Source organism: Oryza brachyantha, chromosome 6, assembly GCF_000231095.2.
Source record: "Oryza brachyantha chromosome 6, ObraRS2, whole genome shotgun sequence".
NCBI lineage: Eukaryota > Viridiplantae > Streptophyta > Magnoliopsida > Poales > Poaceae > Oryza > Oryza brachyantha.
In genome coordinates this window covers 6101155-6173243 of record NC_023168.2, presented here as the reverse complement: position 1 = coordinate 6173243, position 72089 = coordinate 6101155, and the positions used below count along the sequence as shown (strand labels likewise).

The 72089-nt window shown below is 38.6% G+C and overlaps 3 protein-coding genes across 4 annotated transcripts; 2 read left to right on the top strand and 1 right to left on the bottom strand.

Moving 5' to 3' along the window:
• Nucleotides 1–8854: 8854 nt before the first annotated feature.
• On the top strand, nt 8855–14028 carry LOC102699696 (uncharacterized protein At1g66480-like). Its single transcript, XM_040525298.1, has 2 exons — nt 8855–9730; nt 13345–14028. Exons 1-2 carry the CDS (start codon nt 8951–8953, stop codon nt 13387–13389), a joined length of 825 nt encoding a protein of 274 aa, XP_040381232.1. The 5' UTR covers nt 8855–8950; the 3' UTR covers nt 13390–14028.
• A 26010-nt stretch (nt 14029–40038) lies between these two features.
• Nucleotides 40039–48034, top strand: LOC102713552 (putative 1-phosphatidylinositol-3-phosphate 5-kinase FAB1C). The gene is made up of 11 exons (XM_006655920.3): nt 40039–40666; nt 40759–41508; nt 41600–41753; nt 41901–42239; nt 42379–43137; nt 43225–43556; nt 43631–43757; nt 44072–44230; nt 44341–45789; nt 45877–46143; nt 47484–48034. The coding sequence occupies exons 1-11, from the start codon at nt 40413–40415 to the stop codon at nt 47736–47738; spliced, it is 4845 nt and encodes a 1614-aa protein (XP_006655983.1). The 5' UTR covers nt 40039–40412; the 3' UTR covers nt 47739–48034.
• A 1610-nt stretch (nt 48035–49644) lies between these two features.
• Nucleotides 49645–64329, bottom strand: LOC102699416. Of its 2 annotated transcripts, XM_040524763.1 has the most exons (42): nt 64107–64329; nt 63926–64007; nt 63601–63678; nt 63457–63537; nt 63201–63274; nt 63065–63119; nt 62907–62955; nt 62624–62761; nt 62452–62533; nt 61716–61794; nt 61501–61544; nt 61221–61415; nt 60364–60439; nt 59680–59760; nt 59485–59565; nt 58968–59044; nt 58819–58873; nt 58683–58731; nt 58407–58544; nt 57599–57680; nt 57421–57499; nt 56890–56936; nt 56594–56808; nt 56371–56458; nt 56177–56296; nt 55977–56095; nt 55800–55872; nt 55607–55726; nt 55234–55302; nt 54903–55073; nt 54760–54807; nt 54469–54610; nt 53467–53564; nt 52896–53040; nt 52717–52802; nt 52508–52618; nt 52168–52242; nt 51709–51774; nt 51384–51572; nt 51190–51300; nt 50428–50508; nt 49645–49995 (listed from the first exon to the last, which is right to left on the bottom strand). In XM_040524763.1, the coding sequence occupies exons 1-42, from the start codon at nt 64215–64217 to the stop codon at nt 49816–49818; spliced, it is 4140 nt and encodes a 1379-aa protein (XP_040380697.1). In that variant the 5' UTR covers nt 64218–64329; the 3' UTR covers nt 49645–49815. The 2 variants fall into 2 exon arrangements, with proteins under 2 accessions (XP_040380697.1, XP_040380698.1); XM_040524764.1 differs by lacking the exon at nt 51190–51300 and having other exon boundaries at nt 64107–64248.
• Nucleotides 64330–72089: the final 7760 nt, after the last annotated feature.

Sequence of the window (72089 nt, the reverse complement as noted above, 5' to 3'; positions counted from 1 at the left end):
GGAGCACGTTGAATCTGCACTCCTCCTCGTGAAATTTTCCCTTGTTTCACCGCTGCAAAATACGTGTGCGTACGTGAATTCGTGACGCGTCCACGCGAAGGCACCCGGAACAAGTAGTATGGTGTTTATTATTTTTTTTTTCTCTTAGCCTCCTCCTAACTAATCCGGCCGGCCGGGTTGGCCTAATCCACGCAGCCATTCACTCCGTGCATCACGGGATGCGATGGGTGGCGTCGCGGGAGCGGGTTTTGAAGGAATCGAAGAGAACAACGTTTCGTTTCAGAATATTTATCGGCTAGCGTTATCAGCACGGTTCAAATTGGGTCCAACTACAGATGGAGTATCCGATTGTTTTTTTTAAAAAAAAAATCAGGTGGGGTTTCATCACATGTAAAATTGATGTTTCGTTGTTCACTCAAAAATGTTTCAAATATTGAAATGATGAAACACAATTAAATTTTATTTTGAAATACTTTTACCATGAGAGAACGAAACGGTTAGTTTTCAAAGATGAGGCATCATATCGATCTTCAATGTTTTACCGTTAATAAAAAAAACTGTTTCACCATTGTTCCAAAAATGTTTCAATATATTGAAATATAATTGAACCATTGAAGCATTTAGTTTTCATATATGAACATGGTTTCTCGACCTGAAACATTAATATATTCATATAACACAAAGACAATGGTAATGGAATAGCACCTAAAAATCCATTGCAATATTTTGAAATAACCTAGTTAAACATTAGATAATACTTATTGCAAACACATTCTATGCAATACTAAAAATATCCATTGACAATGAATATAAAATAACATTTTCATAGGAATATAATTATAAGAGATCTTGTTGTAAATAATTAACTATAACAAACACAATACAATCAGATCATAGATCGGACATATATGTTAAGAGAAAAATATGTTTAATAATTTACTAAGATGGTCGTAATTAGAGTAGAGAATTGGGAAGGGGTGCAGACTGTGCATACAGAAGTCATGCACAAGTAGTGGCATGATGTACCGTGCATGCAAAGGAACAAGGAGTATTTGATTGTCAATAACATATTATCAGTTCAAATTTGATTGCCAACAACATGTTATTTTAATTTAACATACTTCGATGTAACAATATATTGTACGAGTATTTTAATATTTTTTGTGAAACTATCTTTCAAAATAGTGGCTAAAATAAGAGGAAAAATAGTATAATTTTATCAAAACGATCAAAAAGAATCTTGTGATTATTTAGTGGCAATCTAAATACGACATTGATAAAACTTAAAAAAAACTATTTGAGAAACATAAACATTTTTTATATTTGATTTTTGGAAATAGTATCAGTATAGATGGGTATTTTATACCCGGTTCCAATCTATTGTATTCTTTCGTATGTGTATCGCTACCACACATACAGTCGATGTGAATATAATTGAGTCATGTTTATACATGTGGACCATTCCCATAGGGCGGTGAAGGGAAAACCTCCTTTGGTAGAACAAAAACCCATCACCTCTTAGGATTATCCTGCGTTTAGAAGAAGAATTGGAAAAAGGAAAAAAATAAAGATAATTTTATTGTTTGTCACTATAACTAAATATATAATTAGTACTATGGAAACTTGTATTTTTAGATTTTGCAATAATACTAAGGGAGAACGACGGGAGTTGAACCCACGCGTGCAGTGGATTCACGATCCACTACCTTGATCTAGCTGTTATGCTAGATGTGGAGCTACGTTAAGGGAGGGATTTTCGTCCAAAAATTCTCTGGACAAAGCTCATCTATTTTTAAAACATTTTTAATAGATTTTTCTCTTCCTTAAGGTATCATAAGGTACATATATAAAATTTGAAATCTTCTAGTACCTAAGGTACTCAAGAGGTATCAAATTTCACATAAAAACAGTGATATCTCCTGATATATTCGTAAAATTGCTCTTTTTACATATAAGTACTGGTGCATATAGGCGTACGTTGCTCTTCCGTCCCCGTTAATGCCCGTCCTCCTTGATGCTAGAACAGTACTGCCACCGTCATATTTGTGGCCATGACGCCACGTGCGTACCGAGCTGGTTATACGTGTGAAAAGCCCGACGAACTACTGTACTACCTAAGCCAATTAGCTCGGCGTCGGTCGATCGATCGATCGCGAGAACGAATCTACACGTCGTCGGACGGTTACGCCCTTACGTCACGCGCTATTCACGAGGCACGCCGATCGATCGAGCATCGCCGGAGGAGGAGCACGTACACGTCAGGGGAAGTTATGGAAGTTGTAGGTGGTGGCCGGTACGATCGACGACGTACTGAAAGGCACCCGAGATCGATGCAGATGGAGATGGCTATCAATTACACTAGTAAAGCCTATGTATGAATTCCGGTGGTGACGACGTGATGATGAATCCCATGATGCTATATATATTTCCCGTGGTCTCTCCCCCCGGCCCGTACGCACGTACGTGCTACCACCACCAACCAACCTTGTTCTTTTTCTCTTCTCATTTCACCAGAACTGAACGCATAATGGGAGACGGAATGGTTGATTCTTGTGGGTTTTCCAGGCCAAAATAATTGTCATATATCTCTGTAGCTGTCAGAGCCCACCGGTTTGTTGTTGACTCCACGGAGTGGTGCCAATCGAGTTTCGCGAAATTGCGTTCATCGGTTGAAAAAAGGGAATTAAAAACGACGGGTTTTAGGTTAGGTTTCAGACTTAACCAAACCGCAGTCTGCCCATGTGTCCCAGATAGTTTTTTTATAAAAGATGTAACATAAAAGATAGTTTGATTTTTTTATAGTTATTTAATATTATAAACGATCTATATTATAGAAAAGCCGAATCATACAACAATTTAACATATATAAAAATATAAAAAGTACATTGTTTATTGTTTTATCCTTTGTCGCTGCAAACGAAAGCAGCCTAAGTGTACCAACTCGTGGAGGTTTGACTCCACCAACCGCTCTCGATCGAGCTCGATATATCGCCGGTCGCCAGCCATCTGTCCGGTGCACGGTCCGCCCGGCCGGTCGGTGTCGTGGAACTCCGAGGCCCTCCTCTTGCCCTGGCAGGCTAAGGCTACCCGATTTTAATTCAACCTTGCCGAGCGGCTGGACACGGCAGCGCACACGTGCCCCGGTCGTTTCGCGTGCTCTTCGGCGCGCCACGCTACGACGAGCCGCGAGCGGCACCATGCATGCGCGACCTCGAGGCCCTTCGTTGGGTGGCGCATGGCACAGCACAGGGCACCAGCAACAACCGAGAGACATAAATAATCAATGTTCCAAATTAAAACCGGCCATGACCAGTGTGAGGTCACTGCCTGAACGCTGTAAATTCAAACTCAAATTGTTCATAAAAACCAGCTAAGAGGATGGGATACGTTTTTTTTTTTTTTGACGGAAAGGATGGGATAAGTTAAACACGACCAATCTACTCATGTTTCTCCTTGACGTGGTAGCCTATCCACCTTCATTTAAACACACTTAAGTCACGTTTGTCCATAAAAAATCGATCAATCAGTACCATCTGTTTCATACCGTGTCCTGTTTTGGACGGGATCCCGTCATCTAAGCCGGCCTGTAAATTTATAGCTTTTTTCCGTGTAGTTAATTATCGGTCCGCCAAAATTTATCAGGCGCCGCCGCCGCGTACCCCCGTCGCTGACCGGCCGACGGCGGCGGGACACACGTGCCTGACGCACGCAGCGTTCCGCGCGGCAGCGCCGTGCCGCGACTGAAAAAGTGATGCCTCCACGCCACACTGCCCCCGAGCGAGCGAGGAGCTTGACCGTGGACGGGATCAGCAGCACGGCGTCACCCGCGTCCGCATACACACCACGAGCAGCAGGTGGTTTTTATCGGCAACGCACGCAGATCAAAGCTCATTCGTACAGAGCGCGAGAAATATTATTAAGGTGACGAGCGACCGACCGACCGATGCTGCTGTCCTGGGCATGCGCGACCGGCGGAAACGACGACGGGATCGATCGATCGATCATCGCAGCGTCACCACCATCACCAATTCATCATGGTCTATTCGTCTCGCGAAACCAAAGGAGACTAAGGTGGTATCTAGATTGAGAAAATTTTTAGGAGAAGTGTCACGTCAAATGTGGATCGGATGTCGGTCGGAAGAGGTTTTCGGACACGAATGAAAAAACGAATTTCACGGCTAGCCTAGAAACCGCGAGACGAATCTTTTGAGCCTAATTAATCTATCATTAGCACATGTTGGTTACTGTAGCACTTATGGCTAATCATGGGCTAATTAGACTCAAAAGATTCGTCTCAAGATTTCTTCTATAACTGTGTAATTAGTTTTTTGATTCATCTATGTTTAATGCTTTATTTAGGTGTCTAAAAATTCGATGTGATGTTTTTTTAAAAAAATTTAGAAACTAAACAACACCTAAACTAAATGGGTTCGCGTGCATTATATGGTTGCAGATTCCCTGCAGGTGAACGGAAACGATCTAGTTGGAGATAAGGCCAACGACCGTAGCAGAGCAGACAGCGGATCATACTATGCACATGAGCTGCACATATCAGCTGTGAATCTTTGCCCTTGGAGCTGCTGCAGTGCAGCCTGCAGGAAGGTCAGAAGGGTGTGCTAGCTTTGTCGTGCAGGTAAAGACAGGATTGAGGAGGGGAAACTGTTGGTCCACGTTTGCACCTGTTAGGTCATGGGTCTGACGAATTGTGTCACATTTTCTGGTTTCGCCTGCTCAATATTGAACCTAGATATAAATTACATGTAGGTACTGGCTTCTTCCTATAATAACTTTGCTTTTTGATTTTTTTCTAACGCTTTGATCATTTGTTTTATTTGAAATTTTTTTAAAAAAACTTTAAAAAATTAGTCACGTATAAAATACTATTCATCTTTTACCTAACAATAAAACTATTAATCGCAAAAATATTTCAAATAAAACGAAGAGTCAAAATATTGTATCTGAAAACTAAAAAAAGATCTTAATATGACTCTGCTAAGTTTAGCGCATAACATTGTGTATGGTTACCGACTCTAGGGTGCATGATCTGTTAGTATTATTACTCGCAATTACCCCCTTCTTTATTTTACATATTGATACCAAGAGCTTTTGGCACGCACTAGAACATTCGTCTTATTAATAAACTTACGTAAGTAAAAATAATTAAATTTATTATTAAATATATCTTAATTATGATTATATTTTTTACATAATTGTTAAAAAATTATATAAGATAAATGGACAAACATGCGTTAAAAAATCGACGATATCGATGAGGAGGTAGAATATACCGTATTTTGACAATATGCTAATACTACATGTAGAGTGGTTAAAGCACATAATAGCATTAGCTGTCGGGAAAACTGCCACCACCGACGAGCATCAAATCAGCTACTGCTACAGCAACGAACTCCAAAAACAAAACAAAGAAGGCTTAACCTAGAAGCCGTACTCTCTCACTCTCTCACACGAGCAAAATTAATACCGCAGTAGTAGTATATTTCTTCCAACCAACTAACCGTGGTTACATACTCGATCGCTGATGTCAAACGGGAACGGCTGCGTGCCCGCCCTGCGTCGACCGGCGCCGCGTGTGGCCTGGCCGGCCGGGGCCAGCCGATCGAAAACGCGCCGGCCAGATTGACGGCGTCGCGGGGCCCCGTGCGGCCGTGCCGTGCCGTGCCTGCACGGATCGCTCCTCCACGGACGCGCTGCACGCGCGTTTCGCCCCCACCGAAATCGATGGATCCGTACGTGCCGCGACGGGCGCAAGAAAAAAAAGGTGGAAAAAAAACGGTGCGGGTTTTGTACGCGCGCATGTGTTGCGCCCGGATTGCTAACGCCAGGCTACACGTCGTTGGTGTTTTTGCGAGTGGCACGTACGTGTTTTAGTTTGGATTGAATTGGACACGAAGCTGGCTTTACATTGAAGCGGAGGGATTAGATGTTAAAAGCAAGGTATGACTTAAGTATTGGCTACTATACTGTCTCTGAAAATTAACACAATCAATATAGTAGTGAATTTATAAAACAGCTAACCATACATAAAAAATATTACTTATGGACTATATATATATATCTGTTGCACAGCTTATAAAGTAGCTTGTTATACATCTATAATTCGGTTTGCTTCTCTCCTCTGCTCACTTCTCTGCCTAAATACAAATCTGATGTGTTAATAGTCCTTGAAAATTTGCTTATTATACTCGCTCGCTCATGGAACTAAAATTTGTCACGAAATCGTGAGGTGGACGGGGTTTACGCCTTGTGACGTACATTTGACGTACGAGATCGAGGTCAGCTTGCTAGTTAAGACGGTGAATAAATGCTGTGACATTGTGAATATCAAGGACGGAAAGCATTGTTTAACTCCAGCCTGAACCGTCCTTTTCATACCAAAATCCTCGAGTGAATGAAGTTATTATACGCCACTCCACAGCCTGCATGAGACGTGTTTTATGGCTATGGTAATATACTTAAAGCTGAGTACACATATAGCTGAGATAACAAAATAGGTGGTAAAGCAAGATCTTTGATCTTTATTTACAGTTCTACTCCTATCAATTCAAAAGGCAAAGGCTGAAAGAAACAAAGCACAAAACACATATTCTTAAAGTAGTAAATCGTGGTTAATAAAGTATATAAAAATCATATTGATTTCTGTGAAAAAATGGTCACCATAATTTAACCCAGACTAAATTTCATAAAACTAACATATTTTTTAAAAGAAAAATGTCGCCAAACTATCTATTTAAGTCAGTGCATGCAATATTGTAGATAAGTTAGTCATTGATTTTTCAGAAACATACATACTTTGAAATTTGTACATCCCACCAATTGTGCTAGTTTGAAAGGTTTATGAAAAAACTAAGTTCCACTGACAATTTTGAATTTATATCACGACAACTGTGCTATTTTTGAAATATAGATCGCAACAATCATGCTAAGCTACATATTTCATCTACCAGCTTCTCTTTCAAACGTACGTCTTTCATTTGAAAATATAAGGTCTATTATTTGACTATTAATATTTCTTATAATTATCAGCAAGTACAAAACGAACATCATAAATTTAAATACATATATAATGGTACTATATACACGACATAAATAATATACATTGTTAACTCTGTATAAGTAGTCAAACATTTTAAATGTTTATTTTGCAAAAAAAAAACATAATGAATGGAGTATATCTATGTGTTTAGACATGGTTATGGATTAAATGCTTGTTCGAGTGTTGCCTCATTAGCCACAACCAATTTCTAATTTTAAAATTAACTTTTTTTTGTTATTGGTTGACTTTCGCACTAAATAAGTAGTTCTACGTACTGTGTAAGAGTCTTCTCCTGATATGAGTCACAAGCAGACAAATAAGCACAAATAAGCAGACCTAAAATGATTCGATGGTTATCGAACTTTTGTTTGTAACGGAAACTCAATCGACTTCTTTTGGAATGATTAATTATTGGAATGCATTTGTAGATTTTTCTTAGTTAACCATCGAAACCATTATTAGTTATTGGATTGCAATTAATTTCATTCCGATTTTGTTTTTAGATTCTATAACCTCTAAAACATGAATTTTGTGATAAAATTAACACTAAATTAATTTGGTGATCAATTACTTAACTTCAACGTTAAATTTGTAATTACGAAACACATTTGCTTAAAATCTGTATTTATATAGAAATATATATAGTTTCAAGAAAGGTATACATTTTCGCTTCTTTGTTGCATGAGTGTTCTTATGAAATGGACCAATTATTCGTGATAATTATTTGAGTACAAATGAATTAATCTGTTATAAATTTAAAATAAATTTAATTAGTATATATATATATATATATTATATACTATACTACTATTTAGCATGACAAGTCCATTAGCAGAGACCGCTAACGCCCCATAAAAAAAATACACAACACAAAACCAAAACATTTGCTAGCGTGGAAGGGTTTTTCATTGGTAAAAGTTGAAAATGTCGAGAGCCACGTAAAACACGACCACGTGTATCACCCGTTGACCTCCTAACTACTTTAATTGGACGGTCAAAAACGTGTGTTATTGGTTACAGTAAAAAAGATTTTTAACCGCGTGGTGAGCAATACTGTATCTTTTTACCCACCCCTTGCCACGACAGAAAATCAACCACAACTTGCAAAGAATACGAAAAGGGAGCAACTATTTTCGTGGCGTAACATTTTCGAACAAAAAAAAATAGCCAAATACACCATACATTATCTGCACCATTGTGGGTACACCGTATATTTTAAGACTTACACCGTAATTACATGTAATTTTCAACATATACATGGTAGTTTCTTAATACCCAACGCATAAACGAATTAGGATAAAAATAATTTACTATGTATTCTATCACATGTGACAAAATATCAAAGTTATAATAAAATGTGTCACATTTAGTGTTATATTTCTATCTTTTGGAATAAAAGGAAATACTTGGAAGAGGAGACAGAGGAGGGATATCATATACTTGCATATAATTAAATGAAATTTTTTAATTATTTTTAAAAAATATCTTAAGGTACCATCTTTTTTTAGGGTAAAAAGGTATATCTTAAGGTACCAAAAAATTTGTACTAAAATTTTTTGTACCTTAATATGCTTTTAAGGATAATAAAAAAGTCCTGAGCAATCACATATAGTAAAAGAGCTTTTTAAAATTAAATAAACAACGTGCCACCATATTTTCAGCGAACCAGAAAAAGGAAATTCACCTCTGAGTCCATCTGGAGCCCAATGCCGTTTGACTCCCATACCCCTTCCTTTTTCTTCCCTCCCCTTTTAAATTCGGACGCCCACCCGCAAAAGCCGCAATCTACAAAGCGAGCCAAACTCCCCCTAGCTCACCGAAGCCGCGCGAGGAGGAGAGGAGAGAAGAATTCAGAGGCGCAAAAACCACCAAAAGCGCAACGCAGCAGCGGCGGCGATGGGGAACAGCATCGGCGGCCGGCGCAAGGGCGCCAAGGTGATGCAGCTGGACGGCACGGCGTTCCGCGTGAAGCCCCCCGCGTTCGCCGGCACGGTGCTGCGCGACCACCCGGGCTTCCAGCTGCTCGAGTCCGAGGAGGTCAAGCTGCTCGGCGTCAGGGCGCGCCCGCTCGCGCACGACGCGCCGCTCCGCCCGGGGAGGCTCTACTTCCTCGTCGCGCTCCCGCGGCCCACCGCGCCGCCGCGGCGGGCGTGGTCGGGGGCGCTGCACGTCGGGGCCCGGGAGCGGCTCGAGTCGCTCATGCTCACCCGCCGCTCCACCTCCGACCTCTCCCTCCCGGCCTCCGCCGTCGGCACGGCGCCGCCCTCCCCGATGTCCACCGCCTCCGAGGGCGGGCCCGTCCGGCTCCGGATGCGCCTGCCCAAGGCGCAGGTGGAGAGGCTCATGGGCGAGAGCCGCGACTCCGCCGAGGCGGCCGCCAAGATCATGCAGCTCTGCGCCGCCGCCAACGGCGGCGCCGTGACGCCAGAGAGGGGGATACTGCGGACGCCCGAGCGGAGCCCGCGGTTCATTCCCACGCCTGACTGGGGCAGCGCCGTTGGCTTCGCGCACACGCCGGAGGTGAGCCCGAGGTTCGCGGCCACCCCGGAGTGGGGCACCGGGTTCATGATGCCCACGCCGGACAGGTCGGGGTTGCTCAAGACGCCGGAGCGGTGGCCCGCGCTGCCACGCACGCCGGAGTACTCGTCGCGAGACGTCAAGGCCGCCCGGAAGGAGGTAAATGCACTGCTTGCTCAAGTTCATTTCAAAAAAAAAAAAAACAATAATACTACTTGTGCTAGATAATCTTTAGGATTAGGCTGTGATATGTCTTTTCCTGCCTCATTATCTGAAAAAATTATTTTTTTTCCCTTACTATAAAAAAACGCATACGCAAAAAGTTGCTCATGCACGGCAGCAACCATATTAACGCACATAAAAATAATGGAAGCAAAATTCAACCATGAACATCTTAATTTTTTTTTAACTGGAGCGCAAGAGTAAATTAATATGAGTATGATTAAGTGAACAGTAATGTCTTCGGAAAAAAATTAAAAGTGAAGTGCATGGTGGTTATAGAAAATATAATAATATCAAATAAGCCAAATATTTTTCTCGGTGACTTTTTTTTTAGTTTGCTTTCGGTTCATCCCTACAAGTGTGAACTAAAAAAAACGTGTTATTAAATAATGACGATTTTGAGTAGCAACACATTCGTCATTTTGTCTCAACCCTCTCCCACCCAAAAACCCAAAATCAGGCAATAATTAGGTGGTGTTTAGATTGAGAAAATTTTTGAGAGAAATGTCACGTCAAATGTTTGACCAAATGTCGGAAGGGGTTTTCAAACACGAATGAAAAAACGAATTTCACGGCTAGCCTAGAAACCGCGAGACGAATCTTTTGAGCCTAATTAATATGTCATTAGCATATATTGGTTACTGTAGCACTTATGGCTAATCATGGGCTAATTAGGCTCAACAGATTCGTCTCAAGATTTCTTACGTAACTATGTAATTAATTTTTTGGTTCATCTATGTTTAATGTTTTATTTAGATGTCTAAAAATTCGATGTGATGTTTTTAGAAAAAAAATTTTAAGAACTAAACAGGGCCTTAGCATACACGAATCTTTCGATTAGCTACACAAATTTGCATGAAGCTGTCTGTGAAAAAAAAAGGCCTGTAGTCTTTCTGTAATGAACATAAAAATGATCATCGAAAACTAAACTGTCTGACAGAAGCTTGTGGGGGCTGCCTTTTTTTATGTTTGATAATAGATAAAAACTATCTGATTGCAGTTATTTAATGGCATAAAGAATAAATTTTACTATTATCAATTTAGAATAAACTACTTTAGAAATTGACGATGATGGATTTTTCTATAGAAAACTTTTATAAAAAAAACGTTAAACTATTCGGAAGCGTGCACACAAACCGAGAAAAGAAACTGAGATTAATTTAGGGAAAGTAACAATAGTGGATCAAATGTAGAAAACAATGCTGCGTATGCATTTCATTTCATAAAACGGAAAACAAAAATTATAACAACTGGGAATTGGATAGTCGAGGTTTCGAAGATCTTGTGTTAGAAGTTTACGCGTCATGAAGAAAGGGCGTCATCGATCTGGAGCTGCGTGGTTCACTGATCACCAGTGTCTCCAGCATGATACTAGCCTAACGTATTAGAATGGGTCCCACCCGACAGAGATAAGTGTCATTAGCCATTAGGGCCCCAATCAAGGCCCTAATTAACCCCGAGAAGGGTCCCATGTCTGGACAAAGACAACAAATTGGCTATTTTTCTTTTTGTACTCACACATCCGAGTACGACCCAACAGGATGCACTTGATTTGGGGCTGTTAAGATGACTATTTCAGCTAGCAAATCTTCACAGAGTCGATTCATCTTAATCCATTTTTTTTTGTGCTAACACCCAAGAATATAGTACAGTATAGTGAGTACATCCATACAGTATTAGTGTTAATCAATACTGTTATTTCTTTTGCAACGGACAGCTCCGATAGCTAGTAATCAATCAAAAGCTGTCTCTTTCTCCATGAGCACATATGCTTTGGCTGTAGATCTGTCGGAGCAGCCAGTTAGAAAAGGTAGAAAAATTGAAAGGTAAAAGAGACTTATCTTGTCTAAGGATGGCTCGTGGGTAATTTAGAATTTTTTTATAGTTGCAGTTATTTATAAGCTAAAATTTGATTTTTGGGTTTTATTTATTTTAATTTTTTCTTCTAAGTCACTATGGATATGTATATACAAGTTTTATCTAATATCTATAGATTATTTTTGTTTGCAAAAATACGGTTTTGTTTTTTCTTCTAGAAAAGAAACCATCAGAGCCAAAAATGAATTAAGTTGCAAAAAAAAAATTAAACGATACAAATCTTATATTATCCACGGTCGACTCACACTCTCCCTAGGTGAAATCAGGGAAGCGAGAGGATAAAACGTTTGATGGTCGTTGCTGACACGCTAGAAATGTTATTGCCTCCAAGCCGAGCATTGGCTTGCCGGTTGCTGTCGTGGCGGACGGGACGACGAGATCATATCGCAACAGAGGAGTAAATACTAGTAGATTTTTTAAAGATTTTGACCGGACTGATTTTGAGTGACGGATTGTGGCAGGCAGTGAAGAACAAATAACAACAGCAGCAGCAGCAATAAAATAATAATAAGAACAATAATAATAATAATAATAATAATAATAATAATAATAATAATAATAATAATAATAATAATACAGTTGCTTGTCATGCTCGCACTTGAATATATGTGGATAATTAGGGGACTTGTCTCATTTCTCGTTCTGGCTGCTAATTCAGCTTATAAATATTGGTCCAGTCGTAGATCTACGGTGGGAATTTTGGTCCTTCCTGGAGTTTTCAGAAAGAGTTTTCTGTACGTTTTCCACTGCTGTCAACAGATAATCCACACAGTAGTCGCATTTTTGTTTGTACTAATTAATACTACTCTTGATCGAAGTGTGGCGTGTTTTGTTTTTGTTTCTTATACGCAGTAGCCTATTTCTACGTACATTTTCTTTCTTTTTTTCCATCCCTTTCCTCGCATTTGCGTGAGATGACTTCTCAGTGCTTGCAATTTTGCAAACATGTAAATGACAACTCCATGTGCAGTGAGATTGGTAAAAACAAAATGTTCTCAAATTTATTCCTTAAAAATTGAAAAGTAGTACGAGAAATTGAGAATCAAATTGATCGAGCTCAGCGGATCCAGTTCTTTCTCTTTTCTTAAAAACCAAAACTTGGGAAATTTTGAGGGATTACAAACATGCCAAGTTGCTTAATTCGTAGCCGTCAGTGTGCCTCAGGCAAAGTTTCCGGTCGCAGTCATTGATGTGGTAAATCTCAAATTTGATTTGTTCGTGAGGAGCTCAAAGTCAAAATAGGCAGCCACAACCATTAAACTAGATCAGGTAGCAGCTGCAGGCAACCGTCATATGATAGTTGTAGCATCTCATTGCAATTACCCTCATCGCCATCAGCAATCCTTATCTATCTTTCGCCGAGTCCTTTTCCTTCTCGAGATGCAGAGAGAGAGAGAGGCTCGATCGAAATGAGCGAAACGTTTAGCTTTTTCTTTCCTTCATCATTTTCACAGATAATGCATTGTAATTGGACTCAGCTTGTTGTTGCTTGGTGGTCGTTTATTTTCTCCATGCTCAAAATCCTGACCTGTCCTTGTCTTTCTGACCATGCGTATGCCGATTAACAATTAATGACAATTGGTCTGAAGAGGATTATTATCAATTCATTCGTCGCTTTTTCTGACGATTTCTGAATCTATATTTTTTTTCTCCCTTCTCTTGTGGTGTTTCAGAAGCGAACGCGGTTCGTGGCGATGCCAGACGAGATAATAGCATGACAACTTTTGTCTGAAATATGTATGAAGTGTAATGGATCAATCAAAACAAAAAAAATATATAGAAATTATTGCCAAGAAGCATGTTGGTTTCAGCAAGAGCCAGACAGCATGGAGCTGCTGAGCCCGATTTGCTTCGGTCGTTTTCGCTGGATCGACCACAGATTGTTGGGGGGTTAATGGAGACGAAGACGAAGACGAAGCCGCCGCCGGTTTCCTGTCTCGTTTCACACGTACGACATGGAGTAGTATGCCATATATTTTTTTTCTTCTTTTTTACAATTTTTTTTCACTTGATGTTTCTGGTAGGGTAGACATGGTGTAATTCTGGGTAATGTACATGCTGCAACTGTAACGATCTCGCCATGATCTGTTGCTGTAGTTTAGCTGATGCTTAGAGGAGAAATTAAGTACGTACTGCGAGTAGTTCGTTCTACGTATGCGTTATAAACATACATACAATATACTTTTGTGCGTAGTGTTAGAAGTGCCAACACCATCATCTACCTCGTGTTACTCTTGTTCTACCCCGGTTCTGTTTGTGGCATGTGAGCCGATTTTAATTATCATGGTTTTGTAAATATTTGATAAGACAAAACGGTGTTCTGTAGTTTGCTAATTGCTTGATGGATTCTTTTCTTATTCTTAATAGCAAATATTGAATTGATGCCATGCGACCAAACCCAATTTTTGGCACACATCGAGAGAAAATGGACAACATCTTGTAGTTTCCTTGGGATGTGATGTACCATAAATAAAGTTTAGGTCAGCCTCAGGCCTACCAACAATTGTGTACTCCTCCGTCTCTTAATAAATTAAACTTTTTGTTTTCATGCCCAGTATATTAACTATCCGTCTTATTTAAATTTTTTAAGAAATTAAAAAAAATTAGTCACATGTAAAGTACAATTCATGATTTATCATCTAATAAAAATAAAAATATTAATCGCAATATTTTTTTGAATATGACGAAGAGTTAAACATCGTAGGTAAAAAGTGAAAATTGGTTTACTTTAGGACGAAGGGAGTACTCCTTTTTTAAAAAAAATACTCCCTCTGTTCAACAAGAAGTTTATTTTTTTTATGTGTCTAACATATAATCATCCGTCTTATTTGAAAAATTTATATTTTTTTTAAAAAATAGTCACGCGTAAAGTACTATTTATATTTAATCATCTAATAATAATATAACTATTAATCATAATTTTTTAAAATAAAATAAAAAGTCAAACATTTCGCCTAAAAACTAAAAAATAAATTTATTTTGGGTCAAAAGGAGTAAAACTCTTTTTAAAAGGCACATGTGATCTGATCTCCCCCCTATCCGAATCAACACATTCTGGGCCGAGCAAACACAACGGCCCTACTTGGTCAGGCGAACAGCGCAGCCGTGGGAAACCAGCTGGTGGGCTTGCCGCCTTGCCGACCATGTAATGGGCTCGGACAGCTCTGGAATCGACGAACATCGCTGTGCATTTTTATAGCTTATATGGATCAGGAGCTTCATTCAGACTAATGGACAAAGATCCACGGGAACATAACTTCCTATATATATTCTACGTATCCCTATAAGATAACTATTCTATACTCCTCACTCAAGACCCAAAACACACTTCTCACCACGATCAAAGGCTGTTCAAAGGGTTTCTGTGGTTTAACCCTTTTTTAGGGTTCCCCCACATCCACCTAGACCCACCCACCAATCGCCTTATAGGAACTATGCAATAATACTACAGTCATCATATAGTAACAACACCATTTATATGCAGTAACAATGTCGAAACAATAATAGTATTGTCCTTGACCTGACCCAGCCGTCGCCGCCTCTACCATTACGCACGGCGCTGCTGCCACTGCACCCTCGCCATCTACGTGCAGGGCCTCGATTACAGGGCGCATTTTGGCCCCGGTTTTGGCTTGCGGGCCAAGGCCGATGGAGGAAGTCGAGGGCGGGAGGACAGCTATTCTCGACCAACCCGTCCCACCCCACCCTGTTGCCAACCCTAACATCCTAATGGCAGGTTGTGGGCCCCACCAATGACCTTACTCCCTACCCCATCCGTCTTCCTGCCTGGACTTGGGTTGTGCATGGCCAAGTGGGCCCATGACATGATGGGCCGATGGCCACATCTCCTGACACAATGGTACTTAAGAGCATCTCCAACTGAGTTGGCAAATGACTTTACAAATTAAAATTTAGCAACTTAGGCAAAAATCCGCCCTCCAACGGACTGGCCAACCGGATGGTCAAGCCATCCAGCTAGCCAAACCACTACTACCACTGGCAAATTTGGCCAGCCAAAACACACTTGCCAAACACGGGCCCCACGCATGGGCCCACAAACATAGTACTAATTCTATACTACTGAACAACACTGCTACACTGCTACAAGCCACCGTCGGCAGCCGGGGAGTCGCCGCCGCGTCCGGGGAGCCACCGCCGCATCCGCTCGAGGCCAGATCTAGACGCCACTAGATCGTCGTCGCGCCGAGCCGCCTCGTCGTCGAGGTCATCGCCCCGCGCCACCGCCGGGCCTCTCGGGCCTCCCCGCGCTGCGCCTCGTCAGCGCCGGCGTCGTGCCGGCCTCCCGCGCTGCCTCCCGCGCCGCCTCCGTGCCCTCAGACCTCCCCGCGCCACCTCCACACCGACGCCACGTCGCCTGACCTCCCGCGCTGCGCCGCTGGCTGCCTCTGCTGAGGAAGAAAAGGAGAGAGAAAGAGAAAAGAGAGAGAAGGAGATTGAGGGAGAGAAAAGGAAAGGGTAGAGGATGACACGTGGGATCCAGTTGTCGTAGACTTAGAATAGAGAAGGTGGATGGAGAGACTATTGGAGTAAAAAATAAATTTAAATAGCCAAACGAAATGAAGAGTGACCAAATCGACATTTGAAGAGTCTAATTTGGGTTGTTCGTTGGAGATGCTCTAACGTTGGTATACAAGTAAAGTTTCCATAATTCCTCACCAGACTAAGCATTTTCATTGAATAGGTTGGTCAACTCAACTCTGCTATTCTTTTTTTTTGTTTAGGTTTCTTTATTTCTTTTTATTTCTCAGCTTGTACTTTGTGAAGATTTATCAGTACTGAATCTACCTCTTTTTCCAGGCTAGACCGCTATTTATTGCTCAACCTTTACCATCAAGAAGAGCGATGAGTTTGGGACCATTTGGAGAATGACTTTTTAAGTAGAAACTGAAGAGAGTGGTTAGGGAACTTGGCTTATTCCTTTATCTCAACGATAACAAACGTGGCCAAAAAAACTCATTGCAAAATTCCACCAAACCTCAAAACCGGCAGCATTATTATACGCCCTTCTGCCTCTGTTTTCTACTCAATTCAAAAAAGGCATGGGCACAGCATCAACGCTTGATGAGAAATTTAACCAGAAGAAGCACTGTTTGTATCAAACTGTCACACGGTGCCTTGTCATCCATCCAAATCTGAAAAACTGATCCAATCTGACGGTGCTCCTGGTACTTCCAGAGGGTAGCCTGGACGGATCAGTGGACACATGATGATGTGTGACGGCTCGCTTTACATGTAGGATCGAGGCAAAATCAGCGTCGTCTTGTGGGGTTAGGCCATGTGGGTACACACAACAACTTGACAACTTAACCATAGAAATTTAAGCTAAGTACAGCGCAGCCCATGCCTGCAGCCTGCGCCTTCGGCTGGACGGTGGAGCTTGTGCTGATTGGATTAATTGGATTAGTTTCACAGTATCTTTTTGTCTCTGTTTATAAGCTAAAATTTAGATTTTGAACCTTAAATTTAAAGTTAATTTTAAAATTTTTTTTACTGAAGTTTATTTTTCGGTATTAGTTTTTATATCAGTAAAAATACATATATAAAAATTTTATTTATAAATTATTTTTCGTTTATAAATACGTCGTTCAACGAACGCCTCCAAAGTTTGGTGTTCTTTGGCCTCTCTACCATGAAAAGTAGTCGCCAATGCAATCCGTGCGACGGCAAGTTCACTGTTCTTCGTTGACAAGGCGCTGCTGGTTTTAGTTTGTTGGTTGCCATTTCGATTGCTATTATAAGTTTGGTAAGGCCTAATCGGTGGCGCAGCCAGGAATCCTAGAAATTAATTTATTAAGAGAGCTGATAACATAATGTAAGATGTCCGTTTGAAAAATACAACTTAAGATGCTACAATAATTTGTATTGAAAATATCAAACAATATTGGGGATCGACAGGAGGCTAAGCCCTTGCTCACCATTCCCTGTCTCTGCCACTGGGCCTAAGCCCAACTTTAGTAATGTCCATGCATACAACTGTATAACATTGCCAAAAAAAAAAGTTTTCTTTGATAGCAAACAAAACAAAAACACAATATGATTGGCTTTACCTTCAAAATTTGGTGATGTCAGAACATGCTTAGATTTTGGCATTACTTACTGTTGGCATGACAATGGACCAAACAAGCCTTAGTTTTATTGCAATATATTCCTATATGTAATTAGTGGTGGTAATGGACCCAACCATTTTGCCTATAAAATTTAAGAGTCGGGTTCAAAGCGGATTGAAATAAAATTATATAGAGTTTTGAGCTAAAAAATTTCTAAGAACTAAATAGGGTTGTAAAAAAACCTACGGGTCTAAACACATTCCAACCCCTATCTATAATAAAACTATGGTACTCGCTACTATGAAAGTGATTTTTTACCAAGCAAATCCACAGAACAATAAAAAATTGTGCACGTGAAGTTCGATCGACTACACGTCGTCTATGCATCCCTCCATTGATTTCTCACAAATTTCAATCAAAACTTCACTGATCAGATCATTTTCCAAAAGGTATATAAAAATCTGAAACCCCTAAAACCTAAATAATTTAAAGCTAAATCATGACATATACCGTACCACACCACCACCAACCATTTGGCTTGCGAATTGCGACTTTGACTCCTTTGATGTTTGTTGCTACCTCCTACTCCTCTTAATGACATAGTCTCCATCTCATTATCATGTCTAGGACGCTAACATCAAATCCTAAACCCTAACTAGGGAAGCTGCCGCTAATATTAATAAGGATGACAAAGATTGTTAAAGCAAAAGAAGAGGCTCATAATGTCTTAGAATGTCTTCCTCCTCATGGCAGCAGTGACAGTTGTAGGCTTTTGTATATAGGCTACGTACTTTTTCTGCAGATGAAATATTATTTGATTTTTATAGCTATTTAATAGTATAAATAATAAGATTAACTACTATATATAGAATTAAAATTTTACTTTAAAAAAGTAAAATGATGAACATATATATAAGTAATTTAAAAAACACATACTATTTAGCGGTTTAGAAACGTGTGCAGAAAACCGAAAAATAATCTTGGGATGAGCTGCACAGAAGAATCACATCCACTGTGGCATAGTGCCTATACAGCTGAGGTCAATGGTTTTGGTGTCGGTGTCATCTATGCAAGGCAGCATGGGGCTGAGGCTAAGCAGAGATTCTATAAGTTGTGTGAGAGAGAATTATTAGGTATGGCATGAAAGATATGGTTCTAAGTCCTAGGTGATCGGAGCCCTAAATACAGTGGACCAAGAGATCGGAAGCTATGAATCCATACATAATTGGGTGAGTGCAAGTGAACCACCACAAGAGCGATGGGTGTGTCTCTAACACTAAACCCATGTTGTTTCATGTGTCAAAGTACTGGCCAGAGTAGGGACTCGTCTACTATATTTCATATTTGTATTTCATAAGCTGGTCTTTAAATTGGTAAAAAAGAATTCTAGTCTATTTTTTAAAACATGGTATCAATGTAGTGCTCATAACATATATACTTATCCCTATATATGAACACACTTGTATAATTTATCCATACGAGGATATTGGAAGACTTCATTCACTTATCTTAATATTGACAAAAGCATCATGGACATTTGGTTGACTCTTGAGATTGATGAAGTCACTACAGACACCTCGTTGCTGACAGGTATGTTAGGGGTCAATGAAAGACTAACTTAACCAAAATATGAGTATATGTGTCAAGTCTAGGACTAACTCTAATCTTTTCGTTTTTGCTTATGCTTATCAGCCAAAATTTAAATTTTAAATCTTAAATTTGGAGTTCTTTATTATAGTTTATTTTTCAGTCTTGGCTTTTAGATTGATAAGAATACGAATATAAAAATTATATTCACAAATTATTTTTTTTACAAATATGTCATTTAATTTTTTAATTGAAAAAGTCAAAGAGCACCCCTTAAACTTGTGTGTATATTTTCCACTGCAAGAAGCACAACCGAAGACGTTAGACTTACAGGGATATGTTCCACCACAAGGTTAGGTAAAAAAATTCACTTTAAGTCATTTCATTGATCAATATTTGAATTTTGCATTGCGTGGATTTCTTTCTAAGGATCAGATGGATTGGAAGAGCCATACAAATGATCCAATTATAAAAATCAGCTTATAAGGGCATCCTCAACGCCAAAAGCTTATACGAGTGCTTACGAAAGAAAATAGTTGCCATATCATTAAGCGCCTAATAGAAAAATTATAATCCAATGCAAGCAACTTGCATAGGTGCTTAAAACTTGAAGTTATTACCTCCGGTTGAGTGCATGGATACGATTTCGGTCTGCTTAGCATCGATGCACGATCAAGCGGTGGCTGCCAGAAATAAGTATCGAGTTTATCCGACGTAACATAAAAAGCTGGGTTTTTTTCCTATAAGCATTTATCTAAGCACCTGAGTTGGAGGTGGTCTAATTGCTTATATTATAGCGTAAATTTAAGTCGCAAGAATACGCTCTTATTTTAAAGGAGCTGAGAAAGAAATACGCAGGTCGAAAGACCTAACTGTTTTTTCATAATGTGGCACGATTAAAATGGCTGGTTGGTCGATCCGTTGCAGTTCCATGACGGGCGCGCGGGGGGCCCCCTGAATCAACTAATAATAATCTGTGCACATGAGGAGGAGGAGCTTGCGGCCACACGGACGCATCGCCCGCACGAACGATCGAGGAGCGGACGATTCGTCCAGCCCAGCGGCGTGCACGTCTCTGCTCTGCCCCTGGGCCCGCCTGCACGCTCTTCCCCGCCGAAAGGCGAGCCGGGACAGGGACCAACCTCCCCAATTCTAATCTGCTACCTCCGTCCTATAATAACCTTATTTTTTATTTTTCCGTGTCCAAAGTTTAACCATTTATCTTATTTAAAAAATTTATATAAAAACCTAAAAAATAATCACATATAAAGTAATATTCATATTTTATCATCTAGTAATAATAAAAATATTAATCACAAAAATTTAAATAAAACGAATGGTTAAACATTAGACATGAAAAAAACGAAAAATAAAGTTATTATGAGACGGAGTCAGTATGTCGGATCGAGTGACCCCAGCCTCTCTGCCTGTCCGCGCATGGAACCGTTTTGAATATCCGTGTTCCGGATAACAAAACTAGCAGGTAATAATCTATTACTATCATCCGTCTTTTAAGACGAACAATGTGTGAGAAAACAATATTATATTATAATAGATCATCTATCACATCGTCTATGCTGGAAAGAAAAACTTTAAATATTCATACTCTCTTTCCCTTCCATGTCTTATTATTCAATAACAAATGGGTAGTGTAATAACAACATAAGGGATTGAGAGGAGGTGATTATAAAATATTAATAGAATATGCATAGACGATTGTTCATGAGTACCATAGAAGTTCGAAGATGTGGGATCCCTAACGGACTTGGCCTAAAGACTCTGAGATTTTTTAGAATTAATATTATTTTAATAGGAAAATCACAAAAGTATAGGACATCCGGAGGAAATCGCAAATTTAGAGGCATGTTGAACTGGTGTAGTTCGATAGGGCCGCTGTAGAATGGTGGACGTTCAACTACAGCCTATCGAATGGCTATTGTTCGGCAAGCAAGCCTATTGAACGGAGGGGGTTCGATAGGGTGGCCTGTCAAACCAGGGGCATTCGATAGGGCCCTTTAAGGCCCCCCGTGCGCCCAGGCCACGTGCTTTTTCTTTCTTGCCCCCTGTCGACAGGGGCCTATCGAACTTCCCATGTTTAACATTTCCTGTCGAACTGCAGCGGTTCGATCTCCTTTTCAGTCGCTCGCTGGTCGTTCGATAGGGCGCCTATCGAACTACACCCGTTCGACAGACACATATAATCGCGATTTTCCTCGGCTAGCTACTACTTTTGCGATTTTCTATTAAAATAATATTAATTCTAAAAGAAATTCAAGACTCCGATCAAGATAGACCAAACTTCATGAATCTTTATTACTTTGATCACAATAGGGTACATGGGTCCATTCTATAGAACAAAACCACAAGTACTGTTCATATGAATAGTAACTTCTACTTTAGTCTCTACTTTCGTACCAAACTATATCTCTAACTTCTAATATAACTATATCTTCCTAACTAAGAGATAAAATAACAAATACTTCATCCCCTATTATAGAAACTAACTAATTATTTAGGTAATATATCTTAATAAATCCTCCCCTAATCTAATGCTACAGTACCACAGAGCCACGTGCTACAATACCAATGCTCAGAACATTCCAAACCCTTCTCTAGAACGCAGACTTTTTTCTTAATTTTCATTGCTTTTTTGGAAACAAGTACATATTACATATTTAAATTAATTGTAAATAAGAGAAAGATGTATGACTTGTTTGGATTGAAGACAACCTTTTATCCTACCAAATCAATAGTAGCACATGTATATTTGGTTTGCTATCAAATTTTACCCATACTAGTACAAAATATACACTACCAAATTTGGTAGTGCTAAAACTTGCCAATGTTTTGACAATGCAAATATTTTGGTAGAGTAAAAATTGGTACCAATCAAACATGTTCGTGATAATGTATATTGTCATATAAAACGAAACATAAAAATGAGTAAGGTTTACCTATCTTGAAAAGGCTGTGGATCAATGTTGGAGTTTGAAAGAGCGATAGGTATTTTAGTCCTGGTAGGTTTGTATAGTTATATGTAAGGTAGCTTAAAAATAAAAAGTCTTTTCGGGATACATAGTGCAATAAAACAAGTACTGATAATGTCGCCCACTTAAAAGCATACACAAATTTTGATTAAATCCTAACAAATTGTTTTAAAGTAAATCTTATTGGGGCACCGTCCATAAATAACAGGGTATGCTAAAGCGTCCGTGGTGTAATAGTCAAACTGTAGGTGCATGGCTCTTCTAATATGAATTGAATTTAGGCGGTGCTCTTTTTCTTAATGCTTTTTAGATTTTCAGGATTGTTCAGTTTTGTGATAACCGTTCAAAATTAACTATTACTACCGCTATCCTAAAAACAATTCACTTTTAGGTCTTATTTGTTCCATAAATACTTCATTTTTGAGAAATTATTGTATTGAAGTTTATAGTAAAACAATGTATAAATGTAATGAGATTTAAAAGTACGAGACCAATACATTGGGTTTGAAAGAGCGAATGATATTGGTTTGTATAGGTATATGTAAGGTAGCATAAAAACAAAATCTTTTTGAATGGGAGAGTATAAAGTTGAAAAATTTGCTCTAGGAAAGTTAGATGATATATTTTTATAGCTTGGGAAGCGTGTCTAGGATAATCCATAACTGATAATGAGAAATGAACCAAGGGAAAAATCTACAGATCTCACAAAACTCAAATTCCATGTAGGATACATACAAGGTTGTTCATATAGTATGTTTTATTTATTCTACTGACAACACTCACCACATGCATGATGTACTAATTAAATTAATTCACGTACAAACGACCTAGCAGTTTATTTTCTCTGCAACTTGTTAGCTGCAGACGTATTTATGCAGACGTAAGCAACGCGATTGGAAGCTGGGCCTCCTTTAGTTTTCAAATTTTTTATCAAAAACATCACATCGAATTTTTGACATCTAAATAAAACATTAAACATAGGTAAACCAAAAAACTAATTGCACAGTTATAGAAGAAATCTTGAGACGAATATTTTGAGCCTAATTAGTCTATGATTAGCCATAAGTGCTACCGTAGCCAACATTTGCTAATGATGGATTAATTAGGCTTAAAAGATTCGTCTCGCGGTTTCTAGGCTAGCCGTGAAATTCGTTTTTTCATTCATGTCCGAAACCCCTTTCAACATCCGGTCAAACATTCGATGTGATGTTTTTATCAAAAAAATTTGATAACTAAACACCACGTTGGCCTTGGCATGCCGCCGCAAGCAGCAGTGTGATGTGCATGGCGGCTGATCTCTGGAGATGCGTGTCGCCCGGTGATTTGCTGTTTGATCACTTAACTCTGGACGAAGCAGGTGATATATGTGACTAACTGCAGGTGATGCTAATAATTTTCTGCCATTATCTGTGCTATCTTCTTAACTGCCTCCTTACGTTGAAGTAGGGATGGATAGCAAGGTGAGCACTGATCTGGTGACTAAATAGCTAGCCTTATCTTTTTCTTATTATAAGCATAAGCGAAACAACTTATTAATGATTAAAAAATAATGTATATATAAAAATTATATATATGTGTTCTTAGCGACGATGTAAAAGTAAAAAATAGAATATACAGTATGATGAAAAACTCTAAAATTAATTTTAATTTTAAATTTTATCTTATAGTCACATATAAGTGAAAATATGTTCAAAAGTGTAGTAGCAGCAGCAGCAGCAGCGTTTTTTTCTTTGTCTGTCATCGAAACCTTCAAAAGTCAAGTAGCCTGACACAATGTAAATTGTTAATGCCTTGTTTGTACATACGCATGAACTTTACCTAACTTACATAGGAAACAGATGAACCGATGTTAACAAAATAGAAAAAACATTACAGTATTCCAAACAGGTTTTAAGCTGATTCCCTCTTGTGTCGGTGGTTAAAATGCGTAAGCAGAATGCACGAATCAATCGGATAAACGAACGTCAGAAGTGGCCAGCCAACTTAACTGCTAAGCCTTCCATAGTTTGGCTAGCTTGGCTGATCTCGGTATATATATACAAGTGAACTTTTATGGAGATGATATACTGGCAGTAGTATAAATATCTAGTATTAAGATTGGTCAGATTTTCCATTTAATAGATTGCAGTATAAATTTAAACTGATAAATTTTGTTTTTTATGTTATGCCCAAGGCAGGGGTGTTAACGGAGCGGATTCGGACGGATAATGGTCATACCATGTCCTAAACCATAATTTTTAAATGGATGCAGAGCGGATGCGGATATTTTTGGATGCGGATGCGGATTGTTGCGGATGTCGGAAATGATGCGGAGTCGGTGCAGAGACGGATTATTATGACCGGATGTGATATGTACATGTTATCAATACATTGTCATTCAATATCGATGACAAATATTTAGGCTATTGATGAACTTTTGATTGAGTGCTTTGTAAGCTAATAAACTCGGATTATCCGCTAGAATGACTATCGGATAATCCGGTAATCGGATAATCCGTATCCACCGGATATTAGTGATCCGTATCCGAATCCACAACTCACTATCAGAATCCGACTCCATATCCACCGGATATTAATGATCCATATCCGAATCCGCAACTCACTATCAGAATCTGACTCCATATCCACCGGATATTAATGATCCGTATCCGAATCCGCAACTCACTATCAGAATCCGACTCCATATCCACCGGATATTAATGATCCGTATCCAAATCCTTAACCCACTATCAGAATCCGACTCCGTATCCACCGGATAGTTGCAAACCCCTACCACATCCTCAATTCGAGCGGATTCGGATCGGATAGTATCCGATCCGTTAACACCCCTAGCCCAAGGGGTATTATAATACTCCCTCCATTATAAATGTTTAACGCTGTTGACTTTTTTTATATATGTTTGACTATTCATCTTAATCAAAAATTTTACATAATTATTAATTATTTTATATCATTTTATTTATTATTAAATATACTTTTATGCATATATATATATATATTTACATTTACATTTTTCTTAAAAAATTAAATAAGACGAGTAGTCAAATATGTATTAAAAAATCAACGACGTCAAACATTTATAAACAGAGATAGTAAATATATATTATATAGCCCAGTCCTAGATGTGCTGCCATCAAACGTGCCGTCGTCTCTCACTGTAAATTGATTCAACGTTAGGCATCTCAGTTGGATTGATTTCACCATTGAATTAAAGTTAAATCATGAAATTAATTACTAAAACATCGTTTTCTATGAAGGCCAATTTCATATAAATCCTTGCACATACTGAAAGTATGTAGTTCCAGTATATATATCATGCCGTGAAAGTTCTGGTTTTTACGGGGATACTAATATCGATGAGGACATCTTTTTACTGGCACGAGGCTATGAGCACACCTCCATCGGTTAGGCCCTGTTTTGTTTCCAAAAATTTTTACCAAAAAAAGTCACATCGAATCATTGGACACCTAAATAGAGCATTAAAAATATATGAAACAGAAAATTAATTACACAGTTATAGAAAACTCGTGAGACAAATCTTTTGAGCCTAATTAGTCATGATTAGCCAAAAGTGATACAATAACCCACATGCGCCAATAACGACTTAACTAGGCTCAAAAGATTGGTCTCGTGATTTCTAGGCGAGCCGTGAAATTCGTTCTTTCATTCGTATCCGAAAACCCCTTTCGACATCCGGTCAAACATCTGACGTAACACCAAATAATTTTCATTTTCCTAACTAAACACCCCCCTTAATCTTTTTTTAAACCTCCATCAGTTGATGGAACGATAATAAGATAGCAGATATGATGTACACGACGGCACACTAGCCACATTGTTAGACGATATCATTTCTTGGTTGGAAGGACGATTTACCTTTCGAAAATAGGCAACTGCTATTCTGCTAAACTGCATAACGCTTGCAATATGCGGGGCCTCTTCGTTTCGCCTCCTTCAGTTTTCCTGTAAAAATTATTTTAAAACGAAGAGACCCCTTCGATAGGCACAGCAATCCCTCCCCTCCCCCCCCAGGCCGGTGAAAAATATCTATTCAACTATTCTAATTGAACACTCCACGAAAACTCTCATGACAGAAAAAAATGATTTGATGGATCAAATAAATTATGCAATTAGAAATATCATGGAGTCTAATTTAATAATTTTGAAAATGATAAGTAATGAAATGATACCGAACTCATATTGGACTCGTAATTTAGTGTTTTAGTAATTTGTTTCTAAAATAAAAAATTATTTATTTATAATTAGCAAGGTGCAACTGATGTGGATTCTTCTTTTAATATAAGGAACTGTAATTTCAAAGGTAAATGCCATGTTTAACATAATTTCTATGATAATTGTGTTATACTCCATACAATTTTAAAATGTCTCTAGAAAATGACCCTGGAGCGTGCAAATCAATATTTTAGGGGCAATTCTCAAACCGCCTCTAGCAAAATGTATCTACGGGACAAAATTGTTTTAGTGATAATTGAATTTTGGTATTTATATATTTGTAATAATAGTCTATACAATGCACGGGTCGGTGAGTTGAGCTTAGAAAAATATTCTTGACCTTTATATACGTGTCATGATATATGTAAAAACAAATACTAAAGAAGAGACTATGATTAAAAAGAACCCAAAATCAACTCTAAAATTATGTTTTAAAATCTAAAATTTAGCAGCAACTGATAAGTTGTACGATGAATGCTCGGGCTGACTGACTACAGATGAATTTATCAAACATATTCTCTTTTGGACAGCATTGGATTTCACGAAAAGATTTACCAAGTTTACTTTCTAATGATTTCGGTATCATCCCAAAATTCTATCTGAATTGACAATAATTATAAAATGGTTCACATGTATATATTTAAACGGTGTTCCACATCTAATTATAAAGTGGGTTACAATGGCGTCCAACTGTACTTGAGGAAAGGACCCAAAAAAATTGGCCCCAACCCTTGTGGCATCCAATCGACAAGCAGGGATCTAACAATGCAAATGGCAAATAAAAATTGAGAAAATGGCATAATCACATAATTAATGGAACTATATGGAAGGAGACATAGCAAAGATAAATAACGTAACCTGGTTACGTGATGGTATGATCTCATGGTTTGCGCAGAACAGTTGCTCGGATAATTGAAACAATTGCAAGCAGTCCAGTGACTCGATAGTTTGTGAGGTAGCGCTTATAATTCTATGTTGTTCCAATTGCATGCACATTATAAAAAGGAATGTATAATTGATGTTTTATTGACAGTCTGTTAGAGAGGTTTGTATATGGACATGTCACTTGATTGAGGCACTAATATATATATAAGCGTTAGTTCCCTTTTAGGTTGTGTCTCTCATTTTTTTCTATGCTTATGCTTATGAAAAAAAAGAGCACTAAAACTTAAATTTGGAGTTATATATATATATATATATATATATATTACTCACAAATTATTTTTTGTTTGCAAATATAACATTTGACTTTTTCGCTGAAAAAGCCAAAAGATGATCTTATTCTATTGATATTTTATTGGATGTCTCTAATTGTACATGAGTTGTATAATTGTGTCGTATGTATAAAAGAACTCAATTATTTAACCCTCTCAGCACCGATTTTAGGGTGGATTTGCACCGAGTTTGATCACCAATATGATCTTTTTTTCTAAACTACTTTGTTTTCTCGGAACATGTATAAGGTTTATCTATTACTTCATGAAACAAAAGAGTGAGATGCATTGGGAGGGGAGTTTAGAAATCCACCCACATGAGGATGGAAAAAACCTTAAGCTAGTGACCTTAATGAGTCGGCTCGTGAGAGGCTTATTTAGCTCACTAGTACAAAAGATGGATCACCATATCTCCATATACTTATTAATTTTTAAGTAGTACTTAGTCTTTTGGTTATATCCAAACTGTTTTGTATTTAATGAGTTTTTAATTAGTTAATGTTTATCATTATGTAGAATAAATTGGTAAATTATTAAATTACAAAAATGATAAACGAGCTAGCTCATGACCTTTTTAAGCGATCTATTCAGCTACTTGAGTTAAAAGTTCACCGGTCTATTCTTCATTCTTTATCTTGAACCCTATTTTTCCATTCGACTCCTGCAACTAACCAATGACCACCAAAATCGATGGTGGCTTCTATGAGTTTAAGCAACTCTAACGGTACAGTAGCTTCATAAAGGGGGTGGAAATGAGTCTAACATTTTTTCTATAAAATTTAAAGGTTAAATTGAAAATAAAATTTTATAGAGTTTTGACCTAATTTTTTAAGGATAAAGAGGGTTGTGAAAGAACCAAGGGCCTTGACTTATTACCACTCCTAACTTCATATCCTAATAGGTTAATAACGATGGGGTTTCATTTCTCTGATGTTATATTGATGTTATATTGAGTGTGTTCTATAAGGTATTACTTGCACGGGTATGACGAGAAATACCAGTTGGAGCAACTTCTGGTCAAGCATATTTTATTTTTTTTCAAGTAGTGGCCTTAAAACCACAAATATAAATATAAATGCTTTACTCATAATATATTTCTACTTGTACGGCCTATCAGCACTTATAGGTTAACCAACTAGAGCCTTTGGACTTATTGCTTCTCTTTCTGTCAATATTACGTACAGTAACACATATATCCAGAATATTTAGGCCACGTTTTTTTAATTGGTTATTTAAACTAGATTCTCTCGTTTTTCGTACACACGGTCCCTAAATTGTTAAAGCATGTGCAAAAAATTTTACAAGAAAGTTGTTTTAAAAAATCATATTATTTTTTTCAAATTTTTTATAGCAAATAATTAATTAATTATATAGTAAAATACATCGTTGTGATTTTCCCGCTGGTTATCTAACCTGTACTGAACGCGGACTTAATATATTGCGCTCCCAATATAATCTAGAATGACGTTCGGCATCATGCTCACTTTCTGCCAATTTAAAGATCACTTTAGTCAGCTGTCTAATTATAAGTTTCTTTCCTCCTTTCTTAATTATATTTGAACAGAGGATAAAAGTGGTGACGATTGTGACACTTCATTGCACAGGAATTCTTTCTGATATATGTACTCCTTTTTTGGTCAATGGTTAGTCGTTAATCCACACGCAAGATATGCTCCTGCATGCTCAAGAACACATCACTGCTTACAGCTGCAGTGCAGAAACCTGTACAATCAATGCGAAGAGAAATAGGCGGCGATCTTTTGGCTTTTTCAGAAAAAATCAAACGGTATATTAGTAAATAAAGAATTATTTTTAATAAAACTTATATATATATATATATTCATATTGATCTAAAAATCAAGACTGAAAAATAAATTACGATGAAAACCCCTCAAAATTAACTCTAAATTAAAAATTAAAAATTAAAATTTTAAATTTTAAATTATAAGCCTAAGCAGAGATACGGTAATACTATGTTCCCATCGTCGCAGCGCTTGTTTGCAAATGGCTTTAAAAAAAAAAGATATCCCACCCATCAAATAGTAAGGTTCAATCCTAATCCCCAGCATCTATTCTTTTCACTTCGTTTAATCCTAATCATTCGTTCATTTTCATTTTTACAATCTTACCTGTCAGGTTGAGTTTGAGAAGGAGAAATTAAGAAGACCTAGCGGCGAATGCACAATATAAATTCAGTGAGGGCTCGTGTAAAAATTTATCAAAACAGAGATATATGAGCTAAGCATTTTTAATGGAACAAAATGCACGTGAAGATCAAGAGAAAATGCATTGCTTTTCTCCGTTCCATCTTATAGTTTTATAGAAATATTCACAAAAATCTATGAACCAATGGGTACTGGCTGCAACAAACAGTGAGGCAGCTTGCAACCTTGCTGCCCGGCCATCTTTTTCACTAATGGATAATTAGAGGCAGGAATTAGAGGTGGGGTTGGCGCCCCAACCACCCCGAACAGTGGATCCACCACCGAGAAAAACAATATACGTAAAATAATGTAAGCATTAATACATGGTTAATTAAGTATTAGTTATTTTAAACTTAAAAATAGATTAAGATATTTTTAAAAGTAACTTTCTATATAATTTTAAAAACATTATGTTTACTAGTTTAGAAAACATGCTCAAACGAGAAGATTTTTCACCCTCTCCTTCGCTCTCGAACAGTCTCGTAACTTATTTGTAGATCGTAAAGCATTTTTTCCACCTCAAAATCTAGTTCTTGGGGTGAGGGGCTTCCTTATTTATATCTTAGATCATTTGCTCTTCCACAACCAATATAGGATTATTCAATATTATTTACTAAACTAAGGCTAAGTATTATTGCCGTGCCTAAAGACTATGGTACGTAGAATCAAAGGTAAATAGAATTCATACGTGGGTAAAATCGTAACCTTGTATTATTTAATATTATAAAATATAAAAATTGGCTGATTCTGAAGTATAAAACCATGTCAAATAACCATCTTTGTGGTTCAAGAGATTGGTTTTTCCAGGGTGGCGATCGAAATGGACAATGACATGGCAATGACCTCTCATCCCAGGCCTCTTTCTTGCCTCTATTATTCTCTTAAAGTAGGGCCCAACTATTGTTTCTTTCTTCTAACCAAAAGTTAACTCCTCTTCTTAATCATTGACCACAGCCGTTCTCCAATTCGACATCACCTCTCACTCTCTTCACAGGCGGCACTAATTAATCTACCAGCAGAGTTTGAGTTGGGTGGGTGCAGGGTAGCAGCTGCCAGCAGGTGATAGCAGCTCGAGTTCAACGTGCGGTAACACGAGCTTGAGGTATGAGGTCATATTTTAGGTTCTTTAGGGTTAAACGATATATTTATAAACGAGAAATAATTTACAAATAAAATTTTTATATACGTGTTTACAGTTATCTAAAAGTCAAAGCTAAAAAATAAACTATATAAAACATTTAAAATTAACTTTGAATTTAAGGTGGAAATTCAAGTCTTCGCTTATAAATTAGCCGAAGCCAAAAATGGAGTTGCAGCATAAGAAAAAAGCCAAAAGGTTTAGAATGGATTGTGCTAAGATAGGAAAAGACTCAACTCTCCCTCGATAAAGCTTGGGATCCATCTAGATTGATGTAATTAAAGGCCAGCTATTTAGGTACCCCATGTTTTAAATGGTTGTTTGCCTCTGTTCGAAGAGCTTTTGATTATAAGAAGCCGGTGATAATCTAGAGTCACAGAACTACAAATTCTTAAAATATAGGCAAAAATCTTGACCTCTCATGTGCACTAAAGATTTTGAAAGAAATCGCGCCTTCTTATCCAAACATGGCATTTGTCTCTTGACTGGCCAGTTAATTTTAATTTACTGGCAAAAGAGGGGGCTGTGGAAAGATACTACCACGAGCTAATGCAACAAGAGTGGATATTTTATAAGTTTTTATATTTTGAGATAAAATTTGAATGTTCCTACTGTAGCCAAAGTTAGTTGCATTTTTTAATGGTGGGGTCACGAAGATACTGTATTACAACACTACAATAGTTAGAAATAAAAGATGGTATATTAACGACGAATGCGCAAAATCCAAGTGGCAAATACTCCTATGCCAATCCACTTTACTTTGCTACATTATGATCGCTCGGTGTATATTACTCCCTCCGTTTCATAATATAAGATGTTTGATTTTTTTCTTGTATTATTTGATCATTTGTCGTATTCAAAAAATTGTGAAAATATTATTTATTTTGCTTGTGATTTATTTTATTATCAAAACAACCGTAAGCATGACTTGTCTTTTTTATATTTATACTAAATTTTTAAATAAGACGAATGGTCAAACATTGTAAAAAAAAGTCAAACATCGTATATCATGAAACGGAGGTAGTATTTGATATTGAGTATGCACAGTGACGTACCATTGTTTTGTTACCTTGCTGAACATATATTCAACAAAAGCGAAAATAATACCTGAGACGTCTTCTTTACTTAATGTTCTTCTCATCCTGGATCAACTTGCAAGTTGCAATTAACCGTACTAATCCAAAGAGGCCCATCTTTTATGACCTGTTATCCATATGCAATGATTATTATTCTTCTGCCCAACTGTTTAAGCTTAATAGGCAAAAATAATTTTTCTTTAAGCGCGCACATAAATACAAATTTGTTTTCCTGGACATATTTTTCTACTCTGATTTTTAATCAGAAAGTCAGAACTTCTACGGAAACAAGGAATGTATTCAGAAGAGGATGATGATCATGGTCGTATCGTAGTATTAAAAATACCTGCTGCCATCTCCAAAATTAAAAAAATTGTTGTGCCTGAATTGTAAAACAAATTAATCTGAATAAGTAATACCCGCAAAAGCTAATTTGCATAAGCAAAAGATAGACAATCAGAGTGGAAAACATAGCAGACAAATTGTAAATACAGAGGAGTCACACGTCATTTTTTTTTTAATAATATGTAGTTCATCTCGAGAAACTACGACCAGTTATTACGTATGATGCGGTACGAAAAGCTGTGAACTACAAAATTAAAAATTACTAAAATTATCACCCTAATGACAAAAATCGCCATCTATGATGGGCAAAGTACGTATAACCGGTGTTTTTTTTCAACGACTGACAAGTTTTCACACGTTATATATATGCAACAAAATTCAAGAAACTATTGACATGCTTGATTCATTCCGGCCCATACATTGCCACATCTTATTTTGGATTTTTTAAACATACCCTCAAATAATTGTGAGCTCGTTCATTAATTTAAATTCAAGAGATTTGATTATATTATATTAGATGTAGTAGAAATTTTATAGAGGTAAAATTAAAAGTAAAATATATAACATTACGATAAATGTATGTATCATATATCATGTTAATAAAATAGATGAATTGATAAATATATAGTACCAAAGGTTTAGATTAAATATTTAATATAATAAAAATAGATAGTTGGATTTAAATTTAGTACACTACTATCGTAAACAGTGTTAGGTACCGTAACGTTGGCCCTTACTTTAACATCTTACCTGGACCGATAGTGATCACCATATTATTAACCATATTTTGATAAGTTAGGCTGGAAAGTGACTGCCAGACCAAAGTCAAAGAAGCCGTCTGTGGCAAAGCGTTAAAACAATTTTATTTTACTAATTTGAAATGATGGCGTGGTGGTAATAAACCGGATCACCCACAAACCACAATGCACTAAAAACGACGTTAACGAGGAAGCTTTTCTGCAGGCATAAATATTTGAAGCAAAAGAAATATATCTTACGATTAGTCGCTGTTCATCATGAAAAGTCACTCAAGAAAACTTGAGATGCACAATTCAATACTGCCGCATCTTTCAAACCGCCAAGAAAAAAAACTTAAGGGTTTCTTTTCGCTTTTGCTTATATTTATTTGCCAAATTTTAAATTTTTTATATTAAATTTAAACTTAATCTTGAGATTTTTTCACCGAAGTTTATTTTCCTAGCCCTGGCTGTTAGATCGTTAAGATTATATATATATATATATAAGTTTTATTAATTATTTTTTATTTATAAATATATTGTTTGCCTTTTTATGACCACTACATACCACGCATGTTTCTCCAGAGCGAACCGGCCGTGACGTCAGTGCCTTCTCACGGTGAGACGCCGCGTCCACTACGGATGTTCTCGCATTGGCGAATTCGCACCGGGAAAGCGACGTTTCTCGCATGCGCGGTCGCGCGGATAATCTAGGTGACCTGGTTTTCTTTCACTGATTCATGGACGTATAGCGAGATAGATCCACGGATAAGTGACACGGAATCATGTGACGTGCATTAGAGGGTCTTGTTTCATTTTGAACATTGATCATCTAATGTAAAGCTACCGGATCTGGTTTCACCGATATGTGAATATTAATGGCGTTGATGGTAGTAGGATTGGCAACGGGAGGTGACGGGGGCGAGGACGGGAAGTGCTGAAACGTCCTTGGCCCTGGCCCCAAAACAAAGTTAGGGGGGGGCTGCCCCTGGTCTCGGCTCCGTCGGGTCCCTGGCCCAAACAGTCTCGGCCCCACCGGGTCACTGGCCCGAATGGGCAGAGGCAACGGTGATGGCTGGATGCGGGCAGGCGACGTCGGCTGCAGGCGGCGGTGTTGCGGCGGCGTCTGGAGGCAGCGAGGTCAGGTGGGGTTGGCGATTGGTCAGACGTCGACCGCGGAGCGGAGGGTGGGAGCTGGGACGCGACAGAGGGTGCGGCCATGCTCCTGCGGCCTGCGGGAGTCGATTCTTTCACCGAGTGAAGTGGGGTGGGTGCGTGAGTGAATGACGGCATGTGTGTGTTGGTTGCTGATGATGTATGGGCCAGGACCAATTAGAGGTAGCGCTAATTTGGGTTTTTCTTTTCTTTTCTTTTTTCTCTTTTTTTTAATATTTCGGGTCTCCGGTAAAATTTTCCCCCGCCACGCCCTGGCCCTAACTCCCCACGGGGCGAAAATTGCTCCTGGCCTCGGCCCCGTTGGGGCGGGGATTTGCCATCCTAGTTGATTGTTTGGTTCTTTTCAAAAACAAGATATATTTGCAAATGAAAAATACTTTGAATAAAACTTTCGTATGCGTATTATTAGCGATCTAAAAGCCAGAGCTAAAAAATAAAATCCAGTAAAAAAACCCAAAATCAACACTAATTTAAGATCAAAAATTCAAATTTTTGATTATAAACATGAGTGCAAGGGAAAGATGGGTGATTACCTTCGATCACCAAGTTTAGAGCGAGATTTACTTACTTATCTATCCCCTAATATAACGCCACCAGATTTTGTTTCACCTATACGTGAATATATTAGCTTCGATCACCAACTTTAGAGGGATATTTACGTACTTATCTAATAAGTTGTATCCCTTTTATTTAGTGTTAGTGGATCGTATTTTGTTTTATCATCACCTTTTTAAAAGACCATTTTATTTGGTTGAACGAAAAACATCGTAATTAGTGATCGTAGTTACCTTCGAAGCAAAAGAACGTTATGTTACAAAAAAAAATTGTGGACATATGGCAACATGGCACGCAGTATCGCACTGTCACTGCAGGGGCGTCACGCGCCGAGGCGACGCAGGCCATGCATCTGCCGTCCGTCTCTCTCGATCGGCTAGTTCTGGAGGGGTCCAGGCCGCCGCACTGGTAAGTTTGCTAATGGGTTGGATGAAAATAGATTAAATAGGTTGGTTTTAATTTGTATTGTGTTTGGTTGGGTGTAAATGGATTGTACTGGATTGGATTGGGTTATAGAGACAAATGGATTGGTATGGACTGGATTTGGTTATGTTATTTTAGGTCCTAAATAGATTAAACCCGTGGAGCGTAAATGGATCCTTTAATTGGATAGCTAATGGATAAGATAATAGACATACGTGGGGCCCACATGTAGAAATCGACCAAAATTTGCACAAAGTTGCTTTTATACATAACAGATCATCCCACTAAATTTCAGTCAAATTTGATAAACTTTATAGTGTGAACACGAGTTTTAAAATTTTAGGTCGAGTTTATACATATCAAATGGTGCATTCATTTTGCAAGAGTGGGTTGAATCCATTTTAACCAAATGGGTTGGTGCGGGTTAGGCTAAAATCAAAGTTGGATTGGTTTGGATTAGATCCTAATGAAGAATAATTGGTGCGGGTTGATTTGGTAGGCAAATTAGCAAAGAAACGGATTGGAACAGATTTGGATTGGATTATAATCCACTGGCAGGCTTACGCAGTGGGCGTCCGCCTGACCGACTGTCAAATTCCCTTTTACTTTTAAATATTTTTAGTAAATAATATTATTATTAAATTTTCTATGTAAATATTTTCATCACTATACAGTTAGTAGTTTACATGACAGTGTGACCCATGGTAACGTTGCCACACTAGGCAACTTATTACGGCAGCCCTTTTTCCATGACAAAAGAAGTGACATGGTAGAAAAAATTAGATGGTAAAAGTTTTGTATGAAAGATTTAGTTATAGAATTATTTATTAAAAATATCCTAACTGTCTAGGTGATCGGCTCAAAATCAACCAATCAATCTTCACCACTGCATGTACACGGATTGAGAACCTATGTAGTCAAAGCCACCGTACATTTTGTCATTGACATGTGGATCCAAGAGGTTAGTAATAAAGTCACGTGACTTCGAGTACAAACAAATCTGATCCCATGCGTGTATGTCTCTTGTTTTTTTTTTGAAATCACGCATGTCTCTTGTTGCTCTTCATAGATCCAGTCCTCTTCCATCAACAATCTCGTTTATTCAAGTGTCACACGTGTCTGTTCTAAGGGTCCTACCTCAACCCAACCTACACGCTAACATGGTCCCCACCTTCTAGCGAGAGTCACGTCAATGTTCCAATGACAAAAGGAGAATGAGGAACATGAACAAGTGTTCGTGGGGTTTGCTATATTATTTTCATAGTATTAGAATCTAAGAAATTTTTTTAAGAAGTAGATCTTGGTCTATAAAGTGACTAAAAGGGAATTTTGACCCAATAATACACTTTCAGTTTGATAGTTCGTGTTGTTTCGAACAACAACACGATATCCAAAACCTACATATGACTATATTTTATTATAATATATTCAGTAAATAAATTACTTTAATTAAAATACTTTTTAAAGCCTTGGCAGTTTCCCTTGTAGGGCTAGGATGAGAGTGAAATTCAGCCCAACAAGTTTCTTTATATCACTAAAATAACTCTATTGAATAGACGATAAAATGTGAGAAAATTTGTGCTTTGGTTGAAAGCAGAAAATGCAAAATCATGAAGTTCAAAAAACATGTAAATCACAAGTTACAACAGAAAATATAATTGCTACTTTTGATCTTTTTCTACAAGGACATATATATAACTTTCAGCTCCCTAACTAAGGATGAACACAACTATATTTCTGGGCACCATGAATTTGAACCATAATGGGTTGTATCATGTAACTATGATTCCACCACTACACTACACCACAAAAATGTAGGTCCGTTTTAGGCCGAGTTCAGCTACCGTGGTAAGTTAACTAATTTTTCTTGTTTTCCACGAGCACGCTTACTGAACGGTTAAACGGTGTATATTTTGTAAAAATTCTCTATAGTAAAGTTGTTTTAAAAGATCATATTAATTTATTTTTGTGGGATACCTATACTGGGGTATCCGAAGACTACAAATACGTACGGTCAATGGGGTACCGAATAGGAAGAAGAATATATCTGTATGGTGTCGGTGAGGAGTCTGGTACGTACAGGATTGCACGCCGTGTACTTCAGACTCGAGCCGTAAATGAATTGGGATAGATCTTAGTCTTATTAAATTATGACTCTGTTATATCCACAACCCTTCCTCCACTATATAAGAGGTACGGGGCGCCCCCTTGAGGGCAACGGTGATTCATCTACGCAATACGATCGCCAAGCAGGATTAGGGTATTATCTTGCCACGTCGAGAGCCTGAACCTGGGTAATCGTCTCCCTCTTCATCATTAACCATCGAATTTCGAGCCCGGTAGCCACCCTATAAGTTCATTGCCGATACCAATCGTCGATAATTTTATTTTTTAAAATAATTAATAATTAATTAATAATGTACTAATATATTACTATTTTTTCGCGCCAGGTAAGTTAACTTACTGCCCCCCTCAAAGAACGCAGGCTTAATATATTTTCATATATTCATCACATGTCAGTGTATGATGTGTGTTTTGATCTCTCAAAAACACTACTAGCCATTCCTGGATTCAAACATTTATCAAGTAAAATCGATAACCATCAATAATCATTTTCTAACTGTATTTTTAAGAAACTGGTGTTCGTATCCATGGCGGTAAATACCGAAAACATGCTGAAAAGTGTTTTTCAAAATAAAACCACAGTAACCACATGCTGTGCAATTTGCCCCGTAGTGTCTGATCTGTTTCTGATTGATACACTGAATTTTTTTTTCTTTCCAGGGGATAAGCCTGTATTTGTTAAAATTAGCTCATGGTAATTTTTCTTACCACATTTCACTGGCATGTAAATATTTCTCGTCTAATACTTAATATAAAAAGTAGTTCTGTTCTTTGCTAGATACACCAAAGAAAACATACACAATTTCATCCGTATTGTACGATCATTCTTACCACCAGAACACGTTACAACTGACGATTTGGGTCTTTGGTTTTATGCATCTTTATTATTGGAAAAAGTACGTACTTTTGATATTGTCCCATAACTTATTATACCCTCTTATTGTTCTTACATAGTTAAGAAGCAATTAAGCTAATGTTATTGTCAGAAGGGGAGTAGCCATTTGACCCCGATGGTTAAGATGGGATAAGATATGATCATACATATTTTTAGGATATGATAATCAGTTTTGTATTTGGTGGATTAATAAAGATGATCTAAATTTTTGCTTAGTCGGATGGATGAGGATGGACAGGATGAGTGTATTAAATTACTAATAAATAATAATATAATTAATCATCGCAAATCTTATCATATTTACTATAAATTACTAACAAAAATATATCTATGATCACTAATTACTATTAATTTTAAAATGGTAACTATTACAGGAGTTAACTCAGTGATGCTAAAAATCGTCCATAGAGTGGTTATATGATAAGGAGTTATGAAGCCGCATGACAAACACTCTCCTTTTGCTTTTACTTATGTTTATAAGCCAAAATTTAAATTTTTAATTTTAAATTTAGAGTTGATTTTAGTTTTTTTATCGTGATTTATTTTTTAGCCTTGAATTTTAGACCACGAGAAATATATATATAAAAATTTTATTTATAAATTATTTTTTATTTACAAATATGTTCTGAATAAAACAATCACCCCAAAGTTATTTATGAGACATTGGGCTACTACTATATAAAGCAAATAGAGTATGATATGGAGAGATGCACAAGGTGGAACGGTGGTAAAAATGACACGCTCACTAATATGCAACACATATATTAGTCACGCTCAACTAAATTACTACATGTAATCTGGAGCAATGATGATGCAGTAATTATAGAACTTTAACACGGACATAATGTTTGAGATAAGGCTAGAACAAAATCACATTATTGTGGTGCATAATACAAATCTAGTCGACATAAATGAATTTACCTATTTTTTCTAAGTACTATTGCTTAAACGAGAGATATTTGAAAAAAAAGAACAAATCAATTATTTAAAAGTTATTTATCTATTTTTAGTGAAATTCTTGTGTTGAATTAAAATTACCAATACGATTAGGATGGGTGGAATTTCTTTAACAACCGTCCTTAGTTAGGCCCTAATAGCACAGGATGAAAAAAAACGCACACTGTAGCCAAGTCTAATAGGGAACAAGACATGTCAAATGGTACAAAATCCGTATAAAAATATGAATAAAAGACCAACACAAATCCACAAATTTATTCGCGACCTAATACCTATCAACAAAAAGATAGAAAAGACAAGCGAAATAATAATTAAGGAAAATGCCTCCACAGATAATCCCAGCTTAAAAAGAAACACGAGCCCGTCGCCCATTGGCTTTGACCAGTTAAAGAAAGAAAAAGGCAACCAATAAATTAAAAAGAGAAAGAAATAATATTTTTTTAAAAGGGGAGGATAAATAAAACCGTAAAAATTAATTAACAATAAAAAAATCTACTACCCCACCAAACTTAATTTCCTTTTTTTTTTTTCCCATCGTCTTACCCGCTCGCCTTTCCTTTTCTCTCTTATATCTGCCTCATTCCCTCACCAGCAGAAAAGCTTCCTCTCTCCCCCTCCCATGGGTGGTGCCTCCCCCTCCCCCTCTTCCACCTCCACCCGCCGGAAACCCTCCTCCGCCTCCGCCTCCGCCTCCGCTTCTGGGTCTTCTTCGTCGGCCGCGTCCCGCCTCGCGCGGCTGCTGGACTGGGGAGCCGTGAGCGATGCTGCCTCGCTGCTGCGCCCCACGTGTTCGACGGAATGCCTCGGCTGCGCAGACTCCAAGAACCGCTAGGATTAGGCGCTCCCTGGGGTCCCTTTTAGTTCCCCTCTGACGAATCGTAGCCCTTTTTTCTCGCTTGTCCGGTTGGATTTTACTGTGGTTTGGTGTGTGGATTTTCGTTGGGTTGTAGAGTTTAGAGAGATCGAGAAGTGTGCTGATTTGGGTTTACTCCGGTAGCGTTTAGGTGGTTGTTGCTGCTTTTATGGGAGTTCCTGTCGTCCAGAAGTACGATTCTTGGACTGCGGACCTTCCGATGACTGATTGCGGCGGCGGCGAGCGCTGCGACCTCGGCCTCCGGCCTATTAACGGAGTTCGAGGCGGTGCTATGGAGCAGCGTGGTGACGGTATGGATGGGCCGTCGGTGTCCCCACCGGAGAGAGTCCCCACGCCGTCTTCGGCGAGGTACGCCGGGTGGCGGCGCCTCTCGTCACCTGGTCCTCTCCGATGCTCAACAAGGTGGGTAATTTACCTTTTCTTTTCTTGCATACCTAGGAAGAGGATATAGCTTGGTAAAAGTGTTCTCACCGAATGAAGTTTGGTGGATGTAGGAGTGTTGGGTATGAAGATGGTGATGACTCTGAGCGGTATTTCTCTCCGCACAGTGAGTTTTCTCAGGACACATCAGATACAGATTCGGTGAGCACAAGTATTAGTAGGATGTACACCTTCAGATTGGGGACTTCGAGCCCAATAGAAAGTCCCGTGAGACGATTGGGACTAGAAGACACAAGTCCATCCTCCAGGAGGAGTTGTCACTCTCCTGTCTACCCTTTGAATTCTGGTCATGTCTCTGAGGATGTTGATTATTCTAGCTTTGTGGATTCACCTGTTTGTGATGATGAACAACATAGCAATGCCTCAATACCGATTGATTTTGAGAGTAACAGGCTCATTTGGTATCCGCCCCCACCTCAGGACGAGGGTGATGACTTTGAAAATGGTTTTTTTGAATACAATGATGATGACGACGATGGCAATGATGTTGGTGATGCGAATACCTTCACTCGTGTTAACGATGATCACGGTGATTATGATGATTTATTGGGCATCAAAGGAAAAAATAATATATCTCATAAAGAGTTCCTGAGGAATGCTTTACATGGGCATTTCAGGGCTCTTGTGTCCCAGCTGCTCCAAGGACATGGAGTTGATCCTGTGGATGTATGGTCAGACATGGTATCCTCATTAGCATGGCAGGCAGCTACTTTTGTTAGGCCAGATACAAGTAAAGGTGGTAGCATGGATCCTACCGACTATGTCAAAGTCAAATGTGTAGCATCAGGGAATCCGAATGATAGGTATACCTTAATGAATAATATGTATAGAAGAATTACATGACCTCTTTACAATTTTATTGCTGGGGCTAAATGGCTATTCATCTGTTTGCAGTACTTTCATTAAAGGTGTAGTTTGTTCTAAGAATGTAAAGCATAAACGCATGGTGTCAAAGCATGAGAATCCTAGATTGCTACTTTTGGGGGGAGCACTGGAACACCAAAAGGTTTCGAACAAACTAGCATCGATAAACAGCATTCTTGAACAGGTAACACATCTTTCATTTTCTAGTTAAGGTCTGCTTGCATTCTGGACAGATTTGCTTGCATTTCCCTCTGCATATGATCCAAACATTACTAGCATATAGTTTCTCACAACATGTAAATGATTTAACTTTAAAATTGTGGTTTGATAGGAAAAGGAATACCTTAAGAATGCAGTTGCAAAAATAGAGGCACAACGACCTCATGTTGTGCTTGTTGAAAAAAGCGTGCCACTATATGCTCAACAGCTTCTTGCAAAAGATATCTCTTTAGTTCTGAATGTCAAGAGATCACTTCTAGAAAGGATATCACGCTGCACAGGTGCTCAAATTGCTTCATCCATTGAAAATGTTACTTCAGTAAGGCTTGGACAGTGCCAAACATTCTGGATTGAACGAGTTTCAGAATCTTCATCACCAAAGAATGCAAACAAGAAGTCTGCCAAGACACTGATGTTTTTTGATGGTTGTCCAAGACGGTTGGGCTGCACGGTAAGCATCATACTGTTTGTTGTTTATTCAATGATCATCAATGTTACATATTGATTACATATTGTAATTTGCCATGATTATTTAAGGATTCATGCTTTGTTTGTGACCTATCTAATAAAACCACTTTGTTTTTTACTAGATCCTTCTAAGAGGCCCATCCTATGAAGAGTTAAGGAAGGTCAAACTTGCTCTACAGTTTGCACTATTTGCAGCATATCACCTATCACTTGAGACCTCATATCTTGCAGATGAGGGTGCAACTCTACCAAAGATCCCTTCAGATCTTTCAGTTCTTCAACTTGAGAATCATGTAGATGGTGGGAACTGTTCCTCAGGTTACTGTCTTCAGGATTTTAATGATTTTCAGATTTCTGGTGAGAGAACTTCAGAAAATGGGTGCAACAAACCGGCAAATTGCCTTAATGATTCTGTAAAACCGCTATCCACGGATAAATCTTTTCTGGAGCCTAACTTAAATCAGGAAGAGTGCATTGGTGGCACTAATGGTTTGTATCCTCGTTCTCCAAGATCCTCCCTTGATAATGGTTGTATACCACCTCCAGACATAACTGTTCAGACATCCAAAAGTTCACCCACTCAGGTCAGGAAAAGGACACAAATGGGACCATGTTTTCATAGAGTTGAAAGTGACTTGGACAATGGTTGGCACAATATATCAGATGAAGAACATGCAGGATTAGCCATACGTGACTATAATGAAAACCACGGCGAATATTTCCCTACATCTGATAATCCACAAAGCATTTTAGTATCCTTGTCAATTGCATGTCCTCAGAGAGGGGTTGTATGCAAGCAATCGCAGCTCTTTCGCATAAAGTTCTATGGTAATTTTGATAAGCCACTTGGAAAATATTTCCGTGAAGATTTATTTAATCAGGTGTAACATTTCTCATCCACTTCTATATTTTTTCAGAAAGAAAATTTCTTGTACCACCTTATTAATATATATGGTCTTCATTGGCAGATTTCATGCTGTGAATCTTGCAAGGAGCCAGCAGAATCTCATGTTCGATGTTACACCCATCGACAAGGCAGTCTCACAATCAGTGTTAGAAATCTTGCCTCCGTAAGGTTACCTGGCGAGAATGATGGGAAGATATGGATGTGGCACAGGTGTCTCAGGTGCAAACCTAAAGATGGAATCCCTCCAGCAACTCAAAGAGTAGTTATGTCTGACGCAGCACGTGGACTTTCTTTTGGCAAGTTTTTGGAACTTAGCTTTTCAAACCACACAACAGCCAATCGGATTGCCTGCTGTGGACATTCCCTTCAGAGGGACTGTCTTCGTTTTTATGGGTATGTGATTATTCCGTGTGGTAAATTTGATTTTTAAGGCCCATGTAGAGGTGTTAATCATTTTTCATTGACAGGTATGGAAGCATGGTTGCTGTCTTCCGCTATTCTCCTGTAGATATTCTCTCTGTGAACTTGCCACCTGCAGTATTGGACTTTACTTATCCAGTGGCTCAAGATTGGATCGTCAAAGATGTTGCTGATGTATGTTCACTTACATTTAAGATTCTTTCTTTAGGGCCTATTTGGTCTAGTTTCTGTCTGAGAACAGATCAAACACCGATATTATCAGTAGCTAAATCCCACCTAAAGCTAAATCTCAACCTTTTCCCAATTCTATCTATCACACCTCCCATATAAGCTAGCGTTTTTTACTTTTACCAATCTTTGTCATCTATAAGCAGCACCAATATTAGCTTTGTAGATAAGTAAAGCCAGGACAGACAAACCCTTGCATCTTATAACATCTTTTCTGTGTCATTCATTCACCTACTCAAATTATTTAGCTATACTTGCAGGTAACCAGCAGGAAGGAGCACCTTTACAAGGAGATATTCGACAAACTGGATTCAATTGAAAACATCGTTTTGGCCCAAAACATGACCATGAAGACAGGCTTGCATAAACATGTTGTTGATCTTAAGGATTTGATTAAAGTTGAGTGGAAGAAGTATGATGTAAGTTCAACTGTTACATTGTTTTATATTTATGTTGAACAGTACAATATGTTATCTAAATGCTATCATGGAGGTTTGATATGTTATGATGACTGTTCATCGTTTTTCAGGTATTGTCAAGGTTTTCTAGCATAGAAAACCTTCATACTCTTGAACCAGCTATAGATATTCTAGAGCTCAATTGCCTGAGGAGAGAGCTTGTAATCGATGCACATATATGGGATCGCAGACTGTACATGATGCAAGCACTTACTAAGGAAAACTGTCATACTGAACCAACTGACATGCAGTGTCTTGATAAGCTTCCTGAGTGCTCGGTAGAAAAGTCAAAGGTTGAGATTCCTGATACACAGGAGAATCTGGAGAATTCACTAAAACTTACTCAATCAAGTTCGACAGTGGCTACTAATAGTGTAAAACCATTACTCAGGGGAGAACGGATTGACACAACCGTGACACATTTTGGGTTGAAAACCGACATTACAGGTGAAGTACCTCTCCAGTCTGCTGAAGGTTGTTCCAGCTCAGTTGTCCCAGGCCCATCTGAAAGACCAAATGATGGGATACTGACTAATGAGCTTGAAAAAACACTCGAGAGAACACGGTCTTCTGCATCCAATCTTTCTGATAGAATTGACTTAGCATGGACTGGCTCTAGTCAGTTTGCTAATGACCCATCAAAATGTAGCATGGAGGCACTTCCAGTTATACCTGCTGCTCTGGTGGATCATCCCTCATACCAGAAAGTCATGGCACCAATAAGAATCAATTCATTTGATTCTGCCATCAATTTCAAAAATAGGTTATCACCTTCAGATGACTCAGATGGAATAATTAGAAGAGCTTATTCTCAAAAGCCTCCAAAGGCTCTTGAGAGAACAGGCCAGGTTTTGTGCCCAACATTCAAAAATGAGCTGTCAGTTCCTGAAATAATGCATGGTGAAGGTCGTTTTCTTCTACCTCAAAATGCCACAGATGTTGTTGTTCCAATTTATGATGATGAACCATCCAGCATGATAGCCCATGCCATGACTGTTCCTGATTATCATAAATTTTTGTCGCCATTGCTGGACCAGCATAATGACTTGGCCAAATTTAGTGCTGGGAATTCTTTGGATCAGGATTCCTCTTCTAGGAGTTCGTTAGATGTGTCAACGTGGAACTATAGTTCCGACCAACCTCGAACTGGAAATAATGATTCCAAGGATATTCATTTGACACTTTCTTTTGAGGATGACGATTCAATTTCTGTGGATAAAGCTAAATTTTCTGTAACATGTTATTTTGCAAAGCAGTTTGATGCAATCAGGAGAAAGTGTTGTCCAGATGAGCTGGACTACATTCGTTCTTTGAGTCGATGTAAGAGATGGAGTGCTCAAGGTGGCAAGAGTAATGTATACTTTGCCAAAACACTAGATGACAGATTTGTCATAAAGCAAGTGACACGAACAGAACTAGATTCATTTGAGGACTATGCAGCTGAATACTTCAAATATTTAACAGAATCTGTATCTTCAGGAAGCCCCACGTGCCTTGCTAAAGTCCTTGGTCTTTACCAGGTTTGTGATTCCCTATTGTTATTTTTATGTCTATGGGATGATGGGAGATTGAAACACGTGAAATTTACTGCTACATTTTTTTAATAGGTTGTTGCCAGGAACTTGAGAGATGGAAAGGAACTAAAGTTGGATGTAATGGTCATGGAAAATCTTTTTTACAAGAAGAAGATATCAAGAATATATGACCTGAAAGGCTCTTTGCGTTCCCGCTACAACCCTGATACATCAGGAAATAACAAAGTTCTCTTAGATCTGAATTTATTAGAGACACTTCATACAAAGCCCATTTTTCTTGGAAGCAAAGCAAAGCGAAGGTTGGAGCGAGCTGTCTGGAATGATACTTCTTTTCTGGCGGTAAGTCACTGCACTTCGCTGTATCGCTAAGCTATGTGTCATATACTCATATGGAAATAATTCATCTAAAAGGTTACTCATTTTGCAAAATGTTAAAAATCAAGTCAATTCTTATGTAATTTTTGTGGGAGCTAGCTAAATTTAAAGGGCACATCCTTCGAAATTGGCTAAATGTTGCAAATTCTGTGGAAATCAGATGTACAAGCTACTAGAATTCTGAATCTATTGATAGAGACAGGAAATGTGCAAACTTGGAGAGCAGCACAAATTCAGGATTTAGTTGAATTGATAAGGAAATTTACTTTGTGGATGGTGAAAATTCACTATTAAATAAGTATTGTCTTTTTGTATATCTACCATAAGATGTGGCCTCTTCATTTTTTAAAGAGATTTATATACTGTACCCTCCGCTATTTATATTGTTTCTGGGAACTGTAGGATAAGAACTTTTGGAGATTTGTGCACTCAATCTTCAGAAAATGCACAAGATTTACGGCAAAGTATAGAGGATATGTATCTGAACTAAAAGCGATTCACCTGTTTCCACTTTGCACAATTAGTACTGTAACATGTGAAATAACATAAAAACAGTCTAGAATTGGTGTAAATATAGTATGGAGTGTTTATGCTAGTTTGATACTCCCGTCTGTTCCAAAATAAGTTTATTTTTCTAGTTTAATTGAGAACTAGAAAAAGGAACTTATTTTGGAAGAGAAAGTAACATTTTTGTCTATATTATGAAGTCCTTATATTTTTAAACAGATGGAAGCTATGGCAGCAGGGGTTGCTGAGCTGCTGCCAAATTGACTGAGGGATAATTTGTTTGTCATTGGAGCATGTTATTTCTTCTGAAAACATGTTGATATTAAAAAATAGTGTTGGTATGGTCAGGCGAGGGAAAAAAATTAATTCCTTTATGTTCCTTGGACTCGTAAAACATTGTTCTATTGAAACAACGAATGAACTTAAAGAGTTGTGTAGTGCACATTTTACCAAGCTATAGAATTGTAGCCACTTGCTAGATGTTTGGGGATATCATTGCCATCCTTTTAGCAGCTGTCAGTCAAGTTATTGCTCGATTAGTGATCCTATGTAGCCCAAGTCTTCAGTTAGTTTGGGATTAGCAGAGTGACGAATGCTTGGTGTTGTTCTTGGGCGTCATTTAGCCTGCTGGTAGTCCTCACAATGTTGGTTTTGTTTTTGGAAATGTAGGATACATAAACAATCATTTTTTTATTTGTGTAGCATCATAATTGATACTACCAAGGTGCACAGGTTGTGCCTTCCTCTACTTGAGCATGGATGTCACCTACTTATTCTGTTGTGCATTTTCTTTTCAGTCGGTGGATGTGATGGATTACTCACTATTAGTTGGCATTGACGAAGAAAGCAAAGAGCTTGTGATGGGAATTATCGACTATCTTCGTCAGTATACCTGGGACAAGCAGCTAGAGACTTGGGTGAAGGCGTCAGGATTTCTGGGTGGCTCCAGAGACGTGCTCCCAACTATCATATCCCCAGATCAGTACAAGAAGAGGTTCAGGAAGGCCATGTCGAGGTACTTCTTAACTGTCCCTGACCAATGGTCATCTTGATGTCTTGATGCCAAGCATCAGAAGATGCATCCGGATCGAGTGCAAAATGAAACGAAGGGAGAAGATGCCGATTCTTTTAATAACTTTTTTCTTTGTTTTTGTTAGAATAGTCGATCCTATTGTGCCTCGTGTATGTTATTTTTGTCACAACGGGCAGGATCGAGCTCCCTGGAGAGTGCTGGCACCTATGGTCATTCAATCCAGGCAGCCTAGAGATCAATACGTGTAAATTTCACCACACTATAACATGAATTGTATAAAGAATGGGAAATACGCGAGTTCTTTGCAATTGCAAATGCCAAAATGTTCTGAGTTCTCGTCGTCGGTTGATCTGTTGCCCTGAGCTACAATTCCGTTGTTGGTGAAGTGGTCGTGAAGTACGTGGTGTACGGTGTACCACACAGGAGACCGTAGCCATAGGGTGGTGGAGTTAGCTCGGGAGGTGTCGGTAGGGCAAGGATAGGAGGTTGGTAGGGGATGAACTGACGACTGATTTCTGGATGGAGAGGAGGTGCGTGTGAAGGATTGGGGGTAGGCAGAGTTTTACCACACCGATCATGTTCAGAATGAGATCCCGTCCGTTTGATGAAAACAGCTAAAATTGGATTTTTTTTTTCTGAATTGAATTTATTTAGCATATAGACAGCAAATATCTATAGCAAATTTCTTTTTTTTTTGGATTTTCAATTTAAAATTGTTTTTCAATTCAACCGAATTCAAATCAAATTCCAATTGGAACTAGCTCAAATTGGTCAAAAACTGTGAATTTCAACATGCTTTCGTCACATTCTGAAACCCTAAGGGTAGGTAGATGGCAGCTGGATAAACGTGAATCGTCAACACCTGTGTGAGGATGAGGGGTTGCTATGTATTTAATCTTCCCTCTGCCCCACAAGTTATTGTTGGTTGAGAACACCTACGTGAGAAAAATTAGTGGTGAAAGTAGCTGATTAGTTGAAAATAAAGTACTATGTAAAGAAGTTGTATTTTACGACAGATTTTGAATACTACATCCATTTTAAAATATAAACATTTTTAAATTATTTAGCATAGACTATAAAATATAAAAAATATTTTAGTCACTTTAGTGGTCAATTTTGAATTTTAAATTAATTAGATTTTTTAAGCATATTGATTCTAGAATAGTTGGAGTGATTAAAACTATTAAAGTTAGTGTAGAAATATTTATATTGTGATACAAAATTTGAATCCTTAAAAATACTTATATTTTGGAATGGAATGGGCATATTATACTACCATATCCTAAAATATGGCAGCATCATTTTTTTAAAAAAAACTAACTAGTAAAAGGACCATTCATAGTAAAAAAAAAAAAAAGAAGGTACTAGTTCCTAAGAGAATAAACTAATAAAAAATTGATAGATGGAGAATAAATTAATATAAAAGTTAATAGGTGAAAAATAAACTAGTACCCCAGGTTTTGAAAATCCATTATCCTTAGGGATAAATACAATGATATAATTCCTTATATTTTAAGACACAAGAGTATATTCCTCATATTTTAGAACGCGAGTATTTTTATCAAAAAAAAAAAGGACAATGAGCGATAATATCAGCTGTGTAAGGTGAAGCGTTCAACGGTGGTATTTGCTGCTATAGCGGGGGCAGGGAACAAAGAAAAATTCAAAGTTTAGAGATGGATTAAAAGAACGTTCAAAAAAGAAAATGGTGCTGAATACTGTTCGCCTTTGAAGAAAGAGTTGGTTTCTAGAACAAAGATGGAACTTTATACGTTGAATAACGGTAAGCTGGCGACAATGGAATCATTTAGCACGGCAAGTAATTTCATCGACAAATTTTATTGGGTTAATTTATCTTCAATAGCCGTCGAATAGCAACTCCTGAAGTAATGTTGCAATTAAGGAGCAGTATGGGCATGATCACATGACAGAATGGCATTCATTCTGAAGCACTTAAGCCAATAACCGCGATAAATTCTTCAGATTATGAGCTAGGCTCCACGGGAATATATCAAGATGTCTTAATCCCACGGAACAATCATGCCTCAAGAATCGAGTGTTTACTGCGAGTTCATAAGTGGAGATGCAAGCTGCAATCAAGCTTTGCCAGAAGATCCGAAGAGGCGCATTTTCTCAGCCACAACAGCTTTCATTGCTTCCTTAGCAGATGCCATGACATGAATCAGGTCTTTTTCTGGTTTTTTAAGGGATTCAAGATAGCTGTTTCGGACCTCCGTGTTCACGTTGAATTTCCTCACCCCCAAAGCTATGCATTCCTGCTCCATAAATACACACGTAAGTCAAGATTAATGGCACTCGTACAACAAATTTCAACTATAACAGCTATTGCTGACATAAGCATTGAGATTGACTTGATCATAGCATAATCGTGAACTTGTCGATTCATGAACCTTAACATTGTTTAGAGCACCTAAGTTATATAAATTAACGGTATTATGTTAGGTTGACATCATTGAAGATTCATTTGTTCTCCATCGTTGATGAGTCGTAGGTTTGAATACCGTAAACATGTTGCTCACACGCACAAAGCCACAAGCTGATTAAACGAAAACATAGAAAACATGGGTGATTGATTTCCCTCGTCCACAACAAAAAAGGGTAAAAACAACTTTTGCGGGTGCCTGTAAACTCATCGAATACGACAAGCTAAAACTTCATTAATCAATCTTATTAAAGAGAGTATATACCTTTACAAGTTCATGAGGTAGTCCGGATGCTCCATGGAGAACCAAGCTAACACCTTTCTTCTTTGTCAATGCACGAAGGTCCTGTTATTATTTCAAGGAAAGATCAGAATGCGTTTTTTCTCAAGAAAATTACTGAATTAAAGTCTGGTCCAACAGTAATATAACATGCCCAGTACTATACTCAGTGACATGTTATGGCCTTGTGGGTATAATTACGGACAGTATTATATTCCATTTGTTCCCTTTCTTTCCTTCTAAATATTCCGTATATATATTTTTTAAGACCTATAGTTTTTTAGTCTTGTAAAATGTAAGGTTTTCACGTGATTTATCATAATTTCATTCAAACATTTATAAGAAAAGACATCTTCTAGACATCCTTACTGGCCTATTATTCCCAAGGTAATTTAAGAATGGGGTCACATTTTAACATCTCTATTCTTGGTTTTATAATCACCTTAGTGTCCACTCAAAGTAAACATTATTTTTGGAAATAGAGGGAGTTCTATAAAAATACTTCTAATCATCTATTGCAGGCTACAACATTATATTCAGCACTCAGCAGCCCGCTATTATTTTTGCCAGTAATGTCATAAACTTCTGGGCTCAACAGTCAACACATGCCAGTGAGTGCAAAAACAAGGGATTGGGTAAAAAAAATCAGCAGCAGATGATGAATAATTTTTACTAACGTATTCAGCCCGATAATAGTTTCTCCATTAAATATTTCATGTTTCCTAAAACCCCTCACATTTGTCTGACCTCTAGCAAGTCAAATCTGAGGTTTGGTCCGCTGGGGGGATACTTTCCATGAACATTTCCAATGCATACAGCTAGAGAATCAATACCAGTTTCATCAATGAATTCCCCAGCCTGAAAATATGTACCATAATATAAAATATTACACAAGTATAAAAAATATAATCCAATGGTATGGATATTTCATGGGAAATAACCTGAGCAACATCAGTAAATCTTGCTTTGTATTCTTCGACTGTCAAACCATCTTCAGTGCCGGAGAGTCTCCCCAGTTCAGCTTCTACAAGCATGCCTTTTGAGTGAGCCAAGGAAGATATGCTCCTTGTGTATAAAATGTTCTTTCCTAAAGGTAGATGGGATCCATCCACCATGACTGAATCAAAACCCTGAAAATTTAAGTGCCAGCGGAAAGAGTTAGAAATAAAACTTTTAGAACAAATGAGAACCCAAGATTGAGATAGAATCAGTCGTCAACTGCCATTAGGAGAAAAGATAACACAGGGAAATTTGGTACATGCATACCATCTCAAGAGCTTGAAGTAAATCAGACTTGGAAGTTCCATGGTCATAATGAACGGTGATAGGTACCTGCAATGAGACAATCACATAATGTTATATGCAGAGGATGTAAAACAAGATAATTCCTATCTTGTTTACTAAGGAAGTAGAGTGGGAAGCGATGACACATAGGCTCAGGAGAGGAATTAGAAGGGACAATAGGAGTTGGGGGGTTTGTTTTCAAGTTAAGAATCCATGTCTACTCGATCAAGTCAAGTAAACCTATAGGATGGCACATGATGACATGAATTGGTATCTTTCGGATCAAGCAAGCAGAATCACACTGTTCTCTCTCAGTTATTCCATCGTGCAAGTATCCATAACTCTCTTAGTCTCTTATCCCCGCAACACAAAACAAAAAAACACAAAACAACAACAACATCCAAATAACCACAACCATGAAAATTCTCAGGTGTAGCTTACGCTAGCATGTTCTGCAGCAGCAATGCAACATGAGACCAGTGGAACTCCACCTTGCTTCAGGGCACTGGGATGGACCTAAATAACAACCACAATAACCATATGATCAGAAATCAAGGGGGCAAATAGATATGAAATTATATATAAAAGATTGCAGTTGTCACATGATAAATCGTGCCAACTGTTCTTTGATGCTATCTGAATCACATGATAACTCGTCCCTGTTGCTGAATTTTCATTGCAATGATTCAGATAGCATCAAAGGGCAGTTGGCATGATTTATCATGTGATTTACACCACTCAATCCATAAAGATCAGCATGTAACATTACAGCATCACTAACCTGCAGAATAGCAGGACTTTTTTCAGCTTCGGCAGCTGAAACAACAGCATCAATTCCCTCAAGGTTATATACATTGAAAGCACCTATGGCATAACCACCATTTTCCGCATTCTTCATAGTAAGGGAAATAATTAATGATAATTTAAGGCAAGAACAATTATGTGTAGGTTAGCCTTAGCAAAAAGTTCAAATGGAGGAGAAAATCTTACAATGAGAAGTTCTTTTGCAGAACTTCTAGAAGGGCAAACCCAATTCTGGACCACTTTTGCAAGAGCACTGTTATCACCAACGTTACCTGTTTTTAAGGGAGTTGCAAGACAGTTTATTTATTATTAAAGTCAAATTATCTATATCAATAGATATGGAAACCCACAAAAATGTTTATTACCAGGAAAAACAATGTATGGGACACCAGGATGTCTACTCTCAGGACCAAGCTGCCACAAAGGGACACCAGCTAAAGCTTGTCCAATTACTTTGGCACGCTGAGCTTCCAAAGCCTTTGTAGCAAGATCAGATGAAGTGATTCCTCCCTGTATAAATGACGTTGGAAACAATAGATTTCGGAAACCAATTTTAAGGCCAACTTGTGGGCTGTCATTTGTTTGCGCTACCTAACACATTAGCACTCACGCACATTTTGTTTTGTTCTGAACTATTTAGGTGTGACAACATCCCATATTTCATAAAATATTTAATTGTGAAAAACTAAAGCACAGAATCACATTAGAATTCAAAATTCCAAAATAGCAAATTTACAGTTTTGTAATTAGCTATCTTTATGCATATCAAAAGCATGTTTTAATGAACCAAGGGACAAACTGACAGCTCACAAGCACTACCTCTGTCCCAAAATATAAGGGATTTTGGCTATGTATCTGTGCATGTCTAGAGACATGGCCAAAATCCCTTGTATATTGGGATGGAGGTAACAAAAAATATGGCTGTTTAATGGTTACCTTTGCAAGAATATAGCGGGGTCGACTATCAATCCCTCTCATAATCTCCACTAGTGCTGAGCTCACTTTGTAATTAATTTCCAAGCTTTCTTCAGGAGCTGAATCATAACAAGTACAATCTTCTTAGAAGATCAAACTATTTTACGAAAAATATATAGAAGAACAAAACATATTGTTTTCTTTTGGCATAAAAACAACTGTTGTCAGATAACAGTAACACACCATGCATTGTTATTGCTTAAAAGAAGAGAAAATGAAGCGTTCTCATAAGTAATATTTTTAAGAAGATGAGTTAGATGCTTCATTGAGCCTCCAGGGATATCAAAATTAAAAATCTCGGGAGTAAACATGTTCTGAAAATCTGAGCTGTACATTTATACTCCAGCATAGAAATTTTTCAGGAAAAATGGTTAAGCTTTTGGTCACTACTAAAGGTTATATGCAAAGGTTGCAAATAATAGATGTTCATTTCAAACAATAAATCTAGTGTCATAAGCTTGTTTCTTGTATAGGTGGATGATAAGCAGCATTTTTGGATTATCCATCTCCCTTAATTGACAAATTTCAGTCTGTCTTCTGGTACAACACAAAAAAAGAACCAATAATGGAGCTGATCAGTACAAATATCTGCAGCTGCGGTGTTGCTGCTTTGTCATGCCTGCTGCAGCCACAGCTGCCTGGCTGACTGCATAGTGCAGCTGCGTCATCACTTCCGATCACATCAAATAAAGTATCTTCAACAGACTATTGGGAGAACATGATAGTATTCTTGGATCTTACGTGCTCATCTTAATAATCAATCCTCTACTACACTGCACACTTTGCTCACAAAATTTGCTAATGGATGTGTCTCAAGGCATTAGCTGCGTCAAGATTTGACTCAGCATTTCAATTTTGAATAAAACATCTTCGATTGGGACTTGACTTTCCTGTCATTACTAATTATATTTATTAACAAACAAACAAGGTAACTATAAATAGGATGATGAAAAAGGTGCTAACTTTTTCCTGTGATGAGTTGGCGGCTGGTGACAACTAGAGTGTCTTTCCTGGATTGTATATAAGCATTTCCCAATTCAATAACTCGAGTAATTTCATGGTCTCTATCCTCAGCTGATTTCATTGAAATCATCTCAACAGATACCTACAATGAGTTAGGAGGAAAAAAGGAACTAATTATCTCAAATGACATGATCCAAACTTTATAATAGCATATGTAAATAAATTGTATTTCATCCAAGTATATGCATAGAATGTTCCATGCTTAAGCCAGATGAAGTTAATTCAAATTACCTCTATTATTCGGAGAGATTCCTCACACTGTGACCTAAGCTCATCAACCTGACAAATTCAAAAGATATATATGAGAATAAGGTAACTGTGGGAGAGGGAGAGAGAGAGAGAGAGAAAGAAAGGAGAGAAAACCAAGTGTTCACCTGCTTTGTCGTTTTTGGCACATAAGAGCCAACAACAATGAGGCCTCCAGTTAAAGCTCTTTTTACACCAAGGTCAGCTGGACAAATAGGTGGCTTTGGCTTTATTCCAATTCTAGCACTCACAAAACTTGCAGCTGTCCGGCACAAAAATCTCTTTCCTTTCAATTCAGCCTATCAAATTAACATAGAGAAGAACAAAAACAAATCAATTCCTACTGAAATCACTTTCCTTTCAATTCCTGCTTGAATAAGACACCATATTACTTGATAGGAAATTTTTACTATGAACAAATCATTCCTACTGAAATATAGCAAGAGCAACATAACATGCCTGGATCATTCCAGCAGAAAACACAGCCATGTCCCTCTCACTAGCAGCATTGACAATACATACAGAACCCTGCAAACAAAGAAATTGCATGTCAGAAAACCGAAAAAGAAAATTAAAAAAGAGAAGTCATCAGAACTATAAACTTGTGATTTAAAAGAATTATCTGGTTGAATTTGACGATAGAGCTCAAGAGTTTTTTGAACACCTGTGATATATTTATTGGTAACTTATTATCCTTATTTAGCTTATTTGTCGGCATGAGTGCATTAATTAAATGAGGGTACCCAAGGCCCCATAAAACGTAGACAATAACTTTCTGGCAAAAAATCACTGCAATGTAACTTTTTGTATGGAATGTGTATATTACAAATACCTTCTCCAGGCTGCAGAGATGCTGGAAGACTGCATTTGGTCCCTCTTTACGGAGGAGATTAATGGAAATTGTTGAAACTTGATTCTCGGAAATCCGTCCTTTAGTCTTCTCTTCAACCCACTGTACATTCAATTACAAAGAAAAGCTCTAAGATCCTTGATCCTCTTGATCAGACACACATCCAAAATAATACCTGTCTGAGATTGGAAGATTTATAGCCAAAAACTGCATCCTTTGCAAACTCAGTCTCACCAGCAGGAATTAGTCTGTTACATAATATATTGGACTATCAAGTATCAACCTTACGTCCCAAAGTACTTCTATAAAAAAAAACTTAAATAGATTGGATACCGAGTCAATCATAGGTTACCTGTTAGAATCTGCAACATAGTGAATGTCATCAATAGTGTAGCGGCCACCTTGAAGGAAAAATGGGCATATTATCCAAGCATCCATCTCACCTAACACTGAAACCACTGCATCAGCTTCCTGGAAGGTAGAAGAGATAAGGCATGATCAAGAAATGAAATGGAAAACTAAAAAGAAAACTGGATAACTTCAGATATTAACCTCTGGGAAGTGGCCACGTAAAGTGGAATCCCCTCTCAACACCACTGTAAAACTAACACCAGGGACAGACTTAGCTGCAGCTTCAAGATTCCTGCAGATCTCTTTTACTAACAGTGTAGCCTATTAAAGTGAGAGAGTTAAAAAAGCCTAGAAAGTACAAATATAAATAACTATTTAAGACTGCACTTCCATACCTTATCAGCAGTCATTGAACGGGAGTTTGTCAAAATAAAAAAGCAAGCTGGTAGCTTTTGAAACTGTTCTGCGAGGGCTTCAATAGGCCTGCAGTTCAATTTCCAAGTGAGGCTTATGGTACTATGGGTTCACAGAAAATTTACAGAAGTAAACAAAGCATCAATCCATTCAGTTAATACTTTATCATAAGCTTAAAAAACATCACCCAATTATTTGTTTTACCATTCAGTTAAAACTTCTATATCATGAACTGTCTGAGTTCCAGTTGGATCATCATCCAAAACTACAAGAACTTTTTTGCTATTATGAGATGAAGATGAAACAAGATCATCTATAGGATCTTCTGGCCATTCAGCAGGAAGAGAGCTCAGGAGATCTTCTTTGTTAAGCATGGGAGGCCTCCCTTCTACTTCTACTCCAGTTAATGTCTCATAAACCTGAAGGTACGGACAATTGATAGATGATTTTGTTTTGGTGATCTAGTCCAATGAATACTGTCTAAAGATAGGGAGACTCACCTTCACAACAGCAGCATCATCAAGTCGACCCCATCCAGAAGCAGAACCTATTGGAAATACATGTCAATGAAACAGTAGATATTATGTTTTAAAACAGTCGTTATTAGAAGTCGAAGTGCAGAATTTTGCCAGCATCCAAAAGTTGTCGGCTCTATAAATACTTTTTGCAGTGGAGAGTATGTGTTCCTTTATACATTAACAAATCTACTCCCTCCGTTACAAAATATTAGTATTGATTTGAAACCTGTTCCACAATATAAGCATTTCTAGCACTATTGACAATCCTACTTGTCACAGCAATCACTTCCATTCAAAATTCTTCCCATTTTATCCCCACCTATCCTCCCACCTCCATTCTTTCCATTTATCAAGGGGCACTATAGTCTTTTCCCTTCAACCTTAATCCTTGCTAAACAACCTAGATTTGCTTATATTTTGGAATGGAGATAGTATTTGATAAGGAAACTCCCCTACTGTTCTCCCCAAGGAACATAGAATAAAAGAGCCGTTTGTTCTGTTACAGGAAATGACCTGAAAGAAACAGTTGATGAGCAATACTAGACACATGCAGTGGGATCCTTGCGTTGGAGCTTTCATGAGATACTATACCCTGGAAATAGACAAGATACAGGAGTTAGATTTTCTCATTATGATTATTCATAATGGCTTATAGCATCGAAAAGTTGGTGAATAGTTCTGTTATCTATACAAGATCCTTGACAAATATGTCCACTGCAGAATAAGGTGTATAATCATTATCGAGCATGTGTGGCACACGATTTCCAAACATCCTGCAATATGAAAATTGATTGTGTCAGTTGTCTTATTACCAGCCACTTTAACTCATTGCAAAGCATAGAAATTATAAAGGGATTCCATGAGATGCTTGAAATATGAGTCTAAAGGGAGCTGATAATTAGCAAAAGCTAGACGTAATTGAGTTTTTTCCTGTCCTTGGGAGTTATATGTCCCTTGTAGTGTCAATCCTCTTAGTAGAGGCATATACCTCCTGATTAACACCAAAAATACCTCTACCTCCCATGAACTGGAGAGAAACTATGTATTCAAATTAGTCAGTTTTTAACTCAACAACCATATACTAGTACATGGGTAGTAGCATGTGTGTGCCAATGTGTCAAGAAGACAGGACAAGGGTACTGGAATCATGATGAAGAAATTAGCGAGTGGATAAAGAACAATAAAAAGAGATAGCTTATTTCTTGCATGCCCAAAAGACTAAATCATTCCATCCTTGGCTCTGGGCAGTTTGATCCCCCTAGTACTCCACTTGGTCTCCTTTTAATTAACTGAAAAGCTTAATTTATGTCATCTTATGTTGCCCAGATCTCTTTCTAGAGGCCTAATTAAACTTTCAAATTTCAAGATAAATGCCGACTGAACTTATACTCTATCACTCTTAGGACTCTCCTTGTGCCATCTTCTGTCCATAATAGCACATCTGCAGAATCGAGAAGCAAGTGTGGTCGAAATGAGGGGAGATAAACAATGGAACATACCATGAATAACCTCTTGCATGTTGAATAATTTCAAAAAGTCTTCTTGTCCTCAAATTTAATCGAGCACCAAATGCCATTGCTTCAGCTGCTGAGGCTATATGAACCCCAGCAAGTAGTTGGTTTACCATCTTAACAGAACTGGAAACAAGAGCAGAAGAAATATCCTGATAAGGAAAATAGCTCAATAGGCAGATTGATTCATGTGTAGATGCACTACCAAATATCATGTAAACATTCACAATCAGGCAAAGCAAATAGACATAATATGTGTATCACCTTGCTGCTCCACATCCTCCTTTGATGATATAAAGCTTCTCACTTAGTGCTGTTACATAGAATATACTATGATCATGCACCAATTTCCACATGTGTCTTCAAACAAAAGAGGTGTTAAGATATTCTACTTTAGTACCTGAGAGAACGCTACCAGTACAATGCAGAGCTTCATCTGTTCCTGAAGCAATTATCTGTTGAAAATATGATTCTTATATGATGAAGGATACAACATAACTATGATAAAAAAATTGATGCATATAAATAATTATGTGCTGGCAATCATACTGTTAATGTCCCCTCTGCTGCCCTTTTGACACCACCAGACACTGGAGCATCAACTAACTTTATGTCTCGGCATTCAGCTGCATCAAAGTAGTTAATGATGCCAAATTTATTTTAATCACACAAGTCAGTATGCAACATTGTCAGAATATGTGCAAGTTAACATCAATTCTATAACAATGGACATGGACACTAATACAGGATGTGGCCACTTTGCCACCACTGAGTCACTGCAACTTATGGTTTAAAAGGTTACAAGAAAGTTGCTTCTTTTATACATAAATATTAATTGTAGAACTAAAGGAATCAGCTGCCATTCAAAATCAGAATGAGTTAAGAGATTTATGTGAGTAGGTGTTAATATTTGGAAAGCAATGTAACTGATTGTAGTAAAATAAGACCAAACAATTATATATTTACAGAAATATAGCCATCATTACTAATTCCATGATTCAAATCTATCAGAAAAAAAGGAATAAAAGGTCTATTTTAGGGAAAATGGAACTAGGTAAGCTCCTACCTTCTAATCTTTCCTTGAGTTTAATCACAAATCCAGGAGAAACTGTTGAAGATAGAATGATGGATGCTCCAGCTGCCATTACTGAAAAGCAAAGGTGTTCACATATAACTGGAGTTCACCAAAATAGTAGACCTAACTAACAGGCACACACTTCTATAAAAACTAGACAGAAGCGGTTAATTCTCTAGGGATTACCTGATACAGCACCAGCATTTCCATATAGAACACTTTCAGCTTGAATTTCATTTGCGACCATGATGACAAGTATTTCCACATCTGAAATCACCTTGTAGTTAATATTTCAGGCGTGCTATCTCTATAAATACTTCAACATGGTATAGCTCTTACGTAATAACTAGTTAGCTCAACATTTTGTACATAGTACATCATCAGCAACAGCAATTGACAAGTGATAACTACTTCGCTCAACAGTTTGTACATAACATCCGTGTTAAGTAATAAATAATTACACATTCACAATAAACTATTAAAAAAATAGTTCTCAAGAAGATTTAAAAGTTTAAGTTGATTTCCTGTGGTAAGAAAATCATTCAGAGATACATTACATTATTAAAACAGGGAAAAATAATCCACTCCATTCACTCTCAAGGTAGAAATTACCACATTAATGAGTAAAAAAGAGAAAACAAACATTGATCCTGATGGGTGTAGTGTACACTGACAACTATAATTATATTGAAATTTAGCTACATTGTATTATAAACAAAAAATTAAGACTTGTATAGCGAAACATATGTTTTTCCAAATGGACTTCGACGATTGTGAGGTATATTTTTAGCTGACTATAATTCTATAGTTAATCAAATGCTATCTAATGGTTGTGAGAACTTTACTCTGTCACAGAAGGTTGCAAGGTACCTTTTGATACTTCCTCGGGGGAATGTTTAGTCAATCCACCTAAATCAGTAAACCTGGCCAGTGTTGGCTTGTAGACCTAATGAAGAGAAAATATTCATGTACGGAAAACCAAATAAAGAACAAATTTTATGAAAAATATAGTTTGCAGCGTTGCCATATCCGTTACTATAAATGTATAAAATGGTGAAAAGGGTAAGTAGGTTGTTCGATTTTCTCGTATCCAGGAATAAAATAATAATATCATCAATAAACTATAGAAAGAAATAGAATTTCACAAACTATCTGCATGTCATTCAGATCATTGGTGTCATGTGCACCAAGCACATGAAATGTCTAATGAGTTAATACTTAATAGTCCCATGTTAGTGTGGCACATGAGCAACGGAACTTGGAGGCTTATCTTTACCTCATATGGGTCCCAGTAATTGCTTTGGAATCAAAAAAATTGGAATTCTATTCCAAGGGTGGGGCTGTTTCGGAAGATTTTCTATACTGCAGTTCGCAGAATTTTTTTTCTTGAAAATGCAAGAGAATTATTTTTCATTTCATTAAGGGGAAGAAAAAAATGCAAAAAGATACAAGGTAGGAGAGACAAAAACTCTCCTACCAGCTACCGCAAGACACCCATCCTCACTCCACACAAATCAGCCAGACTAGCTGCCTAGGTTTGTCAAACCACTAAACATCTTTTGAAGGGTAGATGCTCTCGCTAAACACCAAAGGTTACCCTCAATCCCTACTACCTGCAAGACCGTCACAACACTTGGACTGGTATTATTGAAAACACAGTCATTGCGATGCTTCCGAGTCATCGCAGAAAATTGAACGACCAATATGCAATTGGAAAGAATTCTTACATCATAAGCAATAACAGAGAAACCTGATTTTAGCAAATGAGATGCCATTCCAAAGCCCATAGCCCCCAGACCAATAAAGCCGATAGTTTTTGCTGTTTTACATGCCATAACAAGCTGGTCAGCCAATTTGCTTGCATCATAGATTTGTTGACTGGCTGCATCTATGATGTTTACTCCAAATGACTGTTCCCAAACCTGCAAATGAAGTTTTATAATATATTTGCAAAACTGAAGCATCTATAATCAACATAAAAAAAGAAGATGATATTCACATTCACACCTTCAATGGTGAGACTAATGCATCTCCGTTTGCTGATGAACAACCTGAAATTCAAGAACAGAGAAATGCATATGAATGAAAAAGCATATGCAAAGAATGTAGGGACCAAGTCTCTTAATTCAAAAGCATAGATGACTTTGAACTAGCATTTGCGATCAAATGTCTGTTAGGAGACTTGAAATTTGGTTCAATGCAAAGGAGCTTTAAGATCATACCATGTATTAATTGTTGGTAAGCAACAGCTAGAAGTGGCAAAGGGAATGTTACTGCTTTAGCCATATCCATCACATAGCCCTATAATTTTCAAGAGTGAAAAAAATAATAACTCAGAAGCAGAAGCAGAAGCATTCAGCCATGCCGTAGATTAAGTCCTTTTACATTTCCTACATCAGATCAACACTTAAGTAAAATATATATAAAAAATCGACCGGCGGGTTTAAGAAGGCCTATGGCATTCAACCAAGTCAAGAAAAATCCAGGTTACTTAGAATAATTAAGATCCTGGCAACATACACATGACTAAAGTAAACTGCTTACCACAGGGAACACAACAAAATTTACAACTTCTCAAGCTACTTATTTTACTAAAAGTAGTAAGATACTTGTTTGTGTATTTTAAGGACCAGTAAGATGAAACTCATCCCATGGACCCCCTCCCCTGTTCTATATCACATCGATATATTTGCCCCTGGCCCCTGCCACCATCTCATATATCTAACCTCCTCTCCAATACATCTCCTCCTATTGGTTCTAGAGAAGAAAAAAAAAGGGTTACAGTGAACTTCTGAGGAATGGTATGTGCATGTTGGACGTGAAAATCTTTCACCAGGGTGAATTGATTGTCTGACCAGAAAAATTGTCCCAGGGTCAATGTTTGCACTATAAGTATTAAGGAATGAATGATACTACACTATATGACGGTGTAATTATTCCTGACATAGAGGAGCTTACTGCATTTGTCTTGGATGACTTTAGAGGATCAATAAGCAAATAATCCCCTCTCAAAAGTTTCGGTACAATCTCCACGAATATTCTGTAGCATAATAAAGTAAAATCTCGAAATAAATACATATAAGATGAATTATTTAGATACAATAAGAAACAATTCAATAACTCTTATAACCTTGAGCTTCCAGCAGCATTTGATATTATGTCATAGATAATTGATGGATGAATCCCAGCTCGAACACCAAGAAACATTGCTTCAATAGATGCTATAAAATGAATGCTCTCCAGCAAATCATTAACCAGTTTAATTTTGCTGTAGAAATAAGTGGTTTGCAGTTAAAAAAGCAATGGGTAACAGGTCAGTTAATGGGGTATGGTACATAAATTGGAAAGGAGAACAATGCTCAGTGGATAGTATATGTTATCATATAATCACCACTCTGAGAGAAGACAGCAACCTGCTACTGCCAAATTCACCTTCGACAAAATAAACTGCTGTATCAAGACCTAAAAATATCACCATGTAGCCTAGAATCAGCATCATTGCACCACCACAACATCAAAAGACATAGGAAAAGAAAATGTTGGGAAAATGGGCACACATATTTGGAATTACCAGAGAAGAATTGCCTGGTTCTTTCTGTTACATCATGTCTCCCAGATGCAACAACCTGATATAAAAGATAAAATATTGGCAAAAAATAAAACACGAGAATGGACATTTGAGATTCTCATTTTGCCACGTCACTTACAACAATCTTTTGCTTCAATTCATCAGATAAACCAGGAAAAATGTATCCATCAAGGGGGGCATTCTTCTTCTCATCTGCAGGATAAGTTAGGCCAGATTAACTAGTATTATGGCTATTGTCACAGTTGCTCATCACAAAGATCAGTACTCTCTCTTTGCTGTAATGGAATAAAAGTAACCATTACCCAGTAGACATCAAACAGGTTTTTCCCAGGAAAACTCTTCTGTTAATTTATTATGAAATTAGCAATGCCTACCTGCAAGCTTCTGTTTCAACTTATCCAGATGACTAGGTAACAGCGTTGATCGTATCAATATGACAGAACCCGAGCACAATCCTGCACAATATAAGTTGAATGAAGAAGTCAAATGCAACTTTAACAATGACAAGAGTGGCATACCTTTCACTATCCCCTCAGGTCCGAAGAACAGCTCATCAACCCCATCCGTGTCACTCAGCACAATAACTAGCTCAGCATCTGCGAGTACCAAGATATTGCAATCGATCAGGTAGAGGCTGCAGAAATGTGACCGTGCTCGCTCCACGGGAGCACGGCATTCCAACAAGCGCCTCCCGAGCAAGCTTGAAGCAATTCAACAAACACCACCAACACAAACTGGCACGCAAACAAACTGCTACACATCACGAGGAGGCCATCCCCCTAATCGGATCGGGACTGGGCCAGTAGTACAGTCCAGCAGCTCTGCTCGAGTCGAGAGGCTCACCTCGCGCGGCTTCCGCGGGGCTCGCGCACGGGACGCCACCCAGCTCCGCGAGCGCCCTCGCCGTCGTCGCCGATCCATCATCCTGTGTCCAATCACGCACACACAGGCCCCAACCCCTCACGTCAGTGCAACTGGCATGAACCTCCGACGAAGAAGCGAGGAGGCCAACCCGGGAACCAACCTCGGGAGCGACGAAGCAGCGGACGACGGCCCCGGACCGGATGAAGGACCCGGCGAGGGAGACGCCCAGCTCGTCGGCGCCGACGAAGGACACGACCTTCGCGGACGACATCGCTCCAGTGCGGTTCCCGGCGCTCACCGGCGGCGGCGACGGCGACAGCCGGAAGCAGAGCGGAAGCGGTGGAGGGGGGGAGAGTGAGGAAGAGAAGTGGCGCACGCCCGCGGATGCCACTGTGTTGGTTGGACTCTCACGCAACCACCTCGTGTCACTGGCCGTGCGGGCCCCGCAGGCGGTGGTCCCACGTGGCAGTCGGCAGCCTGCGGCGGCAAGCGGCAGGCAAAAAGAAAAGGAAACCTTAGCGAGATAAGCGGAGAGCTGACGTGGCGATCAGGATCAGGAGAAGACAAAATCTCTCCTCTCTTGCTCTTGTCCTCTGCGGTGTGGCTCTCGTGGAGTTTCCGCTGTTTATAGAATCTGTGCCGTGTATTCATGATCCAACGTTTCGTATCGAAGTCCACGGGCAGGTCTGGGGCTACTACCTTGGGAAACAGTGGTTAGCACACGAGTGGATATATGTGCTTGCATACTATGTGTTATATCAGTTATATCACTTCACAAACATGTAAGTTTAAATTCAGCTTCTACAAGTTGTAAAAAAAAATTGAAACCAACTATACGCTTATTAATAATTGTTTTTATTATTTTTTCTATAACTTGTAGAAGTTGAAAACTTACATATTTGTGGAAGAATATAACCCATATCTATCTATCTTGTTATTTTTTTCATATTATTTATAACTATTTAGATGACATACAAACAACGGGTGTATATCTACCTATGTGCTAAAAAATTGTTCCCTACTACTGTACTCCTAGGACTATCAAGATGCCTGCGTGCTCCAAATGGATATTTAAATTAATATATTTGTGCACTATAATAGAGTCATGTCATACAATTGAGATGGACTATGCGGGTCCATAAACAAAGTAAACTGTTTTTTTTATAAACCATTTGATCTTTTACTGGTTTTTATGCAACAATAGTTTTTGTGCAACGTGAAGTGGTTTTTGTGCAACGTGAAGTAGAATGAGAATGAACTACTCATTTTTATGTAGTAGCGATATAAGAGTATATACTTCTGGTCCCGTAACCGCAAGGCTTTGGATCAAGAAAGTATGGGATCGATGCTTTTGATCAAATATTATAATAGTTGTATTTTAAAATACATGTTCGTTTTTTGAGGTATTATGTATTGCTTGAGATATTTGTGGTATTGATACAATTTTCTAGTTTTGAATTATGGTCATTACCTTTGATTCTAGTTATAGGTTTATGAGAACATTAAAAAGTATAACGAAACACTCTCTTCGGTGTTTTTTATTTGACAATTTTTTCCTTTCTGTATTTGAAAATTTGTCTTATTATTTTTTTTGCAAATATGCAAATATTTAATTTATGCTTAAAATACTTTTAATAATAAGATAAATAAAAAGGATTAATAATTATTTAATGTTTTTAAAAGATGAGTGATCAAAACCCAATAGTTATCAGCGTTAGTGCGTTACTACCTTCGTCCCGAAATAAGATTATTTTTCAATTTTTTTATACAATATTTTGACTTTTCGTCTTATTTGAAATTTTTTGATATTAATATTTTTATTTTTACTAGATGATAAAATATAAATAATGCTTTGTGAGTAACTAATTTTTTTAATTTTTTGTATAAATTTTTCAAATAAGACGAATGATCAAACGTTGGACACGCAAAAACGAAAAATTATGTTATAATGGGACGGAATAGTACATGACATGTGAGGACGTCCCAAAGCCTAGGTGGTGCAATGCTCCGAGACATGTCAGCGCGAAATATCTGGATGGATGGGGTCTTAAATTAAACCCAAATAATTACGGTAACCATCCAACCTCATCGCAGACCCCGACATGTCTTGAAGAGGGCACTCCAAAGGCTCTAAGCCATCGGATATGAAATAGAAGACATAACCATTGGAATAGCCATGCCAGTCATCTACGTCATACGCCCGTCAACCACTCGATGGTGGCAACCAAAAGCGTACCCCAGAGACTCGATCCCAACAAAGGCATATTCCCCGGTTATCTCAACCATTTCAAACCCATCCTCATGTGGGACTAGTTGCCCAGGAATGCAACATAGTCTCACATAACTCATCTCAAGCACGATATCCGAATCATAAGTGGTTCTAAGCATAAAGCATAATAGTCTTAATAAGATCTAAGTAGTACTTGGCGACAAGCCATACATATTGGTTCATGCGGTAAGCGTGCTACCCAAAAGCCTATAGGCAAACCGGCTAGGGTAAATCCCTAGTTAGAACCATCCTGGAAATCACAAGCTGCATCAAACTCCTCATCCAAACAGTCAATACCTGCAGCAGGGTCTGAGCCAAAAACAAATAAAAGAAAGCAAGAAATCAGTACATTAATCAAATTAATGTACTGGCAAGTCGGTGACAACCCTAGCATGCTACATGTTAGCCGTATTCAAGGATAAGCTGTGTATAGGTTAATTTGCATAAATGCCAGATTTAGTTCACAACATTTTCTCAACGGAATTTTTTTTTTACAATAGTATAGAGTTAGTAAAACTTGTAATGTAAATGAATAAATAACACGCGTCTACCCCTCAAGGTAGATCATCACCACTTACCATCATATCATCACCATTCACCGAACTTTACCCAAGTTCACCAACAAAACATTCCAACCATTTTTCAAGTTCACAAAGAGTTTATCAAAATCACAAACTATACTCATGACACTTCACCACGCCGCTCATGACCGTGAGCACGGCTAATCGATTAGTTTTAGACTCTGCAGAGTTTGTACAACTTTTAAGCCCACATGATATGGATCGCTCTAGTTTGTCCGATACCCGTCGGTATCACCACACTCTACACATTGAGTGTGATCTAGAGGTCATAACAAAACCGTTACATTGTTTATTGTCTAGCCTTGCACCAGCACGATGTGTGTTTTACCCACGCTACTAGCAAAGTAGCGCCACTAGGTAGCGGGCCCACGCTTTAACCTAGCGCCGTAAGGAACCCTACCCAAAATCCCTCACGAGGCACGGCACCGTTGTATTGGACAGACTGCCCGCTCAAATCATCACATACCACATGTCATTAACCAATCTCAACAAATCACAAGCCATAGGAAGTTCCGATAAGTTACCAAAACCCGGTAACTCATACTCTTCGGCCTACCAAGATGCAAGGCTAAACTCTAAACAACTTAATAGGTTAAGGCCAGCCCATACTTAGCACATGTGGTTTGTACTGTTTTCATTAGTTGGTGACATAGAGTGAGGTCCTTAATCGACCCGGGCGAACGCTCCCCCTATCGGTGCACATCTACTACCATATGTACACCACTCGCCGCCCAAGTCTAAAAACAAGTTTCCTCCATTTTCTATTCACAATACTCACACATTTAAAATTATGTCCAGCAGCATCAAAATAACCTTTTTCACATATAACATTTATCAAAATGAGTAATTTGTAAGGCGGTAACCGAATATATAAGCATATAGCGGCAATATAAGCATAGCATAATCCCAAATAACACAATAATTGTATCCAAGAGCATCCTATGGTTACAACCAGCAAGGATTCAATATTTCAAGGTAGGTTATGCAGCAATTTGGTCATATCTACCATTCCCATATTTATAAAATTTCTTTTTCTAAAATTAATACTAGCTAACGTATACATGTTTGCAATAGAATCATTTAGCCCATTAAAACATAGGATCAAAGTGGTCAAAGGAGGGGCTGACTTGCCTTCGTCCGCAAACACCTGAACCTGGTCTTCAACAAACTCACCCTCTTCTTTTTCGACGTATTCTTCCTCTATTCAAAATACGCGTATACGATAAATACAAAAATGCATAAAAACCAAAAATGCATGAAAATGCATGAGACTTATGCAGTGAGTGTGTGCTGGTCTCAGGTGGCCTCTAGTGAAGAAATTTTTATTTTATCACTTTGTTTTACAGAGATATGCATTTAATAATTAAAAAGGTTTAAAAAGGGCTAAGTTTTATTAAGCAACATTTTTGTACAGAAGTGAAGAAAATTACTTTTACAAAGTTACAGAGCATGATTTTAGAAAATTAACAGAAGTGGTTTCATAATTTTTAGAGCTATTTTCAATTTGTTACGGATTTAACAAGCTCTAGGAGACATTTAGGGAAAAACAAAAATAAAGGAAAAGTTTGTACAAAAAGTACCAAGTTTTATATTTTTCTAAAATAGTTCACAGTTCCACGGATCTAACAAAACTGGTTTCACAATTTTCGGAGTTAAAATGAATTTTCTACAAAATTTTGAAGTTCTGCTCATTCTCAGCTAAAAAAAAATAGAAATCAGTTTTCAAAATTTAATTTCAGCCGGGCCCACATGTCAGTGAATGGCGTTTTCTGAAGTGAGGGGCGTTTTGTAGAAAGGCCCTCGTAAGATAGGAAATCAACCCGCACTCCCTTGCTACAGTAATATGTGTCTAGGCAGTTTTCGGATAGGACCTAGCTTTAGTCGAATTCTCCGAAGGAGGTCCCTGGTCGGCTCAAACAAGGGGCAGCCATGGGTGAGTTGGATTTTCAGCTCGCCGGCGACGATCGGTGGCCCGAATCAATTCGAGCGCAAAAGAGAAAATGTAGAGGGGGTCCTTGTGCATCCGTGAGTGGTGGTGGTGAGGGAAATGCTGGTCCGTAGCCCATGGAACACGAGCAACAGCGACGACATGTCTAGATATGGCCATGCATGTGCTTGTAGTGGCTTGGTTAGTGCAAGCAAGGGCTCGGTTAGTGCAAAATAGTTGGTGCCAGAGATGTCTCAAGGTACTAGGGTGCTCACCAAGCGAAGAAACGGACGAAACGATTTCCACGGGAGCGGTGAAGACGTTGGCCGGCGGCGAGATCGGTGACGCCCACCACGTGTTCGATAGATTGCTTCTTGGGCAAAAGAGGCACGGATGAGCTCGGCGTGATGTTTCGTCTGAGCACAAGGGTAAAATGGGTTCACTGAGGGATGCTAAGAAGGATGACGCGGACGGTTTCTCGTGAGACTCACCTAGGAGAGATTAATGGCGACGTGGGCTCGCCGGCGCCGACATGGGCGCTCGCGTTCCGGCCATCCCAAGGGGTTTCCTTCCCGGAGTTCGCTTGGAACGTGAAGAGGCGAGGTAGGAGAGCCTGCTGGCGCGAGGGCTGGTTTAAGGTGGAGTTTGGACGCGGTGCCCGTGAGCTCGGTCCATGGCCTAAGCTCTGTCCCTGCGTTGTCGAGCCGTGCGACGATGGAACAGGGCGGCTGGGCGCGTCAGGACGTGTGCAGCGTGCCGTGGAAGAGTAGTGGAGGAGGAGATTTGGTCTAGGCGCGGTGATTTGGTCGGAACGGCCTCGTCTACCTTCAATGGAGTCGTACCCGGGTGGTGATTGGGGAGAATGGCGCGAGGTGGACGATGGATATGGAGACACGGTGTCTAGACCCATCAGCAGCGTCGGCTAACATCTTAGCTTCGTGGAGAAGGCCCGACATGGCATGGTGGGAAGCTAGGGGTGCTGTTTTCTCCACTCCAAGGAAGACGCCCGCCAGGTGTTCGACGAAATGCTTACAAAGACTGAGAGAGGGAGAGAAGGTGGCTGGTGCTGTGATGGGATTTCTTGGGCTTCCATTGGCCATGGGGGGCGGTGGAGGCTGTGAGGAGAGAGTGGGAGGCTGCCATGTGGGTCCTAGGGGTGTGGAGCCCACTTGTCATTGAAAGAAATTTGAAATCTGGCTTGGAGGCTAAGTCAAGTAGAGTTGGCTGCAAAGGATTTTTGGAGAATGAGAAGAAATGGTTAGATAGCGATCCAGCGTGTGCCACTCCTCTTGGTGTTAGAAGAAAGTTAGTAGAAGACTTTGGCTGAAACAAAACTTTTAAAAGAGGTTTTTAAATAAATTTTTCGAAGAGAGCAAGTTTGAATCTACTAACAGTTTTTCAGGTTTTCGGAGAGATTAAAATAAATCAAAGAGTTATCAAACCTTAATTAAAAATTATGAAAATTTGTGGGTTGGTTTCTGACATATCAAGGTATTTTTCAGAATTTTTGTAGAATTTTTGGATGCACATAAATACCAAATTAATTATTTTTGTGAAACTAGGTCTATTATTGCATGTGATGATGAGATGATTAAGATCCAGAAACAATTAAAATTACTCCCAACCACATGATGCATTTAAGTTAAATTTAGTTCTCGGGTTTACGGGCTTGGGTATGTTACAAAACCTAAATCCAATAGTAGTACATAGGCTTCGTTCGGCACCATGCATTAGTTAACTAAGACTCTCTCGTTTTCCGTACGCACGCTACTCGAGCTGTTAATCGGGGTATTTTTTTGCAAAAATTTTCTATAGAAAAGTTGTTTTAAAAAATCATATTAATTTATTTTATATTTTTTGATAATTAATAATTATTTAATTATATACTAATCTATTACTATGTTTGTGGCAGGACATAAGTTACCTTGTACCCACGTAACGAACGCGGCCATAGTCCGTACATACGTTCCTTCACATAAATACTCAAGCAGGTATTTTGATTAATAAGTACACTGCTCCTTAATTTTGCGACAACTATAAAGCATTCTACAGTATTGAATAGGATGAAAAATAATGAACTACCAGTATGTATCAAGAACCTCAAACAAATCAAATCCCAGCCATTACAAACAGGAGACGTACATGTGCATCCACTACCAGCCACAGCTAAGGCCCCGTTTAGTTTGCAAAAACATCAAATCAAGTTTTTGGACACCTATTATTTAAAGTATTAAATGTATTTTAATTACAAAATAAATTTCAGATTTCATCTGAAAACCGCGAGATAAATCTTTTGAGTCTAATTATTCCGTCATTAGTACATGTTGGTACTATAGCACTTATGATTAATCACGTCCTAATTAGGCTTAAAAGATTCGTCTCACGATTTCCCGTATAACTGTGTAATTAGTTTTAATGTTCATATATATTTAATGCTTTATTTAGGTGTCTAAAGATTTGACGTGATGTTTTTACGAAAAGTTTTTGCGAAGTAAACCGGGCCTAACCCTAACTACGAGCAAGAAAAACTCTTGGACAACCCCCGGAGATCCCGGAGCTAAGCGGCGGCGGACTTCCACCGGTGGAGACAACGACACGACGACGTAGGTGCGGCGTCCGACGACGCGAGCGCGCGTCCCTCAACAACTCAACACACGTTCGTGATTGCCTCATATTGGCTGCTGCTGGCGCCGGCGCAGTCGGCGACACAGGACGCCGCCACAGCGTGCTGAGGAACGCGCGCGTCGCTCTTGCGGAGCTCCCTCCAGCGGCGCTTCACGTACGGCGCGCGAGCTGCGGCCGTAGACGGCCCTGCTGACGTCCTTCCATCGCGGGGCGGCGTCGTTGCCGCCGTCGTGGAGGTGCAGGAAGAGGCGGGCCGGGCGAGCTCGGCGTCGTCGGTCGGCGGCGGTGAAGGGGCGGCGGAAGACGTCGCGGGCGAGGTGGTCCCCTCCACCTGTCGCGGCACTCCAGGGGCGAGCGGCGGTGGCGGTGGCGGCGCGGCATCTGCGACGCCACGCGGCGCCAGTGGCGGGAGCCGTGTTCTCCTTGGCGAGCCTGATGCGGACGCACCTTCCGAGCCGCGGCGATGCAGCTGACAAAGCGGCGGCGGACGAGGAGGGCTCCATGTCCATGGCGCGCATGCGACGTCGTCGTCGTCGATCGTGTGTCTGTGAATGACGAATGAAATGAGCCGAGGACAGAATGCATGGCACACTCGATCATTCTCCGACTCGGATTGCCGATTGGTAGTCCTTCCTTCCTTTGATCCTTTCCTTCCCTTTTCGGGAAGGGAAACGTCTTGGTCCCTTGCTCCGTTTCGTTATCAAAGGTTTTACTTACGACGGGTTGATGATTTGGTGCGCT

Bases quoted from the DNA above. Each gene is read 5' to 3' on its own strand.
- LOC102699696 (XM_040525298.1), top strand. From the start codon at position 8,951: ATGGGGAACAGCATCGGCGGCCGGCGCAAGGGCGCCAAGGTGATGCAG. The intron at 9,731-13,344 runs GTAAATGCACTG...GTGGTGTTTCAG, and splicing joins TCAAGGCCGCCCGGAAGGAG to AAGCGAACGCGGTTCGTGGC.
- LOC102713552 (XM_006655920.3), top strand. From the start codon at position 40,413: ATGGGAGTTCCTGTCGTCCAGAAGTACGATTCTTGGACTGCGGACCTT. The intron at 41,754-41,900 runs GTAACACATCTT...GTGGTTTGATAG, and splicing joins TAAACAGCATTCTTGAACAG to GAAAAGGAATACCTTAAGAA. The intron at 46,144-47,483 runs GTAAGTCACTGC...TTTTCTTTTCAG, and splicing joins ATGATACTTCTTTTCTGGCG to TCGGTGGATGTGATGGATTA.
- LOC102699416 (XM_040524763.1), bottom strand. From the start codon at position 64,217: ATGTCGTCCGCGAAGGTCGTGTCCTTCGTCGGCGCCGACGAGCTGGGC. The intron at 59,045-59,484 runs GTAGGAGCTTAC...ACTTTGATGCAG, and splicing joins ACTCAAGGAAAGATTAGAAG to CTGAATGCCGAGACATAAAG. The intron at 54,611-54,759 runs GTAATTTGAATT...AACTCATTGTAG, and splicing joins AATCTCTCCGAATAATAGAG to GTATCTGTTGAGATGATTTC.